Raw genomic sequence first — 72,089 nt, 5'->3', positions numbered from 1 at the left:
ACACGTGGCGAACAGTTTGCCACGTGTACTGTGTCCGTACAAGTGGCAAACTGTAAGCGGCCAAATGCCACTATTTTTGTAGTGACTATACAACGCATGGAAGTCAAGGCTGCATAATGCATTAATGTGTTTTCTTATGTATATTGTTGGTAATTTTCTTATTTTAATATATATTTTTATTTCTCGGGGGTTAATTTGAAACGTCGAAATAATCTTTTGGGTCGTACATTAAACGCTAGTGAAAGAAACCTAAAAATGCCGACGGTGCACAAATTCATTTCCATGGGTTATTGCCTGCGGAGTGTCTGATCAGTATAGGACGCTCACTTTATCACATTAGATCACTTCCCACACAGATGATGTTGTGAAAAACATAGATTAAGTAAACAGATGCATTTTAATGTCAAATATTTAAACAAACGTCCACATGCTCTAACACGTGGTCCAGAAAACATGCACGTCAGTAACACACATTGTCTATTGAGCCGGTTGTAATTATTATTTGTTTAATAAAACGAAAAAAATATATATATATGCTTTGGCTTTATGTCATTGTCTTTTTTATTTGTATTGTCGCTGTTGGCTCATTGCACATGTAAGATTCTTTTTCTTTTCTTTTTTTTAAGGGAAAAAAACAAACAAAAAGAAGAAGATTTACACACACACACACACACACAAACAAAAAAAGAAAAAAAGAAAAAAAAGTAAAAGCTTAGTTATGTTCGACAGTTTGGCTATAAAATGCCCGGAAAGACCCAGCTCCAGCTTACTCTAAAAAAGTACTACTTTGCTTCCCTGTTTGTGTGTGCGTGAGATCGAGAAGAGAAATGAGTTCCATTTCGGAAGCTGTTAGAGGTCATGTTGTTTGCGTTCCATTCCCAGTTCAGGGTCACATAAACCCCATGCTGAAACTTGCCAAACTCCTTCACCATAAAGGCTTTCATGTAACTTTTGTCAACACCCATTATAACCACAGACGCTTACTCAGCTCCAGAGGCCCCAACTCCCTCGACGGCTTGCCGGACTTCCGCTTTGAATCCATCCCCGATGGCCTCCCACCTTCAGGTGCCGATGTCAGCCAAGACATCCTCGCTCTTTGCGATTCCACCTCAAAGAATTGCCTCGTCCCACTTCGCAACCTTCTCTCCAAACTCAACGACATTTCCACTTCCAACGTGCCGCCTGTGACGTCTATCATCTCTGATGGTTCCATGGCCTTCACTCTTGAAGCTGCTGAAGAATTTGGAATTCCAAATGTTCTTTTCTGGACACCTAGCGCCTGCGCTTGCTTGGCCTATATGCATTGCCGCCATCTAGTTGAACGAGGTTTAACTCCCCTCAAAGGTAACTATATTTATCCAGTTATACTCCAGTACTATTTAATAGCTTAATTTTAGAGTACCTTACCTTGATGTGATTCACAGATGCAAGCTATCTAACAAATGGGTATTTAGAAACCACAATCGATTGGATTCCCGGGTTGAAAAACATCCGTCTGAAGGATTTTCCAACTTTCATTAGAACTACCGATGAGAACGACTTCATGCTCAACTTCATCATCGATGAAGTAGTGGAGCAAGCTTCAAGAGCTTCAGCTATCATTTTGAACACGTTTGACTCCTTTGAACAGGATGTTTTGCATGATATCGCATCTTTGCTTCCTCACATTTACACCATTGGTCCACTTCTGTTGCTTGCTGATCAGATTAAAGACGAGACACTGAAATCAATAGGATCCAATCTATGGAAAGAAGAGCCGGGGTCTGTGGAGTGGCTAAATTCAAAAGTTCCCAACTCCGTAGTGTATGTAAATTTTGGGAGCATCACTGTCATGACGCCCCAGCAACTCATTGAGTTTGCTTGGGGACTTGCCAATAGTGAGAAACCCTTCTTGTGGATTATAAGGCCTGATCTTGTGGTAGGCGATTTAGCTGTTCTTCCTCCTGAGTTTATTACCAAAACTGAAGATAGAGGCATGTTAACAAGTTGGTGTCCTCAAGAAGAAATCCTGAAGCACCCGTCAATTGGAGGGTTTTTAACTCATAGCGGATGGAATTCAACGCTGGAAAGCGTGTGTGTTGGAGTGCCAATCATCTCCTGGCCTTTCTTTGCCGACCAACAGATAAACTGCCGATATTCTTGCACAGAATGGGGCATTGGGATGGAGATAGATAATGATGTTAAGAGAGATGATGTTGAGAAGCTTGTGAGGGATTTAATGGAGGGTGATAAGGGTAAAGAAATGAAGAGGAAGGCAATGGAGTGGAAGACAAAGGCAGAAGAAGCTGTCAAACCTGGTGGTTCCTCTTACCACAACTTGGACAAGTTGATTGCCGATGTTCTCATGCCTAGAAAAGTTTAAACCATACAGAAGAAGCAAATCTTAGCTTGAAGTCGTAATGTTTTAATTCCTTCGTATCTATCTTGTACAGATGATAAATTCAATACGTACAATTATAAATAAAATGACTGGTACAATCCTTGTGTCCCCCATGAGTTAAATCTAATATTAACCATGTGTATATAAGCTATTAGTCACCATTCTCTTCCAGTTTTCAAGGGTGACTTCTACCCAAAGTCTAAATCATTTCGTATCAGAGCCAAACACTATATTAAGGGTTTGAGTCATGGAAGGGGCTACCTATAGGCTGGATTAAAATACTCATAGGTGAGTGCAACTGCCTGTAATGAGTCACCCCAAAAACGACACAATATTGTCATTTTGGCTCTCATGAACCAGACTTCATAGGAGATCAATCATCTTGGTACTACTCTCACAAATTCAAGCTTAACTGTAGAGTTTTGATAGGTTCATGGTCATCGCAACTTTAAAATATGTTGTGTCAAAAAGGGTGTAAATATACATATTAGCATATACCCTTTTCTATACCCAGGTGATGTGAGACGTCACCATCACCCCCTCTTGGAACCCAGCATCGCCACTGGGGCCCTCATGGGATCACCCAATTCTTAGTATCCTAGCGAGCACTCGCTGGCAACGCTCTTGGGCTTGCGAACACTCCCCCATCTTAGATTTGGCAATAGCTCTAATACCATTTATAATGACCCATCTCAAACGACACAATATTGTCCGCTTTTAGTTCCAATGGACTAGACTTCTCAGGAGGCTGGTCACCCACTCTCACAGAAGTAAGCTTAACTGCGGAGTTCTGATAGGTTCATGATCATAACGGCTTTAAAACGTGTTGTGTCAAGAAGGGTGCGAATATACATTTAAGCTTATACCCATTCCCATACACAGGCGATATGGGATGTCACACTACCAAAAGAGAAAAAGCTACTATTGGGTTAGTGTCAATAGAGTGGGCCGCCATAGACGTTGGATGTAGAAACGTACGTGGTGGTATGTTACGATCCTTGAATCCCATGTAAGTTAAGTCTAATCTTAACCATGTGTATATGAGCTCTTTGACACCCTCCCCTTACGTACAAGCCGATTTTCAAGATTAAGTTATACCTAAAGTTTGTAACATTTGGTGTGAGAGTGAAACCCCACATCACGGTTCAAGTCACAAATGAGGTGAACTATGGGTTGCATTAAAATACTGATAGGTGTGCAGAGCCAACAAAAAAGAAAGTGTTACCATCGGGTTAGTGTCGATAGAGTAGGCCTCCATGAACTTCAGATATGGAAACGTGGTGGTATGTTACAATCCTTGTGCATATAAGCCTTTTCTTGCAAGACGATTTTAAAGAATCAGTTCTATCCATAATTTCTATCACATACAATCACTTTCATCAGTAGGAAACATTATTACATCTAAATACTTGTTTTTACATTATACGGTATCAGAACCAAACTTATAAGACTATTTCTTTTGCTTCAATGGCTACTACCTCTGCTTACACTCCACCAACAACAAAACTCCATAGCCTCACTCATCACTCTAAATTAGTATAAATTCATATTACTACCTTCATAACACATGCAGTGAATTAAATGTTTATACAGAAAAAAAAAAATGCTCTTGGCTAACTTTTCTTAGGAAAAACAATAAATACTCTTGCCTAACTTGATCAATAGCAAGGCTTGAAAAATAGAAATGACCAAATATTCTCATTAAACAACAATGCCAATATAGAGTAGAATATTAATTTTATGGGAAAACTTCAATTTACCCCCATAAAGTTGTCACCGATTTGCAATTCTATTTCCAATGTTTCAATTTTGTTAATTGCACCCCATTAAGTTTCAGAAATTTTCAATTTAGGGATTCCATCCAATTAATCCGTTAGACTTAACGAAATTTGATCCACGTGCCGCGCACCTGCTCTTTTTGGATGTAATTGGACAAAATTGCCCTCTTTAAAACGCAACGTTTCGTTTACAAAGAAGGTGACAAAGTTGCCTTCAACTCACAGAGCAACGACCTTGTACTCCTCCAACGCGTTCAACCATGTCCTCCAAAGAATCTCAAACCCTTTCCTCCGATTCCACGGTTGAGCAGTCACAACAAGAGTAGAGCAGGAAAACGGCCAAGAAGGAAGCCGCCAAGCAAGAGAAACTGTGCCGCCGGCAGGAGGCCTCCACGCTAGCCTCTGCTGTGCAGTCGATCCCCGTCGAGGATGACCTACTTGGCTCCAACTACAACAACGTTCCGCTCCTAGAGCTACAGTCAAAGTTCGAAGTCAGTGACTGGACCGAGGTAGGCCTAGGTGGAGCAAGACTCGTCTTCCCTCTTCTCTAGCAACTGGAAGGCCTCGTGTTCCTTCTTCATGCCATCGTGGAAGTGGGAAAATTTGTTCTTTTCTGGAGAAAAATACTACTGTTGGGTTGTTTTTGGATGCAAGCGAAAAAATGAAGTGGAAAAATCGGCTACGTGTTGCGTCCTACTTTATGGGCACAACATGTGTTCGCTGTTTTGCTCAAACCAAAAACGACATGTAGTGTCTTTCTTTCTTCAAATATTTTTGTGATTTATCGTCTCAATGAAGGCTGCCAAATCCATGTTCCGCTGTATGTCTGACTAAAGTCCAAATTTATTTCATACGTTACTGCTCATCGATCCGACCTTTCTCCTTTCCCATGCTAAGGCTAACAAAGCAAGACGTGGCAATTTCTCAGGCTGACCACACAGATTGTACTGGAAGTGCAAACTAACATTGGTTGGGACACAATTAAGCTCAAATTCATTAGCTTACAAGGTTTTAAGTTAATTAATATGTTTTTTTTTTCTTCTTTTTTGACATTTTATCCTGAGTTGTTGGAGGTTTTGGACTTGGAGACTTGAACTATATATATATACATGTCTCGTCCATTGTACAGCTCCCATTGCCTCCGAGTGCACTAAAGTCAACTCTTTTACGCCTACTTTTCACTAATCTCTAACTTTTTTGTGTCACCATTAGAATCATAAATATAAATTTTTGTTGCCTTCATGAACTGCATGCACGTATAATGGTGATGCAATTTGAGTAGTCTTAATTTATAGATAATTATATAAGGTTGGATGCAAACATTGGGAGCATGACGCATACAGACAGTGCAAGTGGGAAACTAACATATTGGTTGAGCCTCTGTTCATGCAACAACCCACGTGACAGGGGTGAACAGAGCACATCACAGTGGTGATTTTGTCCGGATGATGCTTGCTTTCTTATAAGCAAATATGTCCAGCATGCAAATATATAATCTGTTCTGATACAAAGAAGATGACAAACACAAATATGTCCAACAACAACGACGGATACATGTTTTCGATGAAGATCCCATATCGTACCGTTAATTTCTTCTTGCGGTTGCTTTAAGCGAAAACAAAAGGGACTGATGTAAACTCCTGGACAAGTAAAGAATTCATTTCCAACCAAAAAAAAAAAAAAAAAAAATCCTTCTAAGAAATTAATCTCCAACTACCTTTCTCGTGACAATGATGGCAGAACAACTGGAAATTTTGTTTCTTCTCGAGATGAAAGGTTACACTGGGACCTTAATGTTTCAATGGACATTTGGGAGAAACATGTGTTTGAATCAAAAGAAATAGCCGGAGTTCTATCATCTAGGGGTTGATGGAAGATGTGTTAATGAAGTGATTGCATGCTTATGGATATGGGGTTTGGCTGCATGACGTAATTGTTGCACCATGCACCGACCTTATTATAAGAACTCGTGGTTGGAGCAAAACAACTAACACGTGTTGTGCACAGAAGCAGGAAGATAGTGCAACGGGAGAGGAGGGTTCTTCGTGTTGTATAGATGGTCCTGGAGGGTCCCACAGACCATGAAATCATACACGAGGATCATCTCACCTTGATCATCGCAATATCCAATCAACAGCACAAGATTAGCGTGCTGAAGCTGGGAGAGCAGCTCGATTTCGGTTCAGAAATCGCGGACCCCCTGCTTCGAAGACCGGTTCAACCGTTTCATCGCAAATCTGGTAAACCCACTGTCGATGTATCCTTTGTAGACGTCACAACTCTAGTGTTTTTGGAACATGATCTCTTGGAGAATGGGACCTACAAGGACCTGGGTTTGCTAGTAGTAGAGCCAAAGTCCTTCACTCTTGTATTTCGCTGGTAAGCGAAGAAACAAATAGCAAAAATGGCTAACATACGCCACCAACAACACCTCCTATGAGTGATGAGCTCGATGCTTTGAGTCAGCTGGACGAGCTGGAGGATGGCGTACCAGTTGGGCTGGCCGTCGGCGATGAGGGAGACGTGTGGAGAATGGACGGTGGTGGGTTTGCTTGGAGGTTGGATGAAGAAGACAACGACGTACGTGGAGTTGAGTATTTTTTGGGTATTTTATCAAAACGTTGCGTTACAAATGAGGGCATTTTTTCAACTTCTTTTAAAAAAAGACACGTATGAAGCACGTGGGGTTATTTCAATCTCTTCAAACAGATTAATTGGACGGAATCCCTAAATTGAAAATTTTTGAAACTTAATGGGGTGCAATTAACAAAATTGAAACATTGGTGATAAAATTGTAAATCGCTGACAACTTCGTGGGGGTAAATTGAAGTTTTCCCTAATTTTATATATTAAAGCACACACTTGAGTGCATTGTATCTCCTCCGACATAACAACCCGAAGTATCCACTTCACGTGATTAAGATAAATTATCATGATTAATATTTTTATAGTCTTATCAAACGAAATGCTAAATTTAATACCGACTACAAACAGTAGTTTATAATTAAGTTATATAGTTTATGACTTAAATCTTCTGTGTGATAATTTCATTACTCACAATTAAGTCATATTCAATATAAATTGTGAACGGTACATGTATATATAATAAATAATAATCATTAAATGCATACAAACACTACAAAAAAACTTGCAAGTTGCCACGTGTCCATGTCGCCACTATGCCACGTGTCACACCAAACACGCCGCGACACTTCAGCAGCGTGGATTTAATACACGTTGCACATTGGCCATGTGTATTATGGTCCACGTGGCCGATAGTCGGCCACGTGGCTTAAATACATGCTGCTGACTGTAGGCCACGTGGACTTTGATCCACGTGGCCACAGTCGGCAACGTGGATCTAAGTCCACGTAGCCGACAGTCGGCCGTGTGGACCATAATCCATGTGACTAATGTGCCACGTGAACTTAGATCCACGTTGCCAACAGTCGGCCACGTTGCCGACTGTGGCCACGTGGATCAAAGTCCACGTGGCCTACAGTCGGCTGGTGACATTTGCCACGTGGCAAAATGCCTCTTATTTTTTTTCTTTTTTTTTTTACAAAAAAAAAAAAAAAAAAAAAAAAAAAAAAAAAAACCACAATATATATCGATCCATTTTTTTACCTAAAAATATTAGGACAACATTTGAAATTTACCATAAACACAAAATCAAATTAAGCAAATCAATAATTATAAGTCTAACATAACAATAGATTATGTACTAATAAATGTTATTGTTACTAACAAATATAAATTACACAATATCTACAAATACGAAGGTTGTCCTGCGGATCATGAGTTCCCGTACAAGGCGTGTACTCGCCAACGGGCGATTGCTGCGCTAGGGATGGTAGCCAGCGATGGTGTCCGGACGGGGAAGTTCTTGCTCAGTTGTCGTCCAATAGGCGACAAAGGACCAATCATTGTCGTATTAACTGCAAGTAATGAAAAAAATTAAATTTTTTGGTTATATGCATATTAAGTCCATTACATTGATTAAAAATAAGCAGTTTACATAATATTAATCATACCTGCAGATGCACTACTAACAGACGACGTACTACCTTCATTTACAGGTGGAGACTGCTGAGCACCTGGGCTCGCATGTGATACTCCCATAGAGGTGAGCATTGCCTCGAGTTGTCGCAGGCACTGCTCCAAGGCGTCATTCCTCTAGGTCTGAGCCTATAGCAATGTCTCAATTGTCTCCATCCTGCTCTCATGTATGGAGCAGCTCCGAGATGTGCATTAGGATGATCCTCCTTGTGAGTGAGCCCAGCATGAGAAACACGCCCCACGTACGGGAGTAACATTCGGGCCAACCTGCCGAACCCTCCCCGCATACTCAGGCCTCCCCAACTCCTGTTTGTACGCGTTGTTCGATGCCCAACGCACCGTGTTTTCTGACACACTCCGAGTAGTGGCAGGATCATTGGATAAATTTTGTGTCATCCTCTCCTGTACGTCGGGAACATAAAATTCACATGTAGTCAATATATACTTTATCACACGCATAACTTAGAAATATTAGTAAAATAGATTAGTAGCATACGCATAGGACCCGTGTACGTTTGTTCGGGTGAGTGTCATCCTTCCTAGTATGCATCTTCACGAACGACTCCGCTCGAGTGGGGGCCGTGCCAGAAGTAGTTACGTGTCGCCATCCAATTGAAATAAATAACAAACAGTAATATTAATTTTATTTAAAAAAGAATTATATACTAATATTATAAAATCTACATATATATGTTCATATCTCATCATGATTAAATCTGGCATAGCTTTTCGATCCCAAGCAATGGGGGAGGTCGTTCTGCTCCTGCATCTGCTTCATTCGTTCACATGTGGCCTACGCAATGAACATTTCATAATATTTAAGCATTGACACACTTAAATGAATAGTTATTGAAAAGTTAATGAACATTTCAATAATTGTTCAATAATATTAATTTAGTAATTGAAGAGTTATTGAAAATTCACCATTATAGTAATACAATCAAAGACCAACATACCTTTTTCTGCTCGGTGCACCAATCCCTCAGCAGGTACTCCACATTTGCTGGGTCATACTTGTCAAAAAAAATTGTCCAGCACTGTTGCTCATACACTTTCGGGTGTGTCACCCTCTCGAGTATGTAGCTCTTTTTTAAATTTGGCCTTCCACGAACGGTGCTTGCGTCCAATATCAGCCCACGCTTCGTGTTGCGCCTTGCACAAATCTATAGATACGGGCAGATAAAACTTTTAAGGAGATGATGTATAAAACTAAACCTTAATTTGGTGCTATATATAATTACTATATATTCCAATATATATATAGCACCAAATTAGGGTTTAGTTTTGTACAATATGCATATAGCACTAAACTAGGGTTAGGGTTCTACAAGTAAAATATATCATTAACACTTGTATATGTATATGTACTATGTGTATATACATATATATATACAAGGACTTATACGAGATTTGACTAAATAAGGATAGTTGAAATAAAGTTGCATGTACTAAATTATCTAAGTATGTACTGTCCAAAATTTATTTATAGTACGTCCACAAATGTAAACCCTAACCCTAATTAGGGTTATGCTTTACTTATAAGTATATTATATAAGGAACTAAACCCTAAATGTGCTATTTATAAATAGCACAGAACCCTAAAACCTAACCGTACGTGCATTTACTATATATAGCCATAAACCCTAAGGTTATGGTATATACGAGTTATTATGCATGTATACAGTTTCTAAACCGCTTACGTGTATACATTATGCATATATGTATATAATATTAATTATAGGTTTTTTATTTTTTTATACATATTAATTTTTTTTATAACTTAGAAATTTTTAAGGCAATGGTGTACAAAACTAAACCGTAGTTTGATGCTATATATATACTATATATTACTATATATATATACATAGTATATATATATATAGCACCAAATTAGGGTTTAGATTTGTATAATATGCATATAGCACTAAACTAGGATTAAATTTCTAGTAGTAAAATATACCATTAACACTTGTATATGTATATGTATTATGTATTATGTATATATATATATATATATATATATATATATATATATATATATATATATATATATATATATATATATATATACAAGGAGTTATAAAAGATTTGACTAAATGAGGATAGTTGAAATAAAATTGCATGTACTAAATTGTTAAAGTATGTACTGTCCAAAATTTATTTATAGTACGTCCACAAATGTAAACCCTAACCCTAATTAGGGTTATGCTTTACTTATAAGTATACTATATAAGGAACTAAACCCTAAATGTGCTATTTATATATAGCACAGAACCCTAAAACCTAACCCAACGTGCATTTATTATATATAGCCATAAACCATAAGGTTATGGTATATACGAGTCATTATGGATGTATATAGTTTCTAAACCGCTTACGTGCATACATTATGCATATATGTATATAGTATTAATTATAGGTTTTTAATTTTTTTATATATATTAATTTTTTTTATAACTTAGAAATTTTTAAGGCAATGGTGTACAAAACTAAACCGTAGTTTGATGCTATATATATACTATATATTACTATATATATATATAGTATATATATAGCACCAAATTTGGGTTTAGTTTTGTACAATATTCATATAGCACTAAACTAGGGTTACGGTTCTATTAGTAAAATATACCATCAACACTTCTATATGTATATATATATATATATATATATACATGGACTTATACGAGATTTGACTAAATGAGGATAGTTGAAATAAAGTTGCATGTACTAAATTGTTAAAGTATGTACTGTCTGAAATTTATTTATAGTAAGTCCACAAATGCAAACCCTAACCCTAATTAGGGTTATGCTTTTCTTAAAGCATTCCTAGCAGCTTCCCTTCCCTTCCCATCCATTTTTCCTAAATGTAGGGAACAAAACTACTTTTTGCTTCTTTTTAGAAAAAAAAAAAAAAAAAAAGAAACCTACTCAAAGGCTATTGTTATATATTCTATTGCTGGGTGAGAAGATATAGAACCATTGTTTCTCATTCTCTTTCTCATTTTCATCCATCTTTTAACCCAAATTTCGCTTTTATTTCTTTTACTTTTCATGTATGGATCATATTCTTAAACTTGATGACCTTCTATATGAATCTTCCTTAGACGATGAGTTTGAAATAATTTCAGCTTTCGCTATTGCAAAAGAACGGTTGGAGAACGAAAGAGGATCAATATCACGTCATGGTTCTGGTCGACGCCGCAAGGCTATCTTCTACAATTCTTTACAAGGTGAAGAAAACATTTTGCGTGACTATTTAACTGCATCGCCAATTTATCCTCCAAAGAAATTTCGGAGAAGGTTTCGAATGCGCCGTGAACTTTTTCTCCACATTCATGATGCAATAGTAGATCATGAACCATATTTTGTCCAAAGAAGAAATGTTGCTAGAACGGCAGAAGATGACTGCCACAATTAAGATGCTTGCTTATGGAGTAACGGCAGATTTTATGGACGAATATTCACGTATTGGAGAAGCTACCGTAATGGATAGTTTTAAACTATTTGTTAAAGCGGTAACTTCGATTTTTTCCATCCAGTACTTGAGGTCACCAAACGAGGATGACGTTGGTAGATTGCTAGCAATTGGCGAAAGCCGTGGATTTCCAGGGATGTTGGGAAGCATCGATTGCATGCATTGGAAGTGGACGAATTGTCCAAATGCTTGGAAAGGTATGTATTGTGGTCATATTAATGAACCAACCATTATTTTGGAAGTTGTGGCATCCTACGATCTTTGGATTTGGCATGCATTTTTTGGGTTACCAGGGTTATCTTTGGATTTGGCATGCGTTTTTTGGGTTACCAGGGTCTCACAATGACATCAATGTGTTAGACCGGTCTTCTGTATTTACCAATCTAGTTGCAGGGCGTGCACCTCCAGTCAACTACTCAGTCAATGGTCACGACTATACGATGGGATACTATCTCGCCGATGGTATATATCCTTCGTGGGCAATATTCGTAAAATCAATTCATTCTCCACAAGGAAATAAGAGAAAAAATTTTGCTACAGCTCAAGAGTCAGCAAGGAAGGATGTAGAGCGGGTATTTGGAGTGCTTCAAGCGTGATTTAGTATTGTACGTGGACCTGCACGTCTACACTAACCTAAAATGCTTAACGAGATTATGATAGCATGTATAATATTGCACAACATGATCGTTGAAGATGACCGAGATTTATACCAAGAAGCAGATGACTTCGATTATGAACAAATCAATGACACTCCCTTCGAACCACTATCACACGAGCATACAGCTGAAGCACTGGACTTCATACAGAATCATCATCGTATTGAAGACCGAGAAATCCATTCTCAACTTCAATCAGACCTCATCGAGCATTTACGGCAAATTCATAGCCAATCATAAAAACTTTTGAGGGCCTATTTCATATGACCACACTATGCCTGTTAAATTGTAACTTTTTCTTTTTAGTATCCAATCTATTTTTATTATGATAAGAGTCATATTTCTTTTTAGAACTTTTGAGGGCCTAAAAAAAGTCACATTTATTCTTATTTTTTTCCTGCCAACAGTTGCTTTTGTTTTCTGCAAAGATATGGGATTACAAAAATAACAAATGTAAGATAAAGGATGAAGATCAAAGGCTTCTGGTTTATGAACATATTACGGCTGGGGCAACAAAGGGATTGGAATATTTACATAACAAAGCTAGTCCTCCTGTTATATACAGAGATTTGAAATGCTCCAACATTTTGCCTGGTGAAGGATATCATCCCAAGCTATCTGATTTTGGGTTGGCCAAACTTGAGCCTGTCAAGGATAACACACATGTATCCACAAGGGTCATGGGCACCTATGGATATTGTGCTCTAGAGTATGCAATGATAGGTCAAAAGCTCTGTGATAGTTATGAATCCGAATGGCTGTGTCATTTCATATAACTATTGAACAAAAACAGCTACCAATAACAAAATAACCATTGAACAAAAAAACAAGATAACCCCACAATAGCAAAACAACAACTAGAGAAAGATCTTCATATATGTAAACAACACAAGTATTCATAGTATCCATCAATGTGCAACAAAGAGGTATGTGCTTCAACAAAAAGAACACACAACCCCACAATGGCAAAACAACCATTGAACAAAAAGAAGACAAAATGCTTGTACAATACAAAATGACATGATTAGTTCACTTAAATACATACATGGGAAAATACTAATGACTATTTGCTTTTACGCTTCTCGATGATTTCCATTTGGAGAGATTGAATATATTCAAGTTGCACTTGAGACAAGTGGCGTGTGTCCATCATCATAATTTCCCTTTCTTCTCTCTTTTGTTCCCTTGCTTCTTTTCTAAGTTCAACCTCAAGCTTCACTTTTTCAAATTTTTCTTTCTTATGTTCCTTTGCCTCTTTCCTAAGTTGAACCTCAAGCTTTTGTTTCTCAATTTCTTCTCTCTTTCATTCCCTTTCCTCTTTCCTAAGTTCAACCTCAAGCTTTTGTTTCTCAATTTGAATGATCTATTCTTTTGCCGTATCGATCTCTTTCTTTCTCTTCTCATGCGATCTCTTCTTCACTTCCGTCAATCCATTTAAAGCCTCCAACACGATCTCTTTCTCTCCACAATCTATGCTCTCTCTCTCTCTCTCTCTCTCTTGAGGCCTTTTTGCCAAGAGGTCTTTCCAAGTCTACAACTGTATCTCCACAATCATTGCCTTCCCCTAAATGTATAACGAAGAATGACATGTACCAGCAGATCTCCCTTTCAATTTTAATTGAACCATCGTCTTCCATTTCGGTAATATCTTCAACAAGTTCCAACAATGTTCAAATTGAAATATGATATTGTTATTGAACTCCCGATACATAGCCTTTGCCTCGTTGATCTGAAAAAATAAAAAATAAATTACATAAATTGAAAATAATTAGAAACTTGAATCAAATTAATAGTTAATATACCACTAGTAACAAATTATTTATACCTTGTCTTGCTCACTATGACCACTTTGATTCCTTGATTCAACTTATGCCAAGTACCCACAAAATTTGTTGGTAAACTTTTAGATTGAACACCACCGATTTGATAAAGAATGAGTAGTACGTTCTACAGTGGTTTCTTTCTTGTTCTCATTATAGTTTTCCAAAATTCTATCCCAAAATTTGGAGGATTTTTTTATCATTCCCATGAATTAGATCAATGTCAATATTGATCCAAGCCTTTACCAATAAAATGTCTTCCTCAATAGAAAAGTTTGTTCTTGTAGTAGTAGATGTCACTTTAGGTTGGGGTGGAATTTCATTGTAGTACTGGCGCCCCCTTTGTAAGAGCATAGTGAAGCTTTGGTTAGGAGTTTCATTGTACTCTTGCAACCCCTCTTGTGAATCCATGAGTGCTACAAGTATAAACCTGTTCATTCATTAAAATGATAGTTAAACAAGGCTACTAAATATGTCTCATTTTTCATGTCTCAAGCTTAAAGAAAAAGCTGGGTCCTCTACGTGAATGTATTTTGTGTGATAATGAATGTATTTTGAGTTTTTGTTTATGTGAACCAATAACAGTGCTTCTTCATTACAAATATAACAAAGTCAAAGATGTGGGAGCTAAAAGCCAACAAGTGAGATGGTTTATAAATTTCAATAACTGCAAATATGTAGCACTGCCTCTCTTCTTTACTACAAAACAATTATCATTCTTGAACTTCTGTGGGTTTTTTACTTTCAAACTGCAATATGTTCCAGGTTCTTCAGTTGATGTTTAATTTTTAGTGGGTTTGATGTTCTGTAACTGGTTCATATTTCTCTGTATGCCCACATTTTAGACCATTGCCAAGGATCTTCTCCAGATATTACATCTCTTCAATTAGAATTTGAAGATTACATATTAGAATTTAAGTTTAGAAGAAAAGAAAACTCAATTTCATTTAACTGAATGAAGATTACATGAGCCTTCTGCTTATATACAACTCAAGAAGAGATAAACTAGCTTAACTAATTCTACTAACAGAAAACAATCTACCTATCTTTTAACTAAATACAAGTAATATAAACTGAAATGTATACACGTGTACTTTGCTGAATGAATATTCAATAGGTTCCCTTCAACAATTGTTCATGATTTTGTTTAATCAAATTGCTCGTATGTACTATGGTAGGATTGATAAAGCATGGGTCCATGTTTTGCTTTTTTTGCCCAGATCATTAAACCAACCAATTTCACCTTTTATCATTTTCCATAACCTCCACCAAGAACCAGAGATAGACAAACTACACAAACAAAAATCATAAAACCACTCAATCCAACTCAAAACTATAAATTTACAACTTTCACCACTAAAAATTTAATTAACACAGGGAAAAAAAACAGGTAAATAGAATACCTTTTTCCCTTAACATCAAAGAAACCCATAAACCCATCAAAATCATTTACAAAAACAAAAACAAAAAACATAAAATTTACGTGAAATGCTCCCAATCAAAGTACAAATTCCATAAAAATGACAACTTTGAATGTAAAACCAAGACTAATAAAACCCACATAATAAAACCACCCGATTCCAACAAAACATGACCCATTAACCCCACCAAGAGCCAGAGACAGATAAACTACACAAAAAAAAAAATCATAAAGAAACAGAGAGAGAAAGAAGCAGCACAAGCACATGCCTTTATTGGGGAAGAACTTTGGCAATGGACCTCCTTCAACTAATTCAAGTGCTTCAATCTCTCTCTCTCGGCTTGAACAACACGCTCATCATCTCTCTCAATCTCGTTCTTTGTCTCTTTCTCTTCAGTATCGTCTCTCTTGCGAACGTCGTGCAGAAAAGGATGAGAGCTTTGTGGGAATGCTCTAAAGAATTTTCTAGAAGAAGAGTAGAAATGAGAGGAATGTAACGTGTAGAAGAGGAGAAACGCGTATGGAGAGTTGTGCTAGGAAAGAGAGTAATTTTTTTTATTATAAAATAATGCTTGGGAATGCTACAGTGCTTCCCAATGCATTGGGAAGCACTGTAGCATTCCCAGGGAACAGATAATTGTAGGAAAGCTGTTGTGGGATAGTTTTTCTGACTTTCTTAAAATTTTCCCTAAAATTAAGGGAACAGATACCCTATAGGGAAGCTGCTGTGAATGCTTTTATAAGTATACTATATAAGAAACCAAACCCTAAATGTGCTATTTATATATAACACAGAACCCTAAAACCTAATCCTACGTGCATTTACTATATATAACCATAAACCATAAGGTTAGGGTATATACGAGTCATTATGCATGTATATAGTTTCTAAACCGCTTACGTGCATACATTATGCATATATGTATATAGTATTAATTATAGGTTTTTTATATTTTTATATATATTAATTTTTTTTTTAACTTATAAATTTTTAAGGTGATGGTATGCAAAACTAAACCTTAATTTGGTACTATATATATATATATATAATACATATACATATACAAGTGTTAATGGTATATTTTACTAATAAAACCCTAACCCTAGTTTAGTGCTATATGCATATTGTACAAAACTAAACCCTAATTTATATATATATATACAATGACTTATATGAGATTTGACTAAATGGGGATAGTTGAAATATAGTTGCATGTACTAAATTGTTAAAGTATGTACTGTCCAAAATTTATTTTTAGTACGCCCACAAATGTAAACCCTAACCCTAATTAGGGTTATGCTTTACTTATAAGTATACTATATAAGGGATTAAACCCGTAAACCCTAAGTATATTATTTACATATATCACATAACCCTAAAACCTAACCCTAAGTGTATATATAGTCATAAACCCTAACTATATATATATAGCACAAATCTAAGGTTATGGTATATACGAGTAATTATGCATGTATACAGTAATAATAATAAGATTTCTTTTTTTTTTTTTAAAAAAAAAATAATAATAATAATTAAATACAAGGATTTATATGCATAGTGTACAAAACGAGTCATTATGCATATATATAATAATATTACTATTATATATATATTTTTTTTAAATTCGAAGAAAAAAAAAACAACAGTGGGACACGTGGCATATTGACACGTGGCGGACATATGGCCATGTGCCTAAATTTCACGTGGCCATTTGGCCACGTGCATTTGACCAATTGGCCATGTAGCCACGTGCTCTAATCCACCTGGCGGACTTTGGCCACATGGATTTTAGACATGGTCCCATAATACACGTGTCCACACGGCCACATGCATTAATCCCTGTGGCCATGTGTATAAATTCACGTGGCGGGCTTTGGCCAAATGGATTTCAGACACGCTGCCACGTGGTCCATTTGGACACGTGTAATTAATACACATGCCCACATAGCCATGTGGATCGCTTACACATGGCACTGTGGCCACGTGTATTTATTACACGTGGCCAGATGGCTATTTCGCTTTTCCTGCTGCATCTTGCCACGTGGTCACTAAGACATGTTGCTATCTGGCCACGTGGCTATAGTAACCGCTACTGTAGCCTCGTGGCGAATGCCTGCATTTTTTGTAGTCATATATATGTAATGGTTATATGCCCGATCACTAATAAAAAACAACGTACTTGTGGCGTTTTTTGTTCGGCGCGAACGGTTTAAAAAAAGACATCAATTTGTTAACGTCATTTTTTTGCGTCCTTTTTCATCTGTTGTGAAACCTTGTGTTGAGAATATAAAATGTTGTTTGCACAAAATAATAATAATAATAATAATAATAATGATAATTTTTGTCGTTCATACCATACGACGTAAACCCTTTTATGTCATTTCTTAAAACCATACTAGTCTAGATTATTTTTTATTTATTTTTTTTTAAAAAATCCTGATATTTTCCTGTGCGAGCATTTCTCCTCAATCAAAGAGCCGATTAAGGAAGAGAAAATGAGACTCACCCTTCTTGTCACCCTATTTGACCATGCTCCATGCCCCTCGCGGCCGCCACCTCCCTCATCCTCGCCCCTTCTTTGTTCGTCGTAAAGATAGAAAAAACCTCCCTATTTGACTTCAACCTCACCCTCCCCATCATCATGGCTGAGTTCTTGTTCATGTTCATTAATGGACAAGCGAGACATCGCCATTAGGGAGAAGCCAAGAAGCGTGAAGGACACCTCGGGCGAGATGAAGCACTTGGAGGAGCAGGTTGCAGTGTTTCTTAAGACCATCAACGCCAAGATATCGGGCGCGCTCAACAAGAAGAAGGAGACGCTGGAGAAGGTGAAGTAGAAGCTGGTGGAGGGCAAAAAGAACAGAGAAATGCTAGGGCTACTTAAACTTTTACAAATTGAATTTTACAAACTTATGTGGCATCATACCTAAAGACGAAAATGCCCTTTTAACAAAATCCCTTATTTCTAGACCACTCGTGGTCGGACGACTCGCCGAACGGAAGACCCCTTGATCTGAGGCCGGATGACTCGTCGGACCCAAGACCACCTCGTTCCGTAGCCAGACGTCTCTCCGAACGGCCGGTTCGGAGTTTTCGGCTTGCTCCGTGATTTCTCCAATCACGGCTAGTGGCGCTGGGTGTCATCTAGCCACGCCGGATCCCAGCCAAACGGCTGGGATCCGGCCCATCCTCGGTTGGATCTTGGCCGAGATCTAGCTCTTCGTCGACCAAAAGCGTGGTCGGGCTTTCCGGCTTGCTCTGTGATTTCTCCAATCACGGCCAGTGGCCCTGGGTGTCATCCAACCACGGCCGGGATCTGGCTCTTTGTCAACCAAAAGCGTCGTTGGGGTCGTGGTCGAGTCCGAGATTGTTTGGAGTGCTGTGTTTTTTTCTGGTGGATCTGTGATGCTGGGTTTCTAGTGGGTCAGGGTGCTGGGTTTTCAGTGGTCGGGGTCTGAGTCGTGGTGCCCGGCGTGCTGAATTTCCAGCAGTCTAATGGTTTTCGGAGGGTGGGTTCAAGAAGAGATGAAAGGGTATTTTTGTCTATGTATTAATATTTGTTTTAACTTAATTTAATTATTAAACTTCTTTTTGTAAAAGTTTACAAAGTGGAGGCCGAGTTGCACAAGGCCTTGGCCAGTTTGGAGCAGCGAAAGAGCCAGACCATTAAGGCCCTTGATGAATATGAGACTTAGGGAAGATGATATAGTAAAACGACATGGGGGAAGAGAAACATGACTTTTGGGGAAGCGTAATAAAACTTGGGATAGAGTAATGGGGGTAACTGAAGACTTGGGGAAGATTAATGGACGCAGCAAAAGGAGGAGACCATTAATGGGTGCAGGCGTGTGAAAGTGGGAAATTTGAGAGGATATAGTAAAAAGAGGCGTCGTTTCGTGATAGGACAAAAAAACCAAGATTTAATTTATATTATTTATTCTTAATTTTTAAAGTTTGTCGTCGTTTACGCTTTAGACGACGTGAATTTACCGAATATATTAATATCTCGTCGATTACACCTTTTTACAATATATTAATTTCTCGTCTTTCGAAAGACGATAACTGATGTCGTGGATATAAAACGGACAAGTATTAAATATTTTATAGTTGTTTTAGGTAAATGAAGAAAATATAAACGACCAAAAATGTTGGTTTCTTAGTAGAAATATTCATTAAATAATCAGAAAATAAAAAATTTTATTTAATAAAAACTAAAATGTCATAAAAAGGAATTGTACTTTAAGCCATAAACCAGAATAATCTGCCACAAAAATAAATAAATAAACCAGAATAATCTCTCACTTGTTTACAATTCCAATTCTTCATACACTTCACACTTACTCTCTGTGAGTAAGACTTCACAAGTCTACAGAAGTAATGTCTTAGTGAAAAGGGCCCGCTAAATTCTCAACCGATTAGATCCTTGCTATAACTACATGACTCCGAGAGATCTCTCTTGAAATGATATTTGTGACTTCTGAAGCCACAACACACTCATCCTCTATGGTGGAGTTAGCAATACTATAATGCTATAAGCTCCTTCAACTAATAGTTCTACCATCCGGAGCAAACTCTTTACCCTGAGATGGATCAGCACGATTTGCAATTTGACTGGATGTCAAAATCCATTTAACTAATGGGCCGGGCTATCAATCCTCACTATCGTAGACAAGCATATAATCAGCATTATTTGAAGAAACTAAGGTATATGCTTAACCGCTACTTAAGATAGCAGTCTAAGACTTGACTAATATCTGCTAACCATGTTGACTATATGACACATGTCCGGCCATTCTAGTATATATACAACATGGAACCACTCCCGGCCGGCCTATATTCTCTTTCGATCATTTTAGGTGTCAAAGACACTAATCTATGTAGGTAGGACCTAGTCTAAGTATCCAGGCTTAGGTAAGGCTAGCTAACATCTTGATGCAGCTTGATGTAGTGGATTCACAAAGACTAACAACAAACAAAGTCACAACTCTTCTAAAAAATCAAGATTCTATCAAGGATTCAAGGAAAGATAGAAAGAAAACCACTCCCAAAGTGTTTCTTATTCATAATCAATCAAAATTGCGTTTCTAGATAGATCACCTATGACATGTATTTATAGTTTTTTTTTTTTTTTTTTTAAAAAAAAAAAAAAAACTCTAGTAGAATATCGAAATAAGTCAGTTTACAAAAACCGTCGCAACCTGTTCGAATCGAGACACTTACCAGTTCGACCAATTTACTACCCGGCCTGACGTATGTATGGCTTGTGTAGGGCTTGTCTTAATGGTTGGTCCATTAGCACATTAATAGTTTCATCGAAGACAAAATGTACGTAGCTCCATATAGAGATGGGAAAGCTCTACACATAATTTCATTGCAGACAGATTGTAACTCCATGTGAGCTTTGTAAGTTTCTATTTGGTCCACAAGATCCTTTAGACCGTCGTATGCATTGATCTGTGGCATTTTGAGAATTCGATGGTAAAGGAAATTTTGATACTCAGTTCGTAAAGTGAAGTTTACTCATATGGACTAAGTCGTCTACCACCGAGGATAAATTTTCACTTGTATTCTCCAAGACATAATCCAGCTTAGCCTGCAGATCATTCAGCAGAGTATCTACTCGATTGTCTGATTCAGACTGATCTACCCATCTCCTTTTCCACTCCTGATCTATAGAATTTTCTCGTTCATCAATGCTTTGTTTCCATCTTCCATGGCGTTTTCTTCCACATCATCCCGCTGGATAGCCACCAGCTTGCTGTGATGGGAGGTTCAACATTCCGCATGTTAAACTACACCATGAGGCCTTGTGCAACATCATAAGTCCCCTGATTTTCCTATATCAATTGCTTTTATGTTCTTCCCCATCATCTGCATTGGAAGTTTGATTGTTGAGATTCTCTAATATTGAGGATTTGGCTTATAAACAGAGTCTTTGATTTCTTGGAACTTTCCGATTTTGTTGGTTAGGTAAGATAGGTGGAGCTACATCATCGCTGAGAGTACTCATCAATCTAGTTTTTCACATATGATCTTTTATCTTTGGGAATCAATACTCATAAATGCATTTACAACAATCTCATCTTCAAACCCTAAGCTAATGGATTTGGATCCACCAAGTCATATAAACTATCCTTTTTCTTTGTACTTTACCAACGGTGGGATACCAACGTTACAAGTGCACTCACACAAATGGCAAAAGCCAAGATATAATAGATCCAACTTCTCTTTATGGCTTGTGAACTCTTTCTCTTAATCGAACTAGGTCCGATCAACCTAACTAAGTTAGGTCCGGCTATCTAGTGTGGATACAACTCGGCCGATTTAGAATGTCTTTAAGCTTGGGATTGGGTCGAAGTTGGGCTGATTTAATAGCTAGAGGAAGCCCGCTTCTAAGGGTATTATGTCGCACACCATCAACCAATACAGTTTATTTATCCCTCTTCTTTTTGGACTTTTTAATCTTCAAGCACTGCTATCAAAAATTTTAATAAAATAATCTAAAAACTTGCGTCCAAAGGGAATAAAAATGTAGCAAAAGAAACTATATAAACCTGTTCCCAATCACTAGACCAAGTAACTTCAAATCTATAAAGTTGGTGTTCTGATCAATTTTCCTAACACTAGTAAACCAAGAAAGCACCAACATAATGTCATATATTTAAACAAACGTCCACAATGTCTAACACGTGGTCAAAAGAACACGTCAGTAACACGTTATTGAGCATTTTCATTGACTGGATATTTTGAGCCGGTTGTCCTTATTAATTATATGTTTAATCCATAAAAAATAAAAAATCTGCTTTGGTTTTATGTCATTGCACATGTAAGATTTTTTGCTTTTTAAGGGAAAAAAACAAACAAGAAGAAGAAGATTTACAAAATAAATAAATAAATAAAGTAAAAGCTCCGTTATGTTCGACAGTTTGGCTATAAAAGGCCTGGGAAGACCCAGCTCCAGCTTACTCTGAAAAAGTCCTATTTCGCTTCCTTGTTTGTCTGTGCACGTGAGAGAAGAGAAATGAGTTCCATTTCGGAAGCTGTTAGAGCTCATGTTGTTTGCGTTCCATTCCCAGTTCAGGGTCACATAAACCCCATGCTGAAACTAGCCAAACTCCTCCACCATAAAGGCTTTCATGTAACTTTTGTCAACACCCATTACAACCACAGACGCTTACTTAGCTCCAGAGGCCCCAACTCCCTCGACGGTTTGCCGGACTTTCGCTTTGAAATCATCCCCGATGGCCTCCCACCTTCCGATGCCGATGTCAGCCAAGACATCGTCGCTCTAAACGATTCCACCTCAAAGAATTGCCTCGTCCCATTTCGCAACCTTCTCTCCAAACTCAACGACATTTCCACTTCCAACTTGCCGCCTGTGACGTGTATCATCTCTGATGGTTCCATGGCCTTCACTCTTGAAGCTGCTGAAGAATTTGGAATTCCAAATGTTCTTTTCTGGACACCTAGCGCCTGCGCTTGCTTGGCCTATATGCATTGCCGCCATCTAGTTGAACGAGGTTTAACTCCCCTCAAAGGTAACTATATTTATCTAGTTATACGCCAGTACTGTTTAATAGCTTAATTTTGGAGTACTACCTTACCTTGATGTGATTCACAGATGCAAGCTATCAAACAAATGGGTATCTAGAAACCACAATCGATTGGATTCCCGGGATGAAAAACATCCGTCTGAAGGATTTTCCGACTTTCATTAGAACTACGGATGAGAACGACATCATGCTCAACTTCGTCATCCGTGAAGTGGAGAAAGCTTCAAGAGCTTCAGCAATCATTTTGAACACGTTTGACTACTTTGAACAGGATGTTTTGCATGATATCTCGTCTATGCTTCCTCACATTTACACCATTGGTCCACTTCTGTTGCTTGCTGATCAGATTAAAGACGAGAGACTGAAATCAATAGGCTCCAATCTATGCAAAGAAGAACCGGGGTCTGTGGAGTGGCTGAATTCAAAAGAACCCAACTCCGTAGTGTACGTAAATTTTGGGAGCATCACTGTCATGACGCCCCAACAACTATTGAGTTTGCTTGGGGACTTGCCAACAGTGAGAAACCCTTCTTGTGGATTATAAGACCTGATCTTGTGGTAGGCGATTCAGCTGTTCTTCCTTCTGAGTTTATTACCAAAACTAAAGAGAGAGGCATGTTAGCAAGTTGGTGTCCTCAAGAAGAAATCCTGAAGCACCGTACCCCTCGATTGGAGGGTTTTTAACGCATAGCGGATGGAATTCAACGCTCGAAAGCGTGTGTGGTGGAGTGCCAATCATCTCCTGGCCCTTTTTTGCCGATCAACAGATAAATTGCCGGTATTCTTGCACTGAATGGGGCATTGGGATGGAGATAGATAATAATGTTAAGAGAGATGATGTTGAGAAGCTTGTGAGGGAGTTAATGGAGGGTGATAAGGGTAAAGAAATGAAGAGGAAGGTAATGGAGTGGAAGAGAAAGGCAGAAGAAGCTGTCAAACCTGGTGGTTCTTCTTACCAGAACTTGGACAAGTTGATTGCCGATGTTCTCCTGCCAGTAAATGTTTAAGCCAAACAGAAGAAGCAAATCTAAGCTTAAAGTCGAAATGTTTAAATTCCTTTGCATCTATCTTGTACATATGATAAATTCAATATGTACAATTATAAATAAAATTACAGTGTTACAATCGTTGCATCTCAGATGGGTTGAGTCTGGTGGGGTCCATCCAGACTCAACTATGTGCCAAATGTATGTGGATTTTAGAAAAAATCTCATTCGCACTTTTCAATAGCGATAATTTGTGACATCAAAAGCATGGCAGAATTAAGATTTAGAGACATGGTAGAAGTCACGGAAAACACTCAAGAAATAAATTCAAAAACACAAGTGAACCCGCTCTGATGCCAATTGAAAAATAGTAATGACTCCTAAATAATTAACCGTAAATAAACATGCAACCAAAATATAAAATGAGTAAAGTGATACACACAGATATTTTGGTTATGAAGTGGAAACTATTTGCACCAAAGAGAAAAATCACTCTAAGGCAGATAAATTTAGGAAATCTACTAATATAAGAAACAGCTAGTTACAAGATAGTAGTACTCACAATATCTTTGTAGTAGTCGTACCTTGAATCCTAACAAGTACCTATACTTGAGCGTCTCTCAACCAGGCCCCTGTCTGAAGAGTTCTTCAATAGATTCCTTTAACTTAGAGCTCCTCTTTAAGTTAGACTTCAAACAGTTAAATACAAACCAAGTAAAACTTTAAGAGAGTTAGCACATCTAACAATATTTGCCTAAAAACCTTTTTTTGCACACTGAAATTCTATTCAGAATTCTTACAATAACACAGCCTAGAAGCCATTTTAAAAAAGGATTCAGAAATCCTAATTCTACACAAATTCGGATTTCCGTAGGCAGCGTCCGGACCTGGCTTCTGGCGTCTGGACCTGCAACTAAAACTTCATGAAATTATTGAAGCACGTCCGGACTGGCAACCCTAATGTCCGGACAGTTGTATAAAATATTTCCTCCGTCCACAGTCATCATATCAGCGTTTGGACTTTCTTGCAAACGGGTGCTCTATGTGGTTCACGTCCACTAAGCCGTTCAGACTCCTTCTGGACTCTAAGCTACTGACTTCATCGTCTACTGTAGCATTCGGACCTTCATAGGACTCTGAATTTCTGAGCTAGGTGTCCAGATTCTGGCATCTGGGTGTCCGGACGGGCTAAAGGGAAAACTGACTTTTCTGACTGTAAAGTCTCCAAAAACTTTCCTTCTTCAAAATGTTGCCACTCCCAAAGTGTTTCTTATTCATAATCAATCAAAATAACATCAAAATTGTGTTCCTAGGTGACCTATAACATGTATTTATACTTTCTTCTTCTTCTTCTTCTTCTTCTTCTTTTTCTTTTTTTCTTTTTTTTTTTTAAAAAAAAAAAAAAAACCTCAAGTAGAATATCGAAATAAGTCAGTTTACAAAAACCATCGCAACCAATTCCGATCGAGACACTTACCAGTTCGACCAATTTACTACCCGGCCTGACGTATATGGCTTGTGTAGGGCTTGTCTTAATGGTTGGTTGATTAGCACATTAATAGTTTCATCGAAGACAAAATGTAGCTCCATGTAGAGATGGGAAAGCTCTACACATAATTTCATCGGAGACAGATTGTCACTCCATGTGAGCTTTGTAAGTTTCTATTTGGTCCACGTCGCCACGAGATCCTTTAGACCGTCGTACGCATTGATCTGTGGCATTTTGAATTCGAAAGTTCACTTGCATTCTCCAAGACATAATCCAGCTTAGCATGCAGATCATTCAGCAGAGCATCTACTCGATTGCCTGATTCAGACTGATCTACCCGGCCATCTCCTTTTCGGCTCCTTTTCTATAGAATTTTCTCATTCATCAATTCTTTGTTTCCATGTTCCATGGCGTTTTCTTCCGCATCATCTCACTGGATAGCCAACAGCTTGTTGTGATAGGAGGGTTCAACATTCCGCATGTTTAACTGCACCATGAGGCCTTGTGCAACATCATAAGTCCTCTGATTTCGCTATATCAATTGCTTTTATGTTCTTCCCCATCATCTGCATTGGAAGTTTGATTGTTGAGATTCTCTAATATTAAGGATTTGGCATATAAACAGAGTCTTGGATTTCTTGGAACTTTCTGATTTTGTTGGTTAGGTAAGATAGGTGGAGCTACATCATCGCTGAGAGTACTCATCAATCTAGTTTTTCACATATGATCTTTTATCTTTGGGAATCAATACTGTAATTATCAGACTCCTACCGATGGCGCCAATTAAAACCAAGAGAACTTGTAAAACAAATTAAACTCAAAGTGTCCCGTCGGGGGGTCTAGCGGCATCACTCTTATGCTTAAGTCGGTATTTACTGTAAAGAAGGAAAGCGGATTGAAGAATAAGTGTTTGGCTAAAATTGGACATACCTCCAAATGACCCAGCTTCCTTCTCTTTTAAGGAGTACTGTTTTCCCGCGCATAGTTGCTTGAGGGAGAGACTCAAGGGCTAACAATTATGTGGTCCCCACTCCCTTAAATACATTTTCTTCATTCCCCGATAATAACAGAATGTTAGTAGTTTAGATGGTGTTAGGACACCACTTCTACCCCAAAAGCCTAAGCTAATAGGATTGGGTCCATGTAAGTATATTAACTACTATGTTTATCAATGTAAGATACAATACTCATAAGTACACTTACAACAAATATCATCCTCAAACTCTAAGGTAATGGGCTTGACTCCACCAAGCCATATTAATTACCCTTTTTCTTTGTACTTTACCAACGGTGGGATACCAACCTTAGAAGTGCACTCAAATAGATGGCAAAAGCTAAGATATAATAGATTCAGCTTCGTTTTATGCCTTGTGCACTCATTTCTCTTAATCGAACTAGGTCCAACCAACCTAACTAAGTTAGGTCCGGCTATCTAGAGTGGATACAGTTTGGCCGATTTAGAATGTCTGTAAGCTTGGGATTGGGCCGAAGTTGGGCCGATTTAATAGCTAGGGAAGCCCGTTTCTATGGGTATTATGTGGCACACCATCAACCAATACAGTTTATTTATCCCTCTTCTTTTTGGACTTTTTAATCTTCAAGCACTGCTATCAAAAATTTTAATAAAATAATCTAAAACCTTGCGTCCAAAAGGAATAAAAATGTAGCAAAAGAGACTATATAAACCTGTTCCCAATCACTAGACCAAGTAACTTCAAATCTGTAAAGTTGGTGTGACGACCCGTTTTTTTGTTTTTTTTTTGTTTTTTTTTTTTTTTTACAAACATAAACGAGTCATCGCAGTGGCACGACTACATGTCGCTCAGCCAACATATGGCACATGTCCCATAACATGCACTTGATAACCAGAGTAACATCTATTTAACTATGCAGCGGAAAACATAAACCTAAATAGCGGAAATTACAACTTATACATCTATCACAAATTAATTACAACAAAGTGTCATTTAACATCTATCTGTTTGAGTCTTATTAACACAATATTTACATAACAATAATGGCTTTACAAAGAATAAGTGACACAAACGTCACAAGCCATACCAAACCTATAAAATAGTGGACAACCCGTGGTCCGACAATTACAATCGTCGCAGCAAGCTTCAGTTATAATATCTCAAGTACACTGCTACCAAACTATCAACTATACCGAAGTACCTGCAGCCAAAGAAACATCATCTACACGGTTGTGGTGGTATCCACATCCGCATAGGTAAAAGAATGAGTTCACTGCCTTAGTATAAAACATACTAAGACCTCTGTAGTATAAGACTAACTGAGTTTTCACAAAGAACCAACATTTATTTTATTTTTAGTCATGCGAGCACTATATTAGCCACAATTTACCAATAGCTAATGCGGCAAACACCGACTATCCAAAAAACATTTAAAACATACTATATATCTGTGAAATTTCACATGTAGAAGTTCCAGACATCCCTCCTTGGAAGTTTCTACATATAGACCCTTCTATAATAATACTTTTCAACGGTCGCTCAGACATATGTGCACACGATCACTCCATCACAGATATCACGTATACACATAGGTCTTAAGCAAGTAACATGGCATCTTACTCTTCCATACTAGGATAACATCCTTCAACAAAACACTCGCAACACCATCTCTAATCGTATTTCAGCTTCGTGCCTTGAACGTCAGTAAATCATGAGAGCACTAGAGTTAAACTCAATCATGCTAACACGTCTTTTCTGAAGAACAAGAACAGTCAACCTTCTTACTCATAAGCATGCCATTACTCGCACCTAGGTAGTCATGTATCCATGTACTTTCAAGTTCAATGTATGATCTTAACACATGCAACCATCCGATAGAAATATACATAAGCGCTTTCCATTTAAGACACTAATGCATACCAACACGTCTAGTAAAAACAATTCATAACCTAAATACATCACACATAAAACAATGTTATACATGATATGCATGAACTGGGGCTAATAATGCTGCTGATACTGATATGCTGCTGATACTGTTATGTTGCTGATACTGTTATACTGCTGATATTGATATGCTGCTGATACTGTTATGCTACTGATACTGTTATACTGCTGATACTGTTATGCTACTAATATACTGATACTGCTGGTATGTATGCTCTATACTACATGCTCAATGTTCTGTGCTTGACCAGTATATATTTCACTACTATATCATGCTAAAATCATGCAGTTGCTAAATCACATCCTCTTAAAACTAATATAATTTCAAAATATAATTTCTTCATAAAACATAACCAATTTCAACATGACATGTTCTCAAACTCAAAACATAGTTTCATAAAACATAAACAGTTTCAACATGACATGTTCTCAACAATTTGCATAAATTAAATCCCAACTGCATAACATACTCAAACACTTTAAATCAATTCAACACATTTCACTCTTGCATCATTTCTTAAACATCATTGATATAGTTTAAACATAATCGAAACTAATCAAATTATCTCAAAGCATATACATTTCATCATATGGTCGGTTCGGTTTCATAAACAATATATAAATTTTTATCAATCTAATACATATAAAAATAAATATTTTCCTTAGTGAGTAAAATACCCACCTTGGCTGCATTAGACTCCTGACTCGAACTCTACATTGGAGAACCCGTTGAAGTCTCCAACTATGACACGATCCTGCAAATACTTATAACGTTAGACTATGCTATGGAACTCTATACTCTAGGACACAATTACTTCCGCGTGCTCACACGTTGCATTACCCGTGTCTAAGTCTAGTTAAGCATCCTAAACTATTATTAGGCTAACATTGATTATAGGTTTGTATCATATTCCACTTGTTATCTTTAAGACACGCTTATTATTCTATTCGCCTACCATTATTATTACATCCAATTATTATTCTTAGTCCTTTTATTTACAAACCATCCAAGTAATTTAGATTATAGAACCTTAATCCTATTTAACATAATAATTTACTAACTCTTATAAATTCTAGTCCAATGTTAATTATGTCCATTACGATATCTAAATTGTTATTTATGTTTATTTAACTCACTCGTTTATTGATTATTGTATTTTCTTTATATCTAGTTATTCGCTTACTTTATCCATTTCATTTTTATTTCCATTCTATTAGACACCACAATATCATATTCTCAATTTCAACTGTATTTGTCATTTACATAACAAGGATCTAAATACTTTAACTTTAAACCCTTTAATGTTTCTCTCTCTATTCGGCTACCACATAGAAGAGATCCTCAAAATTAACTCTAACCAAGGGTCTAGGCACCCACAAACATCAAAGGCCTAAAACCGACTCCTATATCAATAAAACAACACTATAAAAGCCTAATTAAAGATCTAACATCATCCAATTATCAATCCAACAATTAAATTCAATCTCTAACAACAAAATACAAACCAACCTCATCAATCGATTCCTATCAAAACCCATAAAAATAATACAAATCAAAACTAAAAACTTACCCATCAAATCCATAAAACCAACTCCAAGTATACCCATTCGATAATCTCCAACAAAGTCCCCTAAAAATTAATCTCCATATAACACCCTAGATTTCTCAACAACACCCAAACAAACTTTCATCCTCATTTAGCACAATCTTTAAATTATAAACATCAACAAATCATTCATCAAAATCATCAACCCAAAACCAGATTTGGATTTCACCAAACATCCATCAAATTAAATGGAAATTCCAAACAAAGTCCAAGATTCAGACTCAACACCCATACACTTCAAGAAATTCCATATTCAAATCAACAAACCTACAAAAATCAGAAAAATAAAACCGTTCAACATGCCCATAAATCAAACCTATAAATTCATCCCCTAAAACTGCAACAAAAATCCACAATCATCCCCAATTTTAGAACCCACGGTAACCTACTAAAATCAACTTCAAATAAACTCTAAGGACCCATTCAGCCAACCACATCCATCCACCATTTCAAGTGAGAACCGAAACAAGAGAGACCCAAAAATTTTACCCCAAAAGAACCCTAAATTATATCCAAACAAAATCCCAAATCAAACTATTTTTGCTTAGCATAAACCTTAACTTACAAGCACAATAAATAACCCATAAAACTCTAATATTTCAACCTAAATCAACCCAAAATAAGGAATCACAAATCGAAGACCTAATTTAGCCATAAATTGACAAGAACAAACCAAATCAAACTAGATTATAGGATTTACTCACTTTGAGGATTTTTCCAGAAAATCCACCTACGAAATCACCGGAAATCGGCTCTGGTTTGTTGGAGAACTCGCCGGAAAATCGTTCCTAGAGGGTCGGGTTTTGCGGGTCTCCGGTCGCAGATCACTGGGTCATGGGTTGCACGGGTTTCGAGTTACAGGTTCTCTCACCCGGGTCATCTCTGGTTCACGGGCTCACCTGAGATCGCGTCGCCGGTGTTTCATCGGCGCCACCCACCAGAGGATCGGCTCCATCTCTCTCAACTCTCCCGATCTCACTCTCAATCTCTTGGCTCTATGACGACCCTTTTTTTTTTTTTTTTATATATACAAAACGTAAAACGAGTCCTCACAGTGGCACGACTATGTGTCGCTCAACCAACATATGGCACATGTCCCATAACATATACCTGATAATCAGAGTATAACATACATCTATCTATGCAGCGGAAAACATAAATCTGAATAGCGGAAATTACAACTTATACATTTATCACAAATTAATTACAATATTGAGCCATTTAACATCTATCTGTTTGAGTCTTATTAACACAATATTTACATAACAATAATGGCTTAACAAAGAATAAGTGACACAAACGTCACAAGCCATACCAAACCTATAAAATAGTGGACAACCCGTGGTCCGACAATTACAACAGTCGCGGCGAGCTTCAGTCATAATATCCCAAGTACACTGCTACCAACCCCTCAACTATACCAAAGTACCTGCAGCCAAAGAAACATCATCTACACGGTTGTGGTGGTATCCACATCAGCATAGGTGAAATTATGAGTTCACCGCCTTAGTATAAAACATACTAAGACCTCAGTGGTATAAGACTAACTGAGTTTTCACAAAGAACCAACCCTTATTTTATTTTTAGTTGTGCGAGCACTATATTAGCCACAATTAACCAACAGCTAATGCAGCAAACACCGACTATTTAGAAAACATTTAAAACATACTATATAGCTGTGAACATATGTAGAAGTTCCAATCTACCGCTTGGAAGATTCTACATATAGACTCTTCTATAATAATACTTTTCACCAGTCGCTTGGACATATGTGCACACGATCACTCCATCACAGATATCACGTATACACCTAATTCTTAAGCAAAGAACATGGCATCTTACTCTTCCGTACTAGGACAACATCCGTCAACAAAACACTCGCAACACCATCTCTAATTGTATTTCAGCTTCGTGCCTTGAACGTCAGTAGATCATGAGAGCACTAGAGCTAAACTCAATCATGCTAACACGTCTTTCCTGAAGAACAAGAACAATCAACCTTCCTACTCATAGACATGCCATTACTTGCACCCGGGCAATCATGTATCCATGTACTTTCAAGTTCAATGTATGATATTAACACATGACTATCCGATAGAAATATACATAAGCGCTTTTCATTTAAGACACTTATGCATACCAACACGTCTAGTAAAATCTACTCATAACATAAAAACATCACTCATTAAACAATGCTATACATGATATGCATGACTGGGTCTACTGGGGCTTCGGTCCCCCACGATGCTGATAACTGCTGTTTTACTGTGTATCCTGCTCCTTTACTGCTGTACTACTATTGATGTATGCTCTATACTACATGCTCAATGTTCCATGTTTGACCAGTATATATTTCACTACTGTATCATGCTCAAATCATGCAGTTGTTAAATCACGTCCTCTTAACACTAAACAAATCCAACATTTTATCCAACACTTTGAAATCATTCAAAACATATTCTCTTCAAAAAAACTAAACAGTTTCAACATGACATGTTCTCAAACAATTTTACACAATTTTAAATCCCAACCGCAGAACATAACACTTTAAATCAATTCAATACTTTTCACTCTTACACTATTTCTTAAACATCATTGATATAATTTAAACATAATCGAAACTAATCAAATCATCTCAAAGCATATAATTCATCATATGGTTGGCTCGGTTTCATAAACAATATATATATATTTTTATCAACCCAATACATATAAAAATATATATTTTTCTCAGTGAGTGGAATACCCACCTTGGCTGCATTGGACTCACGACTCGAACTCTACATTGGAGAACCTGTTAAAGTCTCCAACTATGACACGATCCTGCAAATACTTATAACGTTAGACAATGCTATGGAACTCTATACTCTATGACACATAGACTACTCGCATGCTCACCCATTGCGTAACCCGCTTCTAAGGCTAGCTAAACACCTTAAGCTATTATTAGATTAGTTGTTGGTTATAGGTTTGCGTCTTATCTTATTTATCAACTAGAAGACGCATCTATTATTTCATTAGCTTATTTGTTATTGTTGTGTCACATTATTATTCCTAATCATTTTTATAGCTTGTCATTTATCATTATCACATCCGATTGTCATTGTTAACCCATTAATGACTAGTTACTTATTTACAAAGTTACCAATACATATTTAACCTATTTACACTCACATATATATATATATATATATATATATATATATATATATATATATATATATATATATATATATATATATACAACACTTAACTTAATCCAATGACACATAATTATCTGTTAGTAGTGCATCTGCAAGTATGATTTATATTGTGTATAGGACAAAATTAATTTTAATTTGTTTTCATTACCCCTTTAAATTTGCAAGTAATATTATATACTTTAATTGTCTATATTACTTGCAGGTAATGCGACAACGGTTGGTACGTTGTCGCCTATTGGACGACGGCTGAGCCAGCACTCCCCTGTCGCTACACCATCGCCCGTTACACCATCCCTTGCGCAGCAATCGCCAGTTGGCGAGAACACGCCTGGGACGGTACCTTGTGCTCCGCAGGGACGCCCTTCGAATTTATAGATATTTTGTGTAATTATTTTTTGTTATTAACGAATATGTTTATTTTTTGTAATTATTTTTTGTTTGTAAAGATTTGCGTAGTTAACAAATACGTTATTAATTATTAGTTTGTGTAATTTGATTTTGTGATATTTTTGGGTAAAATAAATATTGCGTTATTTGTGGTCGGAAATAAGAAAATTAAAAAAATAATAATAATTAATTAATTAACCCAAACAAATTTAAAAAAACAATAACAAAACTAAATTGAAAAACAAATTTTTTTAAAAAAAAATTAAATTGTATTTTTTTATTTAATTATTTAATTGTATTTTTAATTTAATTTAAAAATACAATTAAAGTATTAAATAAAAAATACAATTTAAATTTTCTTTTAAAAAAAAAACAAAATAGGCACGTGTATCTTCATACACGTGTCTGACAGTTAAAATACACGTGTCTATTAGTCAGACACGTGTACAAGAGTACACGTGGCCAGGTGGCCACGAGTATTGGAATACATGTGTCTGACTGTCAAACACGTGTATTTAATACACGTGGCTGACAGTCAGACACGTGTATCTTCATACACGTGTATTAGTATACACGCGGCAATTTGGTCAGTTAGTCACTTTCACTTCCAACATGAGCCTCACACGTGGCCATGCACATGTGGCGAACAGTTTGCCACGTGTACTGTGTCCGTACAAGTGGCAAACTGTAAGCGGCCAAATGCCACTATTTTTGTAGTGACTATACAACGCATGGAAGTCAAGGCTGCATAATGCATTAATGTGTTTTCTTATGTATATTGTTGGTAATTTTCTTATTTTAATATATATTTTTATTTCTCGGGGGTTAATTTGAAACGTCGAAATAATCTTTTGGGTCGTACATTAAACGCTAGTGAAAGAAACCTGAAAATGCCGACGGTGCACAAATTCATTTCCATGGGTTATTGCCTGCGGAGTGTCTGATCAATATAGGACGCTCACTTTATCACATTAGATCACTTCCCACACAGATGATGTTGTGAAAAACATAGATTAAGTAAACAGATGCATTTTAATGTCAAATATTTAAACAAACGTCCACATGCTCTAACACGTGGTCCAGAAAACATGCACGTCAGTAACACACATTGTCTATTGAGCCGGTTGTAATTATTATTTGTTTAATAAAACGAAAAAAATATATATATATGCTTTGGCTTTATGTCATTGTCTTTTTTATTTGTATTGTCGCTGTTGGCTCATTGCACATGTAAGATTCTTTTTCTTTTCTTTTTTTTAAGGGAAAAAAACAAACAAAAAGAAGAAGATTTACACACACACACACACACACAAACAAAAAAAGAAAAAAAGAAAAAAAAGTAAAAGCTTAGTTATGTTCGACAGTTTGGCTATAAAATGCCCGGAAAGACCCAGCTCCAGCTTACTCTAAAAAAGTACTACTTTGCTTCCCTGTTTGTGTGTGCGTGAGATCGAGAAGAGAAATGAGTTCCATTTCGGAAGCTGTTAGAGGTCATGTTGTTTGCGTTCCATTCCCAGTTCAGGGTCACATAAACCCCATGCTGAAACTTGCCAAACTCCTTCACCATAAAGGCTTTCATGTAACTTTTGTCAACACCCATTATAACCACAGACGCTTACTCAGCTCCAGAGGCCCCAACTCCCTCGACGGCTTGCCGGACTTCCGCTTTGAATCCATCCCCGATGGCCTCCCACCTTCCGGTGCCGATGTCAGCCAAGACATCCTCGCTCTTTGCGATTCCACCTCAAAGAATTGCCTCGTCCCACTTCGCAACCTTCTCTCCAAACTCAACGACATTTCCACTTCCAACGTGCCGCCTGTGACGTCTATCATCTCTGATGGTTCCATGGCCTTCACTCTTGAAGCTGCTGAAGAATTTGGAATTCCAAATGTTCTTTTCTGGACACCTAGCGCCTGCGCTTGCTTGGCCTATATGCATTGCCGCCATCTAGTTGAACGAGGTTTAACTCCCCTCAAAGGTAACTATATTTATCCAGTTATACTCCAGTACTATTTAATAGCTTAATTTTAGAGTACCTTACCTTGATGTGATTCACAGATGCAAGCTATCTAACAAATGGGTATTTAGAAACCACAATCGATTGGATTCCCGGGTTGAAAAACATCCGTCTGAAGGATTTTCCAACTTTCATTAGAACTACCGATGAGAACGACTTCATGCTCAACTTCATCATCGATGAAGTAGTGGAGCAAGCTTCAAGAGCTTCAGCTATCATTTTGAACACGTTTGACTCCTTTGAACAGGATGTTTTGCATGATATCGCATCTTTGCTTCCTCACATTTACACCATTGGTCCACTTCTGTTGCTTGCTGATCAGATTAAAGACGAGACACTGAAATCAATAGGATCCAATCTATGGAAAGAAGAGCCGGGGTCTGTGGAGTGGCTAAATTCAAAAGTTCCCAACTCCGTAGTGTATGTAAATTTTGGGAGCATCACTGTCATGACGCCCCAGCAACTCATTGAGTTTGCTTGGGGACTTGCCAATAGTGAGAAACCCTTCTTGTGGATTATAAGGCCTGATCTTGTGGTAGGCGATTTAGCTGTTCTTCCTCCTGAGTTTATTACCAAAACTGAAGATAGAGGCATGTTAACAAGTTGGTGTCCTCAAGAAGAAATCCTGAAGCACCCGTCAATTGGAGGGTTTTTAACTCATAGCGGATGGAATTCAACGCTGGAAAGCGTGTGTGTTGGAGTGCCAATCATCTCCTGGCCTTTCTTTGCCGACCAACAGATAAACTGCCGATATTCTTGCACAGAATGGGGCATTGGGATGGAGATAGATAATGATGTTAAGAGAGATGATGTTGAGAAGCTTGTGAGGGATTTAATGGAGGGTGATAAGGGTAAAGAAATGAAGAGGAAGGCAATGGAGTGGAAGACAAAGGCAGAAGAAGCTGTCAAACCTGGTGGTTCCTCTTACCACAACTTGGACAAGTTGATTGCCGATGTTCTCATGCCTAGAAAAGTTTAAACCATACAGAAGAAGCAAATCTTAGCTTGAAGTCGTAATGTTTTAATTCCTTCGTATCTATCTTGTACAGATGATAAATTCAATACGTACAATTATAAATAAAATGACTGGTACAATCCTTGTGTCCCCCATGAGTTAAATCTAATATTAACCATGTGTATATAAGCTATTAGTCACCATTCTCTTCCAGTTTTCAAGGGTGACTTCTACCCAAAGTCTAAATCATTTCGTATCAGAGCCAAACACTATATTAAGGGTTTGAGTCATGGAAGGGGCTACCTATAGGCTGGATTAAAATACTCATAGGTGAGTGCAACTGCCTGTAATGACTCACCCCAAAAATGACACAATATTGTCATTTTGGCTCTCATGAACCAGACTTCATAGGAGATCAATCATCTTGGTACTACTCTCACAAATTCAAGCTTAACTGTAGAGTTTTGATAGGTTCATGGTCATCGCAACTTTAAAATATGTTGTGTCAAAAAGGGTGTAAATATACATATTAGCATATACCCTTTTCTATACCCAGGTGATGTGAGACGTCACCATCACCCCCTCTTGGAACCCAGCATCGCCACTGGGGCCCTCATGGGATCACCCAATTCTTAGTATCCTAGCGAGCACTCGCTGGCAACGCTCTTGGGCTTGCGAACACTCCCCCATCTTAGATTTGGCAATAGCTCTAATACCATTTATAATGACCCATCTCAAACGACACAATATTGTCCGCTTTTAGTTCCAATGGACTAGACTTCTCAGGAGGCTGGTCACCCACTCTCACAGAAGTAAGCTTAACTGCGGAGTTCTGATAGGTTCATGATCATAACGGCTTTAAAACGTGTTGTGTCAAGAAGGGTGCGAATATACATTTAAGCTTATACCCATTCCCATACACAGGCGATATGGGATGTCACACTACCAAAAGAGAAAAAGCTACTATTGGGTTAGTGTCAATAGAGTGGGCCGCCATAGACGTTGGATGTAGAAACGTACGTGGTGGTATGTTACGATCCTTGAATCCCATGTAAGTTAAGTCTAATCTTAACCATGTGTATATGAGCTCTTTGACACCCTCCCCTTACGTACAAGCCGATTTTCAAGATTAAGTTATACCTAAAGTTTGTAACATTTGGTGTGAGAGTGAAACCCCACATCACGGTTCAAGTCACAAATGAGGTGAACTATGGGTTGCATTAAAATACTGATAGGTGTGCAGAGCCAACAAAAAAGAAAGTGTTACCATCGGGTTAGTGTCGATAGAGTAGGCCTCCATGAACTTCAGATATGGAAACGTGGTGGTATGTTACAATCCTTGTGCATATAAGCCTTTTCTTGCAAGACGATTTTAAAGAATCAGTTCTATCCATAATTTCTATCACATACAATCACTTTCATCAGTAGGAAACATTATTACATCTAAATACTTGTTTTTACATTATACGGTATCAGAACCAAACTTATAAGACTATTTCTTTTGCTTCAATGGCTACTACCTCTGCTTACACTCCACCAACAACAAAACTCCATAGCCTCACTCATCACTCTAAATTAGTATAAATTCATATTACTACCTTCATAACACATGCAGTGAATTAAATGTTTATACAGAAAAAAAAAATGCTCTTGGCTAACTTTTCTTAGGAAAAACAATAAATACTCTTGCCTAACTTGATCAATAGCAAGGCTTGAAAAATAGAAATGACCAAATATTCTCATTAAACAACAATGCCAATATAGAGTAGAATATTAATTTTATGGGAAAACTTCAATTTACCCCCATAAAGTTGTCACCGATTTGCAATTCTATTTCCAATGTTTCAATTTTGTTAATTGCACCCCATTAAGTTTCAGAAATTTTCAATTTAGGGATTCCATCCAATTAATCCGTTAGACTTAACGAAATTTGATCCACGTGCCGCGCACCTGCTCTTTTTGGATGTAATTGGACAAAATTGCCCTCTTTAAAACGCAACGTTTCGTTTACAAAGAAGGTGACAAAGTTGCCTTCAACTCACAGAGCAACGACCTTGTACTCCTCCAACGCGTTCAACCATGTCCTCCAAAGAATCTCAAACCCTTTCCTCCGATTCCACGGTTGAGCAGTCACAACAAGAGTAGAGCAGGAAAACGGCCAAGAAGGAAGCCGCCAAGCAAGAGAAACTGTGCCGCCGGCAGGAGGCCTCCACGCTAGCCTCTGCTGTGCAGTCGATCCCCGTCGAGGATGACCTACTTGGCTCCAACTACAACGACGTTCCGCTCCTAGAGCTACAGTCAAAGTTCGAAGTCAGTGACTGGACCGAGGTAGGCCTAGGTGGAGCAAGACTCGTCTTCCCTCTTCTCTAGCAACTGGAAGGGCTCGTGTTCCTTCTTCATGCCATCGTGGAAGTGGGAAAATTTGTTCTTTTCTGGAGAAAAATACTACTGTTGGGTTGTTTTTGGATGCAAGCGAAAAAATGAAGTGGAAAAATCGGCTACGTGTTGCGTCCTACTTTATGGGCACAACATGTGTTCGCTGTTTTGCTCAAACCAAAAACGACATGTAGTGTCTTTCTTTCTTCAAATATTTTTGTGATTTATCGTCTCAATGAAGGCTGCCAAATCCATGTTCCGCTGTATGTCTGACTAAAGTCCAAATTTATTTCATACGTTACTGCTCATCGATCCGACCTTTCTCCTTTCCCATGCTAAGGCTAACAAAGCAAGACGTGGCAATTTCTCAGGCTGACCACACAGATTGTACTGGAAGTGCAAACTAACATTGGTTGGGACACAATTAAGCTCAAATTCATTAGCTTACAAGGTTTTAAGTTAATTAATATGTTTTTTTTTTCTTCTTTTTTGACATTTTATCCTGAGTTGTTGGAGGTTTTGGACTTGGAGACTTGAACTATATATATATACATGTCTCGTCCATTGTACAGCTCCCATTGCCTCTGAGTGCACTAAAGTCAACTCTTTTACGCCTACTTTTCACTAATCTCTAACTTTTTTGTGTCACCATTAGAATCATAAATATAAATTTTTGTTGCCTTCATGAACTGCATGCACGTATAATGGTGATGCAATTTGAGTAGTCTTAATTTATAGATAATTATATAAGGTTGGATGCAAACATTGGGAGCATGACGCATACAGACAGTGCAAGTGGGAAACTAACATATTGGTTGAGCCTCTGTTCATGCAACAACCCACGTGACAGGGGTGAACAGAGCACATCACAGTGGTGATTTTGTCCGGATGATGCTTGCTTTCTTATAAGCAAATATGTCCAGCATGCAAATATATAATCTGTTCTGATACAAAGAAGATGACAAACACAAATATGTCCAACAACAACGACGGATACATGTTTTCGATGAAGATCCCATATCGTACCGTTAATTTCTTCTTGCGGTTGCTTTAAGCGAAAACAAAAGGGACTGATGTAAACTCCTGGACAAGTAAAGAATTCATTTCCAACCAAAAAAAAAAAAAAAAAATCCTTCTAAGAAATTAATCTCCAACTACCTTTCTCGTGACAATGATGGCAGAACAACTGGAAATTTTGTTTCTTCTCGAGATGAAAGGTTACACTGGGACCTTAATGTTTCAATGGACATTTGGGAGAAACATGTGTTTGAATCAAAAGAAATAGCCGGAGTTCTATCATCTAGGGGTTGATGGAAGATGTGTTAATGAAGTGATTGCATGCTTATGGATATGGGGTTTGGCTGCATGACGTAATTGTTGCACCATGCACCGACCTTATTATAAGAACTCGTGGTTGGAGCAAAACAACTAACACGTGTTGTGCACAGAAGCAGGAAGATAGTGCAACGGGAGAGGAGGGTTCTTCGTGTTGTATAGATGGTCCTGGAGGGTCCCACAGACCATGAAATCATACACGAGGATCATCTCACCTTGATCATCGCAATATCCAATCAACAGCACAAGATTAGCGTGCTGAAGCTGGGAGAGCAGCTCGATTTCGGTTCAGAAATCGCGGACCCCCTGCTTCGAAGACCGGTTCAACCGTTTCATCGCAAATCTGGTAAACCCACTGTCGATGTATCCTTTGTAGACGTCACAACTCTAGTGTTTTTGGAACATGATCTCTTGGAGAATGGGACCTACAAGGACCTGGGTTTGCTAGTAGTAGAGCCAAAGTCCTTCACTCTTGTATTTCGCTGGTAAGCGAAGAAACAAATAGCAAAAATGGCTAACATACGCCACCAACAACACCTCCTATGAGTGATGAGCTCGATGCTTTGAGTCAGCTGGACGAGCTGGAGGATGGCGTACCAGTTGGGCTGGCCGTCGGCGATGAGGGAGACGTGTGGAGAATGGACGGTGGTGGGTTTGCTTGGAGGTTGGATGAAGAAGACAACGACGTACGTGGAGTTGAGTATTTTTTGGGTATTTTATCAAAACGTTGCGTTACAAATGAGGGCATTTTTTCAACTTCTTTTAAAAAAAGACACGTATGAAGCACGTGGGGTTATTTCAATCTCTTCAGACAGATTAATTGGACGGAATCCCTAAATTGAAAATTTTTGAAACTTAATGGGGTGCAATTAACAAAATTGAAACATTGGTGATAAAATTGTAAATCGCTGACAACTTCGTGGGGGTAAATTGAAGTTTTCCCAAATTTTATATATTAAAGCACACACTTGAGTGCATTGTATCTCCTCCGACATAACAACCCGAAGTATCCACTTCACGTGATTAAGATAAATTATCATGATTAATATTTTTATAGTCTTATCAAACGAAATGCTAAATTTAATACCGACTACAAACAGTAGTTTATAATTAAGTTATATAGTTTATGACTTAAATCTTCTGTGTGATAATTTCATTACTCACAATTAAGTCATATTCAATATAAATTGTGAACGGTACATGTATATATAATAAATAATAATCATTAAATGCATACAAACACTACAAAAAAACTTGCAAGTTGCCACGTGTCCATGTCGCCACTATGCCACGTGTCACACCAAACACGCCGCGACACTTCAGCAGCGTGGATTTAATACACGTTGCACATTGGCCATGTGTATTATGGTCCACGTGGCCGATAGTCGGCCACGTGGCTTAAATACATGCTGCTGACTGTAGGCCACGTGGACTTTGATCCACGTGGCCACAGTCGGCAACGTGGATCTAAGTCCACGTAGCCGACAGTCGGCCGTGTGGACCATAATCCATGTGACTAATGTGCCACGTGAACTTAGATCCACGTTGCCGACTGTGGCCACGTGGATCAAAGTCCACGTGGCCTACAGTCGGCTGGTGACATTTGCCACGTGGCAAAATGCCTCTTATTTTTTTTCACACAATATATATCGATCCATTTTTTTACCTAAAAATATTAGGACAACATTTGAAATTTACCATAAACACAAAATCAAATTAAGCAAATCAATAATTATAAGTCTAACATAACAATAGATTATGTACTAATAAATGTTATTGTTACTAACAAATATAAATTACACAATATCTACAAATACGAAGGTTGTCCTGCGGATCATGAGTTCCCGTACAAGGCGTGTACTCGCCAACGGGCGATTGCTGCGCTAGGGATGGTAGCCAGCGATGGTGTCCGGACGGGGAAGTTCTTGCTCAGCTGTCGTCCAATAGGCGACAAAGGACCAATCATTGTCGTATTAACTGCAAGTAATGAAAAAAATTAAATTTTTTGGTTATATGCATATTAAGTCCATTACATTGATTAAAAATAAGCAGTTTACATAATATTAATCATACCTGCAGATGCACTACTAACAGACGACGTACTACCTTCATTTACAGGTGGAGACTGCTGAGCACCTGGGCTCGCATGTGATACTCCCATAGAGGTGAGCACTGCCTCGAGTTGTCGCAGGCACTGCTCCAAGGCGTCATTCCTCTAGGTCTGAGCCTATAGCAATGTCTCAATTGTCTCCATCCTGCTCTCATGTATGGAGCAGCTCCGAGATGTGCATTAGGATGATCCTCCTTGTGAGTGAGCCCAGCATGAGAAACACGCCCCACGTACGGGAGTAACATTCGGGCCAACCTGCCGAACCCTCCCCGCATACTCAGGCCTCCCCAACTCCTGTTTGTACGCGTTGTTCGATGCCCAACGCACCGTGTTTTCTGACACACTCCGAGTAGTGGCAGGATCATTGGATAAATTTTGTGTCATCCTCTCCTGTACGTCGGGAACATAAAATTCACATGTAGTCAATATATACTTTATCACACGCATAACTTAGAAATATTAGTAAAATAGATTAGTAGCATACGCATAGGACCCGTGTACGTTTGTTCGGGTGAGTGTCATCCTTCCTAGTATGCATCTTCACGAACGACTCCGCTCGAGTGGGGGCCGTGCCAGAAGTAGTTACGTGTCGCCATCCAATTGAAATAAATAACAAACAGTAATATTAATTTTATTTAAAAAAGAATTATATACTAATATTATAAAATCTACATATATATGTTCATATCTCATCATGATTAAATCTGGCATAGCTTTTCGATCCCAAGCAATGGGGGAGGTCGTTCTGCTCCTGCATCTGCTTCATTCGTTCACATGTGGCCTACGCAATGAACATTTCATAATATTTAAGCATTGACACACTTAAATGAATAGTTATTGAAAAGTTAATGAACATTTCAATAATTGTTCAATAATATTAATTTAGTAATTGAAGAGTTATTGAAAATTCACCATTATAGTAATACAATCAAAGACCAACATACCTTTTTCTGCTCGGTGCACCAATCCCTCAGCAGGTACTCCACATTTGCTGGGTCATACTTGTCAAAAAAAATTGTCCAGCACTGTTGCTCATACACTTTCGGGTGTGTCACCCTCTCGAGTATGTAGCTCTTTTTTAAATTTGGCCTTCCACGAACGGTGCTTGCGTCCAATATCAGCCCACGCTTTGTGTTGCGCCTTGCACAAATCTATAGATACGGGCAGATAAAACTTTTAAGGCGATGATGTATAAAACTAAACCTTAATTTGGTGCTATATATAATTACTATATATTCCAATATATATATAGCACCAAATTAGGGTTTAGTTTTGTACAATATGCATATAGCACTAAACTAGGGTTAGGGTTCTACAAGTAAAATATATCATTAACACTTGTATATGTATATGTACTATGTGTATATACATATATATATACAAGGACTTATACGAGATTTGACTAAATAAGGATAGTTGAAATAAAGTTGCATGTACTAAATTATCTAAGTATGTACTGTCCAAAATTTATTTATAGTACGTCCACAAATGTAAACCCTAACCCTAATTAGGGTTATGCTTTACTTATAAGTATATTATATAAGGAACTAAACCCTAAATGTGCTATTTATAAATAGCACAGAACCCTAAAACCTAACCGTACGTGCATTTACTATATATAGCCATAAACCCTAAGGTTATGGTATATACGAGTTATTATGCATGTATACAGTTTCTAAACCGCTTACGTGTATACATTATGCATATATGTATATAATATTAATTATAGGTTTTTTATTTTTTTATACATATTAATTTTTTTTATAACTTAGAAATTTTTAAGGCAATGGTGTACAAAACTAAATCGTAGTTTGATGCTATATATATACTATATATTACTATATATATATACATAGTATATATATATATAGCACCAAATTAGGGTTTAGATTTGTATAATATGCATATAGCACTAAACTAGGATTAAATTTCTAGTAGTAAAATATACCATTAACACTTGTATATGTATATGTATTATGTATTATGTATATATATATATATATATATACAAGGAGTTATAAAAGATTTGACTAAATGAGGATAGTTGAAATAAAATTGCATGTACTAAATTGTTAAAGTATGTACTGTCCAAAATTTATTTATAGTACGTCCACAAATGTAAACCCTAACCCTAATTAGGGTTATGCTTTACTTATAAGTATACTATATAAGGAACTAAACCCTAAATGTGCTATTTATATATAGCACAGAACCCTAAAACCTAACCCAACGTGCATTTATTATATATAGCCATAAACCATAAGGTTATGGTATATACGAGTCATTATGGATGTATATAGTTTCTAAACCGCTTACGTGCATACATTATGCATATATGTATATAGTATTAATTATAGGTTTTTAATTTTTTTATATATATTAATTTTTTTTATAACTTAGAAATTTTTAAGGCAATGGTGTACAAAACTAAACCGTAGTTTGATGCTATATATATACTATATATTACTATATATATACATAGTATATATATAGCACCAAATTTGGGTTTAGTTTTGTACAATATGCATATAGCACTAAACTAGGGTTACGGTTCTATTAGTAAAATATACCATCAACACTTCTATATGTATATATATATATATATATATACATGGACTTATACGAGATTTGACTAAATGAGGATAGTTGAAATAAAGTTGCATGTACTAAATTGTTAAAGTATGTACTGTCTGAAATTTATTTATAGTAAGTCCACAAATGCAAACCCTAACCCTAATTAGGGTTATGCTTTTCTTAAAGCATTCCTAGCAGCTTCCCTTCCCTTCCCATCCATTTTTCCTAAATGTAGGGAACAAAACTACTTTTTGCTTCTTTTTAGAAAAAAAAAAAAAAAAAAAGACACCTACTCAAAGGCTATTGTTATATATTCTATTGCTGGGTGAGAAGATATAGAACCATTGTTTCTCATTCTCTTTCTCATTTTCATCCATCTTTTAACCCAAATTTCGCTTTTATTTCTTTTACTTTTCATGTATGGATCATATTCTTAAACTTGATGACCTTCTATATGAATCTTCCTTAGACGATGAGTTTGAAATAATTTCAGCTTTCGCTATTGCAAAAGAACGGTTGGAGAACGAAAGAGGATCAATATCACGTCATGGTTCTGGTCGACGCCGCAAGGCTATCTTCTACAATTCTTTACAAGGTGAAGAAAACATTTTGCGTGACTATTTAACTGCATCGCCAATTTATCCTCCAAAGAAATTTCGGAGAAGGTTTCGAATGCGCCGTGAACTTTTTCTCCACATTCATGATGCAATAGTAGATCATGAACCATATTTTGTCCAAAGAAGAAATGTTGCTAGAACGGCAGAAGATGACTGCCACAATTAAGATGCTTGCTTATGGAGTAACGGCAGATTTTATGGACGAATATTCACGTATTGGAGAAGCTACCGTAATGGATAGTTTTAAACTATTTGTTAAAGCGGTAACTTCGATTTTTTCCATCCAGTACTTGAGGTCACCAAACGAGGATGACGTTGGTAGATTGCTAGCAATTGGCGAAAGCCGTGGATTTCCAGGGATGTTGGGAAGCATCGATTGCATGCATTGGAAGTGGACGAATTGTCCAAATGCTTGGAAAGGTATGTATTGTGGTCATATTAATGAACCAACCATTATTTTGGAAGTTGTGGCATCCTACGATCTTTGGATTTGGCATGCATTTTTTGAGTTACCAGGGTTATCTTTGGATTTGGCATGCGTTTTTTGAGTTACCAGGGTCTCACAATGACATCAATGTGTTAGACCGGTCTTCTGTATTTACCAATCTAGTTGCAGGGCGTGCACCTCCAGTCAACTACTCAGTCAATGGTCACGACTATACGATGGGATACTATCTCGCCGATGGTATATATCCTTCGTGGGCAATATTCGTAAAATCAATTCATTCTCCACAAGGAAATAAGAGAAAATTTTTTGCTACAGCTCAAGAGTCAGCAAGGAAGGATGTAGAGCGGGTATTTGGAGTGCTTCAAGCGTGATTTAGTATTGTACGTGGACCTGCACGTCTACACTAACCTAAAATGCTTAACGAGATTATGATAGCATGTATAATATTGCACAACATGATCGTTGAAGATGACCGAGATTTATACCAAGAAGCAGATGACTTCGATTATGAACAAATCAATGACACTCCCTTCGAACCACTATCACACGAGCATACAGCTGAAGCACTGGACTTCATACAGAATCATCATCGTATTGAAGACCGAGAAATCCATTCTCAACTTCAATCAGAGCTCATCGAGCATTTACGGCAAATTCATAGCCAATCATAAAAACTTTTGAGGGCCTATTTCATATGACCACACTATGCCTGTTAAATTGTAACTTTTTCTTTTTAGTATCCAATCTATTTTTATTATGATAAGAGTCATATTTCTTTTTAGAACTTTTGAGGGCCTAAAAAAAGTCACATTTATTCTTATTTTTTTCCTGCCAACAGTTGCTTTTGTTTTTTGCAAAGATATGGGATTACAAAAATAACAAATGTAAGATAAAGGATGAAGATCAAAGGCTTCTGGTTTATGAACATATTACGGCTGGGGCAACAAAGGGATTGGAATATTTACATAACAAAGCTAGTCCTCCTGTTATATACAGAGATTTGAAATGCTCCAACATTTTGCCTGGTGAAGGATATCATCCCAAGCTATCTGATTTTGGGTTGGCCAAACTTGAGCCTGTCAAGGATAACACACATGTATCCACAAGGGTCATGGGCACCTATGGATATTGTGCTCTAGAGTATGCAATGATAGGTCAAAAGCTCTGTGATAGTTATGAATCCGAATGGCTGTGTCATTTCATATAACTATTGAACAAAAACAGCTACCAATAACAAAATAACCATTGAACAAAAAAACAAGATAACCCCACAATAGCAAAACAACAACTAGAGAAAGATCTTCATATATGTAAACAACACAAGTATTCATAGTATCCATCAATGTGCAACAAAGAGGTATGTGCTTCAACAAAAAGAACACGCAACCCCACAATGGCAAAACAACCATTGAACAAAAAGAAGACAAAATGCTTGTACAATACAAAATGACATGATTAGTTCACTTAAATACATACATGGGAAAATACTAATGACTATTTACTCTTACGCTTCTCGATGATTTCCATTTGGAGAGATTGAATATATTCAAGTTGCACTTGAGACAAGTGGCTTGTGTCCATCATCATAATTTCCCTTTCTTCTCTCTTTTGTTCCCTTGCTTCTTTTCTAAGTTCAACCTCAAGCTTCACTTTTTCAAATTTTTCTTTCTTATGTTCCCTTGCCTCTTTCCTAAGTTGAACCTCAAGCTTTTGTTTCTCAATTTCTTCTCTCTTTCATTCCCTTTCCTCTTTCCTAAGTTCAACCTCAAGCTTTTGTTTCTCAATTTGAATGATCTATTCTTTTGCCGTATCGATCTCTTTCTTTCTCTTCTCATGCGATCTCTTCTTCACTTCCGTCAATCCATTTAAAGCCTCCAACACGATCTCTTTCTCTCCACAATCTATGCTCTCTCTCTCTCTCTCTCTCTCTCTCTCTCTCTTTTGAGGCCTTTTTGCCAAGAGGTCTTTCCAAGTCTACAACTGTATCTCCACAATCATTGCCTTCCCCTAAATGTATAACGAAGAATGACATGTACCAGCAGATCTCCCTTTCAATTTTAATTGAACCATCGTCTTCCATTTCGGTAATATCTTCAACAAGTTCCAACAATGTTCAAATTGAAATATGATATTGTTATTGAACTCCCGATACATAGCCTTTGCCTCGTTGATCTGAAAAAATAAAAAATAAATTACATAAATTGAAAATAATTAGAAACTTGAATCAAATTAATAGTTAATATACCACTAGTAACAAATTATTTATACCTTGTCTTGCTCACTGTGACCACTTTGATTCCTTGATTCAACTTATGCCAAGTACCCACAAAATTTGTTGGTAAACTTTTAGATTGAACACCACCGATTTGATAAAGAATGAGTAGTACGTTCTACAGTGGTTTCTTTCTTGTTCTCATTATAGTTTTCCAAAATTCTATCCCAAAATTTGGAGGATTTTTTTATCATTCCCATGAATTAGATCAATGTCAATATTGATCCAAGCCTTTACCAATAAAATGTCTTCCTCAATAGAAAAGTTTGTTCTTGTAGTAGTAGATGTCACTTTAGGTTGGGGTGGAATTTCATTGTAGTACTGGCGCCCCCTTTGTAAGAGCATAGTGAAGCTTTGGTTAGGAGTTTCATTGTACTCTTGCAACCCCTCTTGTGAATCCATGAGTGCTACAAGTATAAACCTGTTCATTCATTAAAATGATAGTTAAACAAGGCTACTAAATATGTCTCATTTTTCATGTCTCAAGCTTAAAGAAAAAGCTGGGTCCTCTACGTGAATGTATTTTGTGTGATAATGAATGTATTTTGAGTTTTTGTTTATGTGAACCAATAACAGTGCTTCTTCATTACAAATATAACAAAGTCAAAGATGTGGGAGCTAAAAGCCAACAAGTGAGATGGTTTATAAATTTCAATAACTGCAAATATGTAGCACTGCCTCTCTTCTTTACTACAAAACAATTATCATTCTTGAACTTCTGTGGGTTTTTTACTTTCAAACTGCAATATGTTCCAGGTTCTTCAGTTGATGTTTAATTTTTAGTGGGTTTGATGTTCTGTAACTGGTTCATATTTCTCTGTATGCCCACATTTTAGACCATTGCCAAGGATCTTCTCCAGATATTACATCTCTTCAATTAGAATTTGAAGATTACATATTAGAATTTAAGTTTAGAAGAAAAGAAAACTCAATTTCATTTAACTGAATGAAGATTACATGAGCCTTCTGCTTATATACAACTCAAGAAGAGATAAACTAGCTTAACTAATTCTACTAACAGAAAACAATCTACCTATCTTTTAACTAAATACAAGTAATATAAACTGAAATGTATACACGTGTACTTTGCTGAATGAATATTCAATAGGTTCCCTTCAACAATTGTTCATGATTTTGTTTAATCAAATTGCTCGTATGTACTATGGTAGGATTGATAAAGCATGGGTCCATGTTTTGCTTTTTTTGCCCAGATCATTAAACCAACCAATTTCACCTTTTATCATTTTCCATAACCTCCACCAAGAACCAGAGATAGACAAACTACACAAACAAAAATCATAAAACCACTCAATCCAACTCAAAACTATAAATTTACAACTTTCACCACTAAAAATTTAATTAACACAGGGAAAAAAAACAGGTAAATAGAATACCTTTTTCCCTTAACATCAAAGAAACCCATAAACCCATCAAAATCATTTACAAAAACAAAAACAAAAAACATAAAATTTACGTGAAATGCTCCCAATCAAAGTACAAATTCCATAAAAATGACAACTTTGAATGTAAAACCAAGACTAATAAAACCCACATAATAAAACCACCCGATTCCAACAAAACATGACCCATTAACCCCACCAAGAGCCAGAGACAGATAAACTACACAAAAAAAAAAATCATAAAGAAACAGAGAGAGAAAGAAGCAGCACAAGCACATGCCTTTATTGGGGAAGAACTTTGGCAATGGACCTCCTTCAACTAATTCAAGTGCTTCAATCTCTCTCTCTCGGCTTGAACAACACGCTCATCATCTCTCTCAATCTCGTTCTTTGTCTCTTTCTCTTCAGTATCGTCTCTCTTGCGAACGTCGTGCAGAAAAGGATGAGAGCTTTGTGGGAATGCTCTAAAGAATTTTCTAGAAGAAGAGCAGAAATGAGAGGAATGTAACGTGTAGAAGAGGAGAAACGCGTATGGAGAGTTGTGCTAGGAAAGAGAGTAATTTTTTTTATTATAAAATAATGCTTGGGAATGCTACAGTGCTTCCCAATGCATTGGGAAGCACTGTAGCATTCCCAGGGAACAGATAATTGTAGGAAAGCTGTTGTGGGATAGTTTTTCTGACTTTCTTAAAATTTTCCCTAAAATTAAGGGAACAGATACCCTATAGGGAAGCTGCTGTGAATGCTTTTATAAGTATACTATATAAGAAACCAAACCCTAAATGTGCTATTTATATATAACACAGAACCCTAAAACCTAATCCTACGTGCATTTACTATATATAACCATAAACCATAAGGTTAGGGTATATACGAGTCATTATGCATGTATATAGTTTCTAAACCGCTTACGTGCATACATTATGCATATATGTATATAGTATTAATTATAGGTTTTTTATATTTTTATATATATTAATTTTTTTTTTAACTTATAAATTTTTAAGGTGATGGTATGCAAAACTAAACCTTAATTTGGTACTATATATATATATATAATACATATACATATACAAGTGTTAATGGTATATTTTACTAATAAAACCCTAACCCTAGTTTAGTGCTATATGCATATTGTACAAAACTAAACCCTAATTTATATATATATATACAATGACTTATACGAGATTTGACTAAATGGGGATAGTTGAAATATAGTTGCATGTACTAAATTGTTAAAGTATGTACTGTCCAAAATTTATTTTTAGTACGCCCACAAATGTAAACCCTAACCCTAATTAGGGTTATGCTTTACTTATAAGTATACTATATAAGGGATTAAACCCGTAAACCCTAAGTATATTATTTACATATATCACATAACCCTAAAACCTAACCCTAAGTGTATATATAGTCATAAACCCTAACTATATATATATAGCACAAATCTAAGGTTATGGTATATACGAGTAATTATGCATGTATACAGTAATAATAATAAGATTTCTTTTTTTTAAAAAAAAAAATAATAATAATAATAATAATTAAATATAAGGATTTATATGCATAGTGTACAAAACGAGTCATTATGCATATATATAATAATATTACTATTATATATATTTTTTTTTTAAATTCGAAGAAAAAAAAAACAACAGTGGGACACGTGGCATATTGACACGTGGCGGACATATGGCCATGTGCCTAAATTTCACGTGGCCATTTGGCCACGTGCATTTGACCAATTGGCCATGTAGCCACGTGCTCTAATCCACCTGGCGGACTTTGGCCACATGGATTTTAGACATGGTCCCATAATACACGTGTCCACACGGCCACATGCATTAATCCCTGTGGCCATGTGTATAAATTCACGTGGCGGGCTTTCGCCAAATGGATTTCAGACACGCTGCCACGTGGTCCATTTGGACACGTGTAATTAATACACATGCCCACATAGCCATGTGGATCGCTTACACACGGCACTGTGGCCACGTGTATTTATTACACGTGGCCAGATGGCTATTTCGCTTTTCCTGCTGCATCTTGCCACGTGGTCACTAAGACATGTTGCTATCTGGCCACGTGGCTATAGTAAACGCTACTGTAGCCTCGTGGCGAATGCCTGCATTTTTTGTAGTCATATATATGTAATGGTTATATGCCCGATCACTAATAAAAAACAACGTACTTGTGGCGTTTTTTGTTCGGCGCGAACGGTTTAAAAAAAGACATCAATTTGTTAACGTCATTTTTTTGCGTCCTTTTTCATCTGTTGTGAAACCTTGTGTTGAGAATATAAAATGTTGTTTGCACAAAATAATAATAATAATAATAATAATAATGATAATTTTTGTCGTTCATACCATACGACGTAAACCCTTTTATGTCATTTCTTAAAACCATACTAGTCTAGATTATTTTTTATTTATTTTTTTTAAAAAAATCCTGATATTTTCCTGTGCGAGCATTTCTCCTCAATCAAAGAGCCGATTAAGGAAGAGAAAATGAGACTCACCCTTCTTGTCACCCTATTTGACCATGCTCCATGCCCCTCGCGGCCGCCACCTCCCTCATCCTCGCCCCTTCTTTGTTCGTCGTAAAGATAGAAAAAACCTCCCTATTTGACTTCAACCTCACCCTCCCCATCATCATGGCTGAGTTCTTGTTCATGTTCATTAATGGACAAGCGAGACATCGCCATTAGGGAGAAGCCAAGAAGCGTGAAGGACACCTCGGGCGAGATGAAGCACTTGGAGGAGCAGGTTGCAGTGTTTCTTAAGACCATCAACGCCAAGATATCGGGCGCGCTCAACAAGAAGAAGGAGACGCTGGAGAAGGTGAAGTAGAAGCTGGTGGAGGGCAAAAAGAACAGAGAAATGCTAGGGCTACTTAAACTTTTACAAATTGAATTTTACAAACTTATGTGGCATCATACCTAAAGACGAAAATGCCCTTTTAACAAAATCCCTTATTTAGACCACTCGTGGTCGGACGACTCGCCGAACGGAAGACCCCTTGATCTGAGGCCGGATGACTCGTCGGACCCAAGACCACCTCGTTCCGTAGCCAGATGTCTCTCCGAACGGCCGGTTCGGAGTTTTCGGCTTGCTCCGTGATTTCTCCAATCACGGCTAGTGGCGCTGGGTGTCATCTAGCCACGCCGGATCCCAGCCAAACGGCTGGGATCCGGCCCATCCTCGGTTGGATCTTGGCCGAGATCTAGCTCTTCGTCGACCAAAAGCGTGGTCGGGCTTTCCGGCTTGCTCTGTGATTTCTCCAATCACGGCCAGTGGCCCTGGGTGTCATCCAACCACGGCCGGGATCTGGCTCTTTGTCAACCAAAAGCGTCGTTGGGGTCGTGGTCGAGTCCGAGATTGTTTGGAGTGCTGTGTTTTTTTCTGGTGGATCTGTGATGCTGGGTTTCTAGTGGGTCAGGGTGCTGGGTTTTCAGTGGTCGGGGTCTGAGTCGTGGTGCCCGGCGTGCTGAATTTCCAGCAGTCTAATGGTTTTCGGAGGGTGGGTTCAAGAAGAGATGAAAGGGTATTTTTGTCTATGTATTAATATTTGTTTTAACTTAATTTAATTATTAAACTTCTTTTTGTAAAAGTTTACAAAGTGGAGGCCGAGTTGCACAAGGCCTTGGCCAGTTTGGAGCAGCGAAAGAGCCAGACCATTAAGGCCCTTGATGAATATGAGACTTAGGGAAGATGATATAGTAAAACGACATGGGGGAAGAGAAACATGACTTTTGGGGAAGCGTAATAAAACTTGGGATAGAGTAATGGGGGTAACTGAAGACTTGGGGAAGATTAATGGACGCAGCAAAAGGAGGAGACCATTAATGGGTGCAGGCGTGTGAAAGTGGGAAATTTGAGAGGATATAGTAAAAAGAGGCGTCGTTTCGTGATAGGACAAAAAAACCAAGATTTAATTTATATTATTTATTCTTAATTTTTAAAGTTTGTCGTCGTTTACGCTTTAGACGACGTGAATTTACCGAATATATTAATATCTCGTCGATTACACCTTTTTACAATATATTAATTTCTCGTCTTTCGAAAGACGATAACTGATGTCGTGGATATAAAACGGACAAGTATTAAATATTTTATAGTTGTTTTAGGTAAATGAAGAAAATATAAACGACCAAAAATGTTGGTTTCTTAGTAGAAATATTCATTAAATAATCAGAAAATAAAAAATTTTATTTAATAAAAACTAAAATGTCATAAAAAGGAATTGTACTTTAAGCCATAAACCAGAATAATCTGCCACAAAAATAAATAAATAAACCAGAATAATCTCTCACTTGTTTACAATTCCAATTCTTCATACACTTCACACTTACTCTCTGTGAGTAAGACTTCACAAGTCTACAGAAGTAATGTCTTAGTGAAAAGGGCCCGCTAAATTCTCAACCGATTAGATCCTTGCTATAACTACATGACTCCGAGAGATCTCTCTTGAAATGATATTTGTGACTTCTGAAGCCACAACACACTCATCCTCTATGGTGGAGTTAGCAATACTATAATGCTATAAGCTCCTTCAACTAATAGTTCTACCATCCGGAGCAAACTCTTTACCCTGAGATGGATCAGCACGATTTGCAATTTGACTGGATGTCAAAATCCATTTAACTAATGGGCCGGGCTATCAATCCTCACTATCGTAGACAAGCATATAATCAGCATTATTTGAAGAAACTAAGGTATATGCTTAACCGCTACTTAAGATAGCAGTCTAAGACTTGACTAATATCTGCTAACCATGTTGACTATATGACACATGTCCGGCCATTCTAGTATATATACAACATGGAACCACTCCCGGCCGGCCTATATTCTCTTTCGATCATTTTAGGTGTCAAAGACACTAATCTATGTAGGTAGGACCTAGTCTAAGTATCCAGGCTTAGGTAAGGCTAGCTAACATCTTGATGCAGCTTGATGTAGTGGATTCACAAAGACTAACAACAAACAAAGTCACAACTCTTCTAAAAAATCAAGATTCTATCAAGGATTCAAGGAAAGATAGAAAGAAAACCACTCCCAAAGTGTTTCTTATTCATAATCAATCAAAATTGCGTTTCTAGATAGATCACCTATGACATGTATTTATAGTTTTTTTTTTTTTTTTTTTTAAAAAAAAAAAAAAAACTCTAGTAGAATATCGAAATAAGTCAGTTTACAAAAACCGTCGCAACCTGTTCGAATCGAGACACTTACCAGTTCGACCAATTTACTACCCGGCCTGACGTATGTATGGCTTGTGTAGGGCTTGTCTTAATGGTTGGTCCATTAGCACATTAATAGTTTCATCGAAGACAAAATGTACGTAGCTCCATATAGAGATGGGAAAGCTCTACACATAATTTCATTGCAGACAGATTGTAACTCCATGTGAGCTTTGTAAGTTTCTATTTGGTCCACAAGATCCTTTAGACCGTCGTATGCATTGATCTGTGGCATTTTGAGAATTCGATGGTAAAGGAAATTTTGATACTCAGTTCGTAAAGTGAAGTTTACTCATATGGACTAAGTCGTCTACCACCGAGGATAAATTTTCACTTTTATTCTCCAAGACATAATCCAGCTTAGCCTGCAGATCATTCAGCAGAGTATCTACTCGATTGTCTGATTCAGACTGATCTACCCATCTCCTTTTCCACTCCTGATCTATAGAATTTTCTCGTTCATCAATGCTTTGTTTCCATCTTCCATGGCGTTTTCTTCCACATCATCCCGCTGGATAGCCACCAGCTTGCTGTGATGGGAGGTTCAACATTCCGCATGTTAAACTACACCATGAGGCCTTGTGCAACATCATAAGTCCCCTGATTTTCCTATATCAATTGCTTTTATGTTCTTCCCCATCATCTGCATTGGAAGTTTGATTGTTGAGATTCTCTAATATTGAGGATTTGGCTTATAAACAGAGTCTTTGATTTCTTGGAACTTTCTGATTTTGTTGGTTAGGTAAGATAGGTGGAGCTACATCATCGCTGAGAGTACTCATCAATCTAGTTTTTCACATATGATCTTTTATCTTTGGGAATCAATACTCATAAATGCATTTACAACAATCTCATCTTCAAACCCTAAGCTAATGGATTTGGGTCCACCAAGTCATATTAACTATCCTTTTTCTTTGTACTTTACCAACGGTGGGATACCAACGTTACAAGTGCACTCACACAAATGGCAAAAGCCAAGATATAATAGATCCAACTTCTCTTTATGCCTTGTGAACTCTTTCTCTTATGCTCCGTTTGTTTCGGCGTAAAATGATTTCCAAAAAATGATTTCGGTATTTTACGGTGTTTGGTAGGGGCGAAAATAATGGTCAACGAAAATCATTTTCGGTTTGACCGTAAAACCTTCTTTAATTTTTGGAAAACGATTTACGGTTTTTAAAACCGTAAATCGTTTTCCAAAATTATATTCTTTGTCCTTACACGCACGTTTGATATCTGACTGTCCAAATCCTACAATAGTCGGTCGTTCGAAAATAGGCAGCACCGGAATCCGGCATCATCAAGTCACTGGAATAATTCCGGCGTCGGAATCCGACCGCCGGAATCCTGCCGGCCGCCGGAACACCGCCAACCGCCGGAATCCGGTTGTCGGAACACCACCGGCCGCCGGAATTCGGTTGCCGGAACACCGCCGGCCGCCGGAATCCGGCCATGGACAGAGAACCTGCCGGAACCCGGCCTGATCTGACCGGATCCGGCCACTGATCCGGCCTGATCTGGCCGAAATGGCCGGGATCCGGCCACTGACCCCACCGGATCCGGCCGGAATCCGGCGGGATCTGACCGGATCCGGCTACTGACCCCGCCGGATCCGGCCCAAATGGCCGGAATCCGGCGGGATCTGACCGGATCCGGCTACTGATCCGGCCGGATCTGGCCCAAATGGCCGGAATCCGGCGGGATCCGACCGGATCCGGCCACTGATCCGCCGAGATCCGGCCAAAATGACCGGATCAGGCCGGATCTGACCGGGCCAGGAGGTGTCCTGCCGGAATCCGGCAATTTTGGCCGGATCCGGCCAAACATGTTCGCCGGATTCCGGCGACGGCGACCGGTCGTTGCCGGATTCCGGCGACAGTTGCATTTTCACTTTTCGTAATTTTTTCGTGCGAACCAAACGCCGAAAAATATTTTCGAGAAAATAATTTCTTTTGAAATTGATTTCGTCGAAAATATTTTACGACGGAAACCATTTTACGTCGAAACAAACGGAGCATTAATCGAACTAGGTCCGATCAACCTAACTAAGTTAGGTCCGGCTATCTAGTGTGGATACAACTCGGCCGATTTAGAATGTCTGTAAGCTTGGGATTGGGTCGAAGTTGGGCTGATTTAATAGCTAGAGGAAGCCCGCTTCTAAGGGTATTATGTGGCACACCATCAACCAATACAGTTTATTTATCCCTCTTCTTTTTGGACTTTTTAATCTTCAAGCACTGCTATCAAAAATTTTAATAAAATAATCTAAAAACTTGCGTTTAAAGGGAATAAAAATGTAGCAAAAGAAACTATATAAACCTGTTCCCAATCACTAGACCAAGTAACTTCAAATCTATAAAGTTGGTGTTCTGATCAATTTTCCTAACACTAGTAAACCAAGAAAGCACCAACATAATGTCATATATTTAAACAAACGTCCACAATGTCTAACACGTGGTCAAAAGAACACGTCAGTAACACGTTATTGAGCATTTTCATTGACTGGATATTTTGAGCCGGTTGTCCTTATTAATTATATGTTTAATCCATAAAAAATAAAAAATCTGCTTTGGTTTTATGTCATTGCACATGTAAGATTTTTTGCTTTTTAAGGGAAAAAAACAAACAAGAAGAAGAAGATTTACAAAATAAATAAATAAATAAAGTAAAAGCTCCGTTATGTTCGACAGTTTGGCTATAAAAGGCCTGGGAAGACCCAGCTCCAGCTTACTCTGAAAAAGTCCTATTTCGCTTCCTTGTTTGTCTGTGCGCGTGAGAGAAGAGAAATGAGTTTCATTTCGGAAGCTGTTAGAGCTCATGTTGTTTGCGTTCCATTCCCAGTTCAGGGTCACATAAACCCCATGCTGAAACTAGCCAAACTCCTCCACCATAAAGGCTTTCATGTAACTTTTGTCAACACCCATTACAACCACAGACGCTTACTTAGCTCCAGAGGCCCCAACTCCCTCGACGGTTTGCCGGACTTTCGCTTTGAAATCATCCCCGATGGCCTCCCACCTTCCGATGCCGATGTCAGCCAAGACATCGTCGCTCTAAACGATTCCACCTCAAAGAATTGCCTCGTCCCATTTCGCAACCTTCTCTCCAAACTCAACGACATTTCCACTTCCAACTTGCCGCCTGTGACGTGTATCATCTCTGATGGTTCCATGGCCTTCACTCTTGAAGCTGCTGAAGAATTTGGAATTCCAAATGTTCTTTTCTGGACACCTAGCGCCTGCGCTTGCTTGGCCTATATGCATTGCCGCCATCTAGTTGAACGAGGTTTAACTCCCCTCAAAGGTAACTATATTTATCTAGTTATACGCCAGTACTGTTTAATAGCTTAATTTTGGAGTACTACCTTACCTTGATGTGATTCACAGATGCAAGCTATCAAACAAATGGGTATCTAGAAACCACAATCGATTGGATTCCCGGGATGAAAAACATCCGTCTGAAGGATTTTCCGACTTTCATTAGAACTACGGATGAGAACGACATCATGCTCAACTTCGTCATCCGTGAAGTGGAGAAAGCTTCAAGAGCTTCAGCAATCATTTTGAACACGTTTGACTACTTTGAACAGGATGTTTTGCATGATATCTCGTCTATGCTTCCTCACATTTACACCATTGGTCCACTTCTGTTGCTTGCTGATCAGATTAAAGACGAGAGACTGAAATCAATAGGATCCAATCTATGGAAAGAAGAACCGGGGTCTGTGGAGTGGCTAAATTCAAAAGAACCCAACTCCGTAGTGTACGTAAATTTTGGGAGCATCACTGTCATGACGCCCCAACAACTCATTGAGTTTGCTTGGGGACTTGCCAACAGTGAGAAACCCTTCTTGTGGATTATAAGACCTGATCTTGTGGTAGGCGATTCAGCTGTTCTTCCTTCTGAGTTTATTACCAAAACTAAAGAGAGAGGCATGTTAGCAAGTTGGTGTCCTCAAGAAGAAATCCTGAAGCACCCCTCGATTGGAGGGTTTTTAACGCATAGCGGATGGAATTCAACGCTCGAAAGCGTGTGTGGTGGAGTGCCAATCATCTCCTGGCCCTTTTTTGCCGATCAACAGATAAATTGCCGGTATTCTTGCACTGAATGGGGCATTGGGATGGAGATAGATAATAATGTTAAGAGAGATGATGTTGAGAAGCTTGTGAGGGAGTTAATGGAGGGTGATAAGGGTAAAGAAATGAAGAGGAAGGTAATGGAGTGGAAGAGAAAGGCAGAAGAAGCTGTCAAACCTGGTGGTTCTTCTTACCAGAACTTGGACAAGTTGATTGCCGATGTTCTCCTGCCAGTAAATGTTTAAGCCAAACAGAAGAAGCAAATCTAAGCTTAAAGTCGAAATATTTAAATTCCTTTGCATCTATCTTGTACATATGATAAATTCAATATGTACAATTATAAATAAAATTACAGTGTTACAATCGTTGCATCTCAGATGGGTTGAGTCTGGTGGGGTCCATCCAGACTCAACTATGTGCCAAATGTATGTGGATTTTAGAAAAAATTTCATTCGCACTTTTCAATAGCGATAATTTGTGACATCAAAAGCATGGCAGAATTAAGATTTAGAGACATGGTAGAAGTCACGGAAAACACTCAAGAAATAAATTCAAAAACACAAGTGAACCCGCTCTGATGCCAATTGAAAAATAGTAATGACTCCTAAATAATTAACCGTAAATAAACATGCAACCAAAATATAAAATGAGTAAAGTGATACACACAGATATTTTGGTTATGAAGTGGAAACTACTTGCACCAAAGAGAAAAATCACTCTGAGGCAGATAAATTCAGGAAATCTACTAATATAAGAAACAGCTAGTTACAAGATAGTAGTACTCACAATATCCTTGTAGTAGTCGTACCTTGAACCCTAACAAGTACCTATACTTGAGTGTCTCTCAACCAGGCCCCTGTCTGAAGAGTTCTTCAATAGATTCCTTTAACTTAGAGCTCCTCTTTAAGTTAGACTTCAAACAGTTAAATACAAACCAAGTAAAACTTTAAGAGAGTTAGCACATCTAACAATATTTGCCTAAAAACCTTTTTTTGCACACTGAAATTCTATTCAGAATTCTAACAATAACACAGCCTAGAAGCCATTTTAAAAAAGGATTCAGAAATCCTAATTCTACACAAATTCGGATTTCCATAGGCAGCGTCCGGACCTGGCTTCTGGCGTCTGGACCTACAACTAAAACTTCATGAAATTATTGAAGCACGTCCGGACTGGCAACCCTAATGTCCGGACAGTTGTATAAAATATTTCCTCCGTCCACAGTCATCATATCAGCATTCGGACTTTCTTGCAAACGGGTGCTCTATGTGGTTCACGTCCACCAAGCCGTTCAGACTCCTTCTGGACTCTAAGCTACTGACTTCATCGTCTACTGTAGCATTCGGACCTTCATAGGAATCTGAATTTTTGAGCTAGGTGTCCAGATTCTGGCATCTGGGTGTCCGGACGGGCTAAAGGGAAAACTGACTTTTCTGACTGTAAAGTCTCCAAAAACTTTCCTTCTTCAAAATGTTGCCACTCCCAAAGTGTTTCTTATTCATAATCAATCAAAATAACATCAAAATTGTGTTCCTAGGTGACCTATAACATGTATTTATACTTTCTTCTTCTTCTTCTTCTTCTTCTTCTTCTTTTTCTTTTTTTTCTTTTTTTTTTTTTTAAAAAAAAAAAAAAAAAAAAAAAAAACCTCAAGTAGAATATCGAAATAAGTCAGCTTACAAAAACCATCGCAACCAATTCCGATCGAGACACTTACCAGTTCGACCAATTTACTACCCGGCCTGACGTATATGGCTTGTGTAGGGCTTGTCTTAATGGTTGGTTGATTAGCACATTAATAGTTTCATCGAAGACAAAATGTAGCTCCATGTAGAGATGGGAAAGCTCTACACATAATTTCATCGGAGACAGATTGTCACTCCATGTGAGCTTTGTAAGTTTCTATTTGGTCCACGTCGCCACGAGATCCTTTAGACCGTCGTACGCATTGATCTGTGGCATTTTGAATTCGAAAGTTCACTTGCATTCTCCAAGACATAATCCAGCTTAGCATGCAGATCATTCAGCAGAGCATCTACTCGATTGCCTGATTCAGACTGATCTACCCGGCCATCTCCTTTTCGGCTCCTTTTCTATAGAATTTTCTCATTCATCAATTCTTTGTTTCCATGTTCCATGGCGTTTTCTTCCGCATCATCTCACTGGATAGCCAACAGCTTGTTGTGATAGGAGGGTTCAACATTCCGCATGTTTAACTGCACCATGAGGCCTTGTGCAACATCATAAGTCCTCTGATTTCGCTATATCAATTGCTTTTATGTTCTTCCCCATCATCTGCATTGGAAGTTTGATTGTTGAGATTCTCTAATATTAAGGATTTGGCTTATAAACAGAGTCTTGGATTTCTTGGAACTTTCTGATTTTGTTGGTTAGGTAAGATAGGTGGAGCTACATCATCGCTGAGAGTACTCATCAATCTAGTTTTTCACATATGATCTTTTATCTTTGGGAATCAATACTGTAATTATCAGACTCCTACCGATGGCGCCAATTAAAACCAAGAGAACTTGTAAAACAAATTAAACTCAAAGTGTCCCGTCGGGGGGTCTAGCGGCATCACTCTTATGCTTAAGTCGGTATTTACTGTAAAGAAGGAAAGCGGATTGAAGAATAAGTGTTTGGCTAAAATTGGACATACCTCCAAATGACCCAGCTTCCTTCTCTTTTAAGGAGTACTGTTTTCCCGCGCATAGTTGCTTGAGGGAGAGACTCAAGGGCTAACAATTATGTGGTCCCCACTCCCTTAAATACATTTTCTTCATTCCCTGATAATAACAGAATGTTAGTAGTTTAGATGGTGTTAGGACACCACTTCTACCCCAAAAGCCTAAGCTAATAGGATTGGGTCCATGTAAGTATATTAACTACTATGTTTATCAATGTAAGACACAATACTCATAAGTACACTTACAACAAATCTCATCCTCAAACTCTAAGGTAATGGGCTTGACTCCACCAAGCCATATTAATTACCCTTTTTCTTTGTACTTTACCAACGGTGGGATACCAACCTTAGAAGTGCACTCAAATAGATGGCAAAAGCTAAGATATAATAGATTCCGCTTCGTTTTATGCCTTGTGCACTCATTTCTCTTAATCGAACTAGGTCCAACCAACCTAACTAAGTTAGGTCCGGCTATCTAGAGTGGATACAGTTTGGCCGATTTAGAATGTCTGTAAGCTTGGGATTGGGCCGAAGTTGGGCCGATTTAATAGCTAGGGAAGCCCGTTTCTATGGGTATTATGTGGCACACCATCAACCAATACAGTTTATTTATCCCTCTTCTTTTTGGACTTTTTAATCTTCAAGCACTGCTATCAAAAATTTTAATAAAATAATCTAAAAACTTGCGTCCAAAGGGAATAAAAATGTAGCAAAAGAGACTATATAAACCTGTTCCCAATCACTAGACCAAGTAACTTCAAATCTGTAAAGTTGGTGTGACGACCCGTTTTTTTTTTTTTTTTTTTTTTTTTTTTTTTTTTTTTTTTTTTTTTTTACAAACATAAACGAGTCATCGCAGTGGCACGACTACATGTCTCTCAGCCAACATATGGCACATGTCCCATAACATGCACTTGATAACCAGAGTAACATCTATTTAACTATGCAGCGGAAAACATAAACCTAAATAGCGGAAATTACAACTTATACATCTATCACAAATTAATTACAACAAAGTGTCATTTAACATCTATCTGTTTGAGTCTTATTAACACAATATTTACATAACAATAATGGCTTTACAAAGAATAAGTGACACAAACGTCACAAGCCATACCAGACCTATAAAATAGTGGACAACCCGTGGTCCGACAATTACAATCGTCGCGGCAAGCTTCAGTTATAATACCTCAAGTACACTGTTACCAAACTATCAACTATACCGAAGTACCTGCAGCCAAAGAAACATCATCTACACGGTTGTGGTGGTATCCACATCCGCATAGGTAAAAGAATGAGTTCACTGCCTTAGTATAAAACATACTAAGACCTCTGTAGTATAAGACTAACTAAGTTTTCACAAAGAACCAACATTTATTTTATTTTTAGTCATGCGAGCACTATATTAGCCACAATTTACCAATAGCTAATGCGGCAAACACCGACTATCCAAAAAACATTTAAAACATACTATATATCTGTGAAAATATGTAGAAGTTCCAGACATCCCTCCTTGGAAGTTTCTACATATAGACCCTTCTATAATAATACTTTTCAACGGTCGCTCAGACATATGTGCACACGATCACTCCATCACAGATATCACGTATACACATAGGTCTTAAGCAAGTAACATGGCATCTTACTCTTCCATACTAGGATAACATCCTTCAACAAAACACTCGCAACACCATCTCTAATCGTATTTCAGCTTTGTGCCTTGAACCTCAGTAGATCATGAGAGCACTAGAGTTAAACTCAGTCATGCTAACACGTCTTTTCTGAAGAACAAGAACAGTCAACTTTCTTACTCATAAGCATGCCATTACTTGCACCTAGGTAGTCATGTATCCATGTACTTTCAAGTTCAATGTATGATCTTAACACATGCAACCATCCGATAGAAATATACATAAGCGCTTTCCATTTAAGACACTAATGCATACCAACACGTCTAGTAAAAACTATTCATAACCTAAATACATCACACATAAAACAATGTTATACATGATATGCATGAACTGGGGCTAATAATGTTGCTGATACTGATATGCTGCTGATACTGTTATGTTGTTGATACTGTTATACTGCTGATATTGATATGCTGCTGATACTGTTATGCTGCTGATACTGTTATGCTACTGATACTGTTATACTGCTGATACTGTTATGCTACTAATATACTGATACTGCTGGTATGTATGCTCTATACTACATGCTCAATGTTCTGTGCTTGACCAGTATATATTTCACTACTATATCATGCTAAAATCATGCAGTTGCTAAATCACATCCTCTTAAAACTAATATAATTTCAAAATATAATTTCTTCATAAAACATAACCAATTTCAACATGACATGTTCTCAAACTCAAAACATAGTTTCATAAAACATAAACAGTTTCAACATGACATGTTCTCAACAATTTGCATAAATTAAATCCCAACTGCGTAACATACTCAAACACTTTAAATCAATTCAACACATTTCACTCTTGCATCATTTCTTAAACATCATTGATATAGTTTAAACATAATCGAAACTAATCAAATTATCTCAAAGCATATACATTTCATCATATGGTCGGTTCGGTTTCATAAACAATATATAAATTTTTATCAATCTAATACATATAAAAATAAATATTTTCCTTAGTGAGTAAAATACCCACCTTGGCTGCATTAGACTCCTGACTCGAACTCTACATTGGAGAACCCATTGAAGTCTCCAACTATGACACGATCCTGCAAATACTTATAACGTTACACTATGCTATGGAACTCTATACTCTAGGACACAATTACTTCCGCGTGCTCACACGTTGTATTACCCGTGTCTAAGTCTAGTTAAGCATCCTAAACTATTATTAGGCTAACATTGATTATAGGTTTGTATCATATTCCACTTGTTATCTTTAAGACACGCTTATTATTCTATTCGCCTACCATTATTATTACATCCAATTATTATTCTTAGTCCTTTTATTTACAAACCATCCAAGTAATTTAGATTATAGAACCTTAATCCTATTTAACATAATAATTTACTAACTCTTATAAATTCTAGTCCAATGTTAATTATGTCCATTACGATATCTAAATTGTTATTTATGTTTATTTAACTCACTCGTTTATTGATTATTGTATTTTCTTTATATCTAGTTATTCGCTTACTTTATCCATTTCATTTTTATTTCCATTCTATTAGACACCACAATATCTTATTCTCAATTTCAACTGTATTTGTCATTTACATAACAATGATCTAAATACTTTAACTTTAAACCCTTTAATGTTTCTCTCTCTATTCGGCTACCACATAGAAGAGATCCTCAAAATTAACTCTAACCAAGGGTCTAGGCACCCACAAACATCAAAGGCCTAAAACCGACTCCTATATCAATAAAACAACACTATAAAAGCCTAATTAAAGATCTAACATCATCCAATTATCAATCCAACAATTAAATTCAATCTCTAACAACAAAATACAAACCAACCTCATCAATCAATTCCTATCAAAACCCATAAAAATAATACAAATCAAAACTAAAAACTTACCCATCAAATCCATAAAACCAACTCCAAGTATACCCATTCGATAATCTCCAACAAAGTCCCCTAAAAATTAATCTCCATATAACACCCTAGATTTCTCAACAACACCCAGACAAACTTTCATCCTCATTTAGCACAATCTTTAAATTATAAACATCAACAAATCATTCATCAAAATCATCAACCCAAAACTAGATTTGGATTTCACCAAACATCCATCAAACTAAATGGAAATTCCAAACAAAGTCCAAGATTCGGACTCAACACACATACACTTCAAGAAATTCCATATTCAAATCAACAAACCTACAAAAATCAGAAAAATAAAACCGTTCAACATGCCCATAAATCAAACCTATAAATTCATCCCCTAAAACTGCAACAAAAATCCACAATCATCCCCAATTTTAGAACCCACGGCAACCTACTAAAATCAACTTCAAATAAACTCTAAGGACCCATTCAGCCAACCACATCCATCCACCATTTCAAGTGAGAACCGAAACAAGAGAGACCCAAAAATTTTACCCCAAAAGAACCCTAAATTATATCCAAACAAAATCCCAAATCAAACTATTTTTGCTTAGCATAAACCTTAACTTACAAGCACAATAAATAACCCATAAAACTCTAATATTTCAACCTAAATCAACCCAAAATAAGGAATCACAAATCGAAGACCTAATTTAGCCATAAATCGACAAGAACAAACCAAATCAAACTAGATTATAGGATTTACTCACTTTGAGGATTTTTCCAGAAAATCCACCTACGAAATCACCGAAAATCGGCTCTGGTTTGTTGGAGAACTCGCCGGAAAATCGTTCCTAGAGGGTCGGGTTTTGCGGGTCTCGGGTCGCGGATCACTGGGTCATGGGTTGCACGGGTTTCGAGTTACAGGTTCTCTCACCCGGGTCATCTCTGGTTCACGGGCTCACCTGAGATCGCGTCGCCGGTGTTTCATCGGAGCCTCCCACCAGAGGATCGGCTCCATCTCTCTCAACTCTCCCGATCTCACTCTCAATCTCTCGGCTCTGTGACGACCTTTTTTTTTTTTTTTTTTTATATACAAAACGTAAAACGAGTCTTCACAGTGGCACGACTATGTGTCGCTCAACCAACATATGGCACATATCCCATAACATGTACCTGATAATCAGAGTATAACATACATCTATCTATGCAGCGGAAAACATAAATCTGAATAGCGGAAATTACAACTTATACATTTATCACAAATTAATTACAATATTGAGCCATTTAACATCTATCTGTTTGAGTCTTATTAACACAATATTTACATAACAATAATGGCTTAACAAAGAATAAGTGACACAAACGTCACAAGCCATACCAAACCTATAAAATAGTGGACAACCCGTGGTCCGACAATTACAACTGTCGCAGCGAGCTTCAGTCATAATATCCCAAGTACACTGCTACCAACCCCTCAACTATACCAAAGTACCTGCAGCCAAAGAAACATCATCTACACGGTTGTGGTGGTATCCACATCCGTATAGGTGAAATTATGAGTTCACCGCCTTAGTATAAAACATACTAAAACCTCTGTAGTATAAGACTAACTGAGTTTTCACAAAGAACCAACCCTTATTTTATTTTTAGTCGTGCGAGCACTATATTAGCCACAATTAACCAACAGCTAATGCAGCAAACACCGACTATTTAGAAAACATTTAAAACATACTATATAGCTGTGAACATATGTAGAAGTTCCAATCTACCGCTTGGAAGATTCTACATATAGACTCTTCTATAATAATACTTTTCACCAGTCGCTTGGACATATGTGCACACGATCACTCCATCACAGATATCACGTATACACATAAGTCTTAGGCAAAGAACATGGCATCTTACTCTTCCGTACTAGGACAACATCCGTCAACAAAACACTCGCAACACCATCTCTAATCGTATTTCAGCTTCGTGCCTTGAACGTCAGTAGATCATGAGAGCACTAGAGCTAAACTCAATCATGCTAACACGTCTTTCCTGAAGAACAAGAACAATCAACCTTCCTACTCATAGACATGCCATTACTTGCACCCGGGCAATCATGTATCCATGTACTTTCAAGTTCAATGTATGATATTAACACATGACTATCCGATAGAAATATACATAAGCGCTTTTCATTTAAGACACTTATGCATACCAACACGTCTAGTAAAATCTACTCATAACATAAAAACATCACTCATTAAACAATGCTATACATGATATGCATGACTGGGTCTACTGGGGCTTCGGTCCCCCACGATGCTGATAACTGCTGTTTTACTGTGTATCCTGCTCCTTTACTGCTGTACTACTATTGATGTATGCTCTATACTACATGCTCAATGTTCCATGTTTGACCAGTATATATTTCACTACTGTATCATGCTCAAATCATGCAGTTGTTAAATCACGTCCTCTTAACACTAAACAAATCCAACATTTTATCCAACACTTTGAAATCATTCAAAACATATTCTCTTCAAAAAAACTAAACAGTTTCAACATGACATGTTCTCAAACAATTTTACACAATTTTAAATCCCAACCGCAGAACATAACACTTTAAATCAATTCAATACTTTTCACTCTTACACTATTTCTTAAACATCATTGATATAATTTAAACATAATCGAAACTAATCAAATCATCTCAAAGCATATAATTCATCATATGGTTGGCTCGGTTTCATAAACAATATATATATTTTTATCAACCCAATACATATAAAAATATATATTTTTCTCAGTGAGTGGAATACCCACCTTGGCTGCATTGGACTCACGACTCGAACTCTACATTGGAGAACCTGTTGAAGTCTCCAACTATGACACGATCCTGCAAATACTTATAACGTTAGACAATGCTATGGAACTCTATACTCTATGACACATAGACTACTCGCATGCTCACCCATTGCGTAACCCGCTTCTAAGGCTAGCTAAACACCTTAAGCTATTATTAGATTAGTTGTTGGTTATAGGTTTGCGTCTTATCTTATTTATAAACTAGAAGACGCATCTATTATTTCATTAGCTTATTTGTTATTGTTGTGTCACATTATTATTCCTAATCATTTTTATAGCTTGTCATTTATCATTATCACATCCGATTGTCATTGTTAACCCATTAATGACTAGTTACTTATTTACAAAGTTACCAATACATATTTAACCTATTTACACTCACATATATATATATATACAACACTTAACTTAATCCAATGACACATAATTATCATGTGTACTTGTATAGGTGTATTAGTTACTAGGTTGCCAAATAATGGATTCATATTACATATATGTGTTCCTATAAGCTTACTAACTTATACATATTAACTTAGGGTTATTTGGGTAATCCTTAACTCTTTGTATTCTTACTAGATTGTTCCCTTTGATATATACCTTAGGCTCTATATTTACAACTACTAATATACTAGGTACTTAATCTTTATTAACTACTAACCATATAGGTCATTTAAATTATAGGACATTAATCTTATATATCATATTAATTTAATAACTCTTATTGAACAAACTTATAATCGCATTTTATAATATCCATTCTTTTATTAAACAAACCCAATTAAAATCCTCTAAACCGATAATCCATAATAAATTAACACAACTAATTCACTTAGCCTTCAATCCCCCAAATCAGCTCTCAAGATACTCCAAATCTGAATTTGGCCATAAACCCAAAAATTACCAACAACCTCATACATAAGCCCTATTCGGCTAATACCCAACCATTTCCAAACAACATCAACCGAAACCCGTCCACTAGGAACTCCTCTACAAACCCATCAAAAATCCAACTTCAAGAACACCAATCCATAATCACTTCAAATCAGCCCATCTAAACTTCTCCAATTCAACCCATCTCCACCAAAACTCACATGGCCAACACAAGAGCTCAACCAGAAATTCCACCATTCATAGCCCTGCAAAACAACCCTTCTAAACATCTCCATACACGGCCCACAGCAAGAGATTAACAAAACCCCTTCAAGATTCAAACATTAATAACACCAAGAATCATCTAATCACATACCCACAGAATTTACCCAATCGGTTGCTACAAAAACCTAAAGGAAAAAAACCCAATCTTCACCAACACTTCCAAAATCCCTCATAAACCAACCCCATAAATTATCAAACTAGAATTTCGTCTATCCCTAAAATTTCATACCCAAAGACTCGTTCAGCTAACCCTACAAAGGACCCATTTGGTTCTTGCCAAGAAAACCCCCAAAATTTCGAGACCCATATGGTTTTCTTCTCAACAAAAATCAAAGGAGAATTCAAGCAAAAATCAAAGAGAATAAAAAGATGGCTCACCGGAAATCAGCTCACGGGTCACCGACGTTGACGCGTTCGTCTCGGGTCTGCTATGGATCTTTGGGTTTCTCTTCTTCTCCGGTTCGCACTCCCTCTCCGACATCATCACTCTCACTCTCGGACTCACTCTCTCAAACTCCCCTTTCTCTCTTTCTCAGTCTCCATCTCTCGAGTCTCCCTCTCTCTATTTCGCCTCTGCCAGACCCACCGAAATTCGGGTCTTGGTTCCACCGGCACCATCAGCTCCAGCCACCGTCCACAGAGGATCGGGTCCCCCTGGGTTCCGAGTCTCCCCTCACGAATCACTGGATCCTCTCTTCTCAAACTCTCGATCTCTCTCTGTCTCGCATCTCTGTGTCGCTCGGGCAGAAGGAAGAACAAAGGAGAAAAGAAGAAGAGGTCATGGGCTGCTGTCCACTGAGAAGAAAACATGAGAAAAAGAAAAGAAAATAAAAGAAAAGGAAAGGTAGAATGGATAAGGGACATGTGGCAGGTTGTGAATGGCTGGGAGGGATTTCTTTTTATTTAAAGCCCCCTACTTATATAAATTACAATAGAACCCAATTTTATTAAAACTCTATCATTTAACAATTAACATTTGGCCCTACATAATTTTAAGCCACACCTTTGTTAATGTAATTAGTCACTCACTCAACTAGGACCCACTATGATAACTATAATTATATTCCTATTATTTTATCTTAGGCATTTTATTTTGGTAATATAAATATCAGCACCTAAAATATAATCATTAGTCTTACCATTTAATAAATACAATTTATTAAATGCTAAATTCCTGTTAATTTTTCTTGGTCTTCACAGGCTCTCTCTCAGTCTCATTTCTCGTCTCTCAACTCTCTCAATTTCTCGATCTCACTCTCTCGTTCGATGAAGAGAAGAAGCAAGGAGAAGAAATGAAGAACAGAGAAGAAGAAGTAGAAAGAAGAAGAAAGAAGAATAATAAGAAGAGAAGAAGCAGTCGTGGATAGGGCTGAGCATGGGGCGGGGGGGGGGGGGTGGCGGGGATGGGGTTTTTTTGACCCCGCCCCGCAAGGGGTGCGGGTTCCCCAAAACCCACTAAAACCGTGCGGGGCGGGGATCCCCGCGGGTTAATACAAAATTTTTATTTTTTTTTTGCTTACAATTAAATTAACAGGATGTCAATGCAATAGAAGAAAAACCGCAAGAAAAAATGAAAAATATACATGCTTTCAGGACAACTTGCATAAAGACATAGAAGACCCAGATAAAAGAAAGCAATTTTAGATCCAAAAAGATGCAAAGCAAGACTAAAGGCTGAAAATTAGTAACTTTCAAACAGATGAAATTGACAAATATAAGGAGAAACAGGAACTTTCCCTCAAATACAACAGAATGACAAATGTTTGCATTATCGCTATAGTGTTAATCAATATTGAAAAGCCTAAGAAAGAACAACCCATCACTTTCACGCAAAATAGTAACTTGAAACAAAATATAACTAGATATCAAAAACTAATTTTTCCCACAAATGGACTTGAAATAATGAAATCCACATCAAAATCAAAAAGAAAACTCACAGATTTGAAGATTATGAGTCGGCAATGGGCTACAAATGCAGAGGCCTTCTCCATTTCTCCTTCCTCTGCTGCGGCCTACGGGTGCGTCTGTGCGTGCGGCCATGCGGGTGCGGCGCTGTGCTTCAAAGACTTGGTGAGGGCCGTGAGGCGCCGACTGGTGAGCGGCGAGCAGGGTAAGGGTCGTGCAGCACTTTACTAAGGGAGTTAGGGACTTAGGTTTTAGAAAGACGAAAGTTAGGTTAGATTTAGAATAAGAAAGTTAGAAGTTTTTACCTTTTAGGGTTTTTTTCCTTTTTTTTTTTTTTTTTTGCGGGGCGGGGCAGGGACCCGAGAGTTTTCAAGGACTCCCCCCGCAACCCGCACCGCACCGCGCGGGGGGCCCAAATTTGGCCCCGTGGGCCGTACCCATGGTGCGGTTTTTGGGCTAGTAGGGGCGGGGCGGGGCGGGTTTCACGGGGATTTGCTCAGCCCTAGTTGTGGACTACTGTCCATCGAGGAGAGAAAAAAGAAAAAGGAAAAGAAAGAAAAGAAGAGGAAAAATGAAAGGGATAAGGGACATGTGGCAAGTTGTGAATGGCTGGGAGGGATTTCCCTTTATTTAAAGTCCCCCTACTACTATTAATTACAGTAGGACCCCATCTAAGTTTATTTATATCTTTTATCAATTAATATTCAATTCATATTTAATTTAATTACTCCGCCTATCCATACACTTGTTTAATTGTTCCTTAGGGTCCATTATTATTCCACTTCTATTATTTATCTA

General features: G+C 37.6%; 3 protein-coding genes, 2 long non-coding RNA genes and 3 pseudogenes across 5 annotated transcripts; 6 read left to right on the top strand and 2 right to left on the bottom strand.

The window, feature by feature from the left end:
• The first annotated feature begins 757 nt into the window (after positions 1–757).
• Positions 758–2,485, top strand: LOC133882883 (7-deoxyloganetin glucosyltransferase-like). The gene is made up of 2 exons (XM_062322112.1): positions 758–1,344; positions 1,425–2,485. The coding sequence occupies exons 1-2, from the start codon at positions 828–830 to the stop codon at positions 2,360–2,362; spliced, it is 1,455 nt and encodes a 484-aa protein (XP_062178096.1). The 5' UTR covers positions 758–827; the 3' UTR covers positions 2,363–2,485.
• A 4,109-nt stretch (positions 2,486–6,594) lies between these two features.
• Positions 6,595–12,591, top strand: LOC133881172 (uncharacterized; annotated as a pseudogene).
• Positions 12,592–22,549: 9,958 nt separating this feature from the next.
• LOC133880879 (7-deoxyloganetin glucosyltransferase-like) lies at positions 22,550–24,283 on the top strand (annotated as a pseudogene).
• Positions 24,284–31,310: 7,027 nt separating this feature from the next.
• Positions 31,311–63,600, bottom strand: LOC133882498 (uncharacterized). The gene is made up of 2 exons (XR_009902678.1): positions 63,491–63,600; positions 31,311–31,598 (listed from the first exon to the last, which is right to left on the bottom strand). It is a non-coding gene; the product is annotated as an uncharacterized LOC133882498 (long non-coding RNA).
• LOC133882697 (7-deoxyloganetin glucosyltransferase-like) lies at positions 35,130–36,854 on the top strand. Its single transcript, XM_062321908.1, has 2 exons — positions 35,130–35,717; positions 35,798–36,854. Exons 1-2 carry the CDS (start codon positions 35,201–35,203, stop codon positions 36,733–36,735), a joined length of 1,455 nt encoding a protein of 484 aa, XP_062177892.1. The 5' UTR covers positions 35,130–35,200; the 3' UTR covers positions 36,736–36,854.
• Positions 40,965–46,842, top strand: LOC133881947 (uncharacterized; annotated as a pseudogene).
• On the top strand, positions 57,802–59,534 carry LOC133882497 (7-deoxyloganetin glucosyltransferase-like). The gene is made up of 2 exons (XM_062321683.1): positions 57,802–58,385; positions 58,469–59,534. The coding sequence occupies exons 1-2, from the start codon at positions 57,869–57,871 to the stop codon at positions 59,401–59,403; spliced, it is 1,452 nt and encodes a 483-aa protein (XP_062177667.1). The 5' UTR covers positions 57,802–57,868; the 3' UTR covers positions 59,404–59,534.
• A 3,030-nt stretch (positions 63,601–66,630) lies between the features above and the next one.
• Positions 66,631–68,394, bottom strand: LOC133882835 (uncharacterized). The gene is made up of 2 exons (XR_009902737.1): positions 68,190–68,394; positions 66,631–66,891 (listed from the first exon to the last, which is right to left on the bottom strand). It is a non-coding gene; the product is annotated as an uncharacterized LOC133882835 (long non-coding RNA).
• Between the last annotated feature and the right edge of the window lie 3,695 nt (positions 68,395–72,089).

The sequence above is a fragment of the Alnus glutinosa genome, chromosome 11, assembly GCF_958979055.1.
Source record: "Alnus glutinosa chromosome 11, dhAlnGlut1.1, whole genome shotgun sequence".
NCBI classification, from domain to species: Eukaryota; Viridiplantae; Streptophyta; class Magnoliopsida; order Fagales; family Betulaceae; genus Alnus; species Alnus glutinosa.
The sequence above is the reverse complement of the archived record's forward strand: the minus strand, read 5'-3'. Positions and strand labels throughout refer to the sequence as shown.

Coding starts and splice junctions, on each gene's coding strand:
- LOC133882883 (XM_062322112.1), top strand. CDS start 828: ATGAGTTCCATTTCGGAAGCTGTTAGAGGTCATGTTGTTTGCGTTCCA. Junction 1,345..1,424: donor AGGTTTAACTCCCCTCAAAG/GTAACTATATTT, acceptor TGTGATTCACAG/ATGCAAGCTATCTAACAAAT.
- LOC133882697 (XM_062321908.1), top strand. CDS start 35,201: ATGAGTTCCATTTCGGAAGCTGTTAGAGGTCATGTTGTTTGCGTTCCA. Junction 35,718..35,797: donor AGGTTTAACTCCCCTCAAAG/GTAACTATATTT, acceptor TGTGATTCACAG/ATGCAAGCTATCTAACAAAT.
- LOC133882497 (XM_062321683.1), top strand. CDS start 57,869: ATGAGTTTCATTTCGGAAGCTGTTAGAGCTCATGTTGTTTGCGTTCCA. Junction 58,386..58,468: donor AGGTTTAACTCCCCTCAAAG/GTAACTATATTT, acceptor TGTGATTCACAG/ATGCAAGCTATCAAACAAAT.